At 40.0% G+C, this 72,089-nt stretch overlaps 2 protein-coding genes and 1 pseudogene across 3 annotated transcripts in view; 1 reads left to right on the top strand and 2 right to left on the bottom strand.

Annotated features, from left to right (window-relative positions):
* Positions 1–11,487, bottom strand: part of LOC124148253 (glutathione S-transferase omega-1-like) — a 15,970-nt gene extending 4,483 nt beyond the window's left edge. Inside the window, exons 1-2 of one of the 2 annotated variants that reach the window (XM_046519245.2) lie at positions 11,332–11,487; positions 473–578 (exon numbers count right to left, since the gene is read on the bottom strand). In XM_046519245.2, the coding sequence (XP_046375201.2) occupies positions 473–578; positions 11,332–11,470 (245 nt within the window). In that variant the 5' untranslated portion in view covers positions 11,471–11,487. Of the gene's footprint in view, positions 1–472; positions 579–2,133; positions 2,377–11,331 lie in introns of those variants that run through there. The other variant, XM_046519246.2, reaches the window with a different exon arrangement.
* A 3,154-nt stretch (positions 11,488–14,641) lies between these two features.
* Positions 14,642–24,051, bottom strand: LOC124148244 (annotated as a pseudogene).
* Positions 24,052–32,322: 8,271 nt separating this feature from the next.
* On the top strand, positions 32,323–70,606 carry LOC124148254 (GTP-binding protein GEM-like). The gene is made up of 4 exons (XM_046519250.2): positions 32,323–33,561; positions 46,046–46,125; positions 66,960–67,146; positions 68,987–70,606. The coding sequence occupies exons 1-4, from the start codon at positions 33,039–33,041 to the stop codon at positions 69,241–69,243; spliced, it is 1,047 nt and encodes a 348-aa protein (XP_046375206.1). The 5' UTR covers positions 32,323–33,038; the 3' UTR covers positions 69,244–70,606.
* Positions 70,607–72,089: the final 1,483 nt, after the last annotated feature.

The raw sequence follows: 72,089 nt of genomic DNA, 5'->3' as shown, positions 1-72,089 counted from the left end.
AGCGTAGGAACAGAACCTCTAGTGTATAGTTACTTTATGTTCTTATGCGCTAGAACTCATCTCGCTCTCTCAGCATAGGGGCAGAACATGCAGTGTTTACTTACTTTATATGTTCTTATGCGCTAGAACTCATCTGGCTCTCTCAGCATAAGGGCAGAACATGTAGTGTATACTTACTTTATGTTCTTATGCGCTAGAACACATCTCGCTCTCTCAGCGAAGGATCAGAACTTCTAGTACTAGTGTACCAAGTATTTACTCTATATTCTTATGCGCTGGAACTCATCTGGCTCTCTCAGCGTAGGGGCAGAACATGCAGTGTATACTTACTTTATGTTCTTATGCGCTAGAACTAATCCTGCTCACACAACATAGGTACAGAAAATCTAGTTTACACTCACTCTATGTTCTTATGCGCTAGAACTAATCCTGCTCACTCAGCATAGGTACAGAAAATCTAGTTTACACTCACTCTATGTTCTTATGCGCTAGAACTAATCTTGCTCTCTCAGCAAATGGGCAGAACCTCATGCTGTAGATCCTCATTTTGCCCGGGGTGAGCGCCGGGAAGGCAGACGCTAAAACCAAAACAAATTGATTGATTTATCGCCATGGAAATGTCATCTAGTCGTGAATCATACCAATCAAAAAGTCATCGGGTACTATGAAACACAAGGGCAGCCAGGTGACAGCATAGAGTTGGTCTTTTCAGAAGAAGGCCATCCTCATGCTTGTCTATGCTCAGCGGACAACAGATCCCAGTTTGCCCTTTGACCTTGACGCCTATACAGATATCCGTTCAAGAATCTCAATGATGCATGTAGACATTAGTCACACATGATATTTAGTCACACATGATGTTTAGTCAAAACAACGACATTTTTTACTTTTTATTGCATGGTTAATGTACCCGCTGACCCTACATGTCAGGAATGGGTTTAAGTTATTTTAGAAACGCCGAACCTGATAAATACATTCATGAATAAAACATAAGTAATTATTTCCCTGCCTCACGCAGACAAGTGGTATGTGTTTCATTACCCGACATTTTCCGCTCAAATATTTCTCACAGCGTCACTAGTACTACAGAGATTGTTTGCTTTGTTCACATGTAAACGCGAAACATTTTTGACATTCCTCACGTTTCACAAAACAATGCTGAACAGAAAATATAGAATTTGAAATTATTCTCATACTAATTACCCTTTATGCAACAAGAGCTGAAAAATAATGGGAGAGTGAAATGTTATTTTCCTTGTTATAGTGCTGAGAAAATGTTTTGAGAAAAATATACCGTAAATTAACCTTATATGTATCTTACGATAACACAAAGACGACCCACAATACACAGAACATGCACAAAGTCTCATAAAAACTTTGTGATTCACAGAATTTAGTGATCAGTACCCTATTATAAAGTAATATAGTTCACGTTTGAGTTTACGCCGTATTTACCAATCTTTTAACAATATCACGGCGGGGGGACACCAGAAACGGGCTTCACACATTATACCCATGTTTGGAATCGAACACGGACTTTTGTTTGACAAGTAAACGCTTTACCCCCACCGCTTCAGTTTCCGTATGAACGTGACTTTGACACAAAACAATAATATTACTCAATGCATGAATTTTGTATGGTTTTAAGGCCGGTTAGACGAGTACGTCACGAGCTGTGAGCTAAATGTGGATAGAATGCCGAGGCTGGACTCAACTCACGTCAAGCAAATCCTAGAAACAAAGGGACGCAACCCTGCACAACATTCGGATCCAAGATCCCTCACTCAAATAATCATCTGGCCCATCTATAAACGTGTATATATTTCACTTGAGAAATTGTTTAGTTAATGTTGTTTATTTTTGCTGATACGTCTTGTTGCATTACGACTGTACCCCCGAATTAAGACGTGCAAACGATTATCATGTAACGCTAATGCGTCGTACACAGGACACGCTTGATCGTGTTTGCACCAGCGACATGCTACAAAATGGCGATGTGAACAAGTATTCATCGAATTAGACGTGATAAACAAGGACATATATGTGTGTCCTACACCAACAGTATAAAAATGGTGGCAGTTTCACGACGGTCACGTGAACTAAGACGTGACATATTGAAAACAGGGTACTCACTCGTTGTGTAGGCCTTCTCAGTCATGGCGATGCTGTGGCTGAATGAATTTAACCCGCTTCCTGTTGTATATACAGAGAAATCGGAATGCCTGTCACGATGACTAAGCACAATTTATCGATGCTGTACGCCACCGGAATATTCCTTGTCTGCGCTGTGCATCGCGGAACAGTAGCTATTACTGAATGTCCACTACATCTCTCCTAAGGCCGACAGCTGTGGGATATGTAAACACAACGGGCTACTGTTTACACACCCAGGTCAGCTTGATCTTTCTTCAGCTATATTTGAGCGCCTCTGCGGTCTAGTGGTAGAGCGTCCGCCCGGTGAGCGGAAGGTCCGGGGTTCGATCTCCGGCTGCGTCATACCAAAAGTCGTTAAAAGATGGTACTTGTTGTTACCCTGTCTGGCGCTCGGCATTAAGGGGCTAAAACAAGACATGGTCGGCTCGGAGTCAGTATACTGTATCTGAGTGGGGTATTCATGTTAAACTGCGGCATGGTATCTCAATGGGCTAGGACTATAAATCGGCATCAGTCCGGTCTAGTACAAGCAGCCACACACACACACACACACACACACACACACACACACACACACGTCGCTATATACGTACAATAAACATGTTTCCTTTGGTTTTTTATTGAATTTTCTTCTTTTCAATTTCGCCCGCCCGCTTCTCTTGCTGGGTAGGGTTGGAGATGAGAGACACATACAAAAATATGGATGGCCTACACTGCAACTGAGGCTTTCCCTTTATGTGCTTCACTTGTGGTATGGCAAGCCCGGAAAATAACAGGCGTTATATAGTGAAACTTGTTTAATCCGAACAGTACAGTTCATAGTGCAAATGTGCAGTTTAATTAAGGGAGCAGTATATATATTTCAGGTAAATATTAACTCGAAACTGTTTTCAGACATACCGGCCACACGACTCGTTAAACCGTATTTGTGAACACGTTGATACGCTCAAGCAAAGAAGAGGAGATTTCAACCAAAAAACTCAAATTATGATATTTTGTGAGGTATATGAGACAAAAATAGTTCGGAACATGACGAGCACACCAACACATCACGCAAGGGAGTTTTTGATCTTGCACAATCCTTTTTTTGTATTTCATCTCGTTTTAGCTACTAAACTGCCGGGCAAAAGAAAGTATACACCCATATTTGATGATGGCAAATATGAAATAAGCAAGAAATGCTTATTTGACGGTGATGTATTTGATACTGGTATCAAAATGAAAAGAAAAGAAAGACTTTTTAGCTGTCCACTTACATGCTAAGATAATACCTAACTTTGTACTTAAACTGCACTCTGTACCTCTTGTTATTGTACCACCACTTTGCATAGAATACATATATCCATCTTGTACGTGGAATACACTTAATTAAAATAATGCCTTAATATACCTTACAACAGTCTACCGGGAACAGATCATTTCGGAAAAACGGGGACCAGCAAAACAGACCCTCACTGTAATGAGTTTCAAGGTTTAATGAAACAAATAGATCGTCTCGTCTCCTTGATGAACACAAACCACATGCATGTTGGTATTGAGATAATCAACAGGATCAGATATGGCGAGATAAGCATGCCATTGCAGCCTCACTCTGCTTCAGGGGGAACTTCAGTTCACTTCAACTGTATGTGGGGTGGGTAGCCGAGTGGTTAAAGCGTTGGTAGTCACGAGAGAGACTCGGGTTCGAATCCTCACAAGGGTATATGTGTGAAGCCAATTGCCTGTATCCCCTACCAGGCTAGCTTCCAGAATAGCGGATACCATCTGCAGGAAATTGCGTAATATACTTCATTAGCAACGAAACTTACGTGTCGCCATTCCACTGTTGATTCGCCTGATATATTTCACCCTATCATTGCGCATAGTGACATTGTAGTCCTTTTATACAAACGGGTGTGTACTTAACATTTAATTTTGGTTTAGAATTTAAATACTTTATGCACGTATTCATCTTCATCACCACGTAAAGGCGTCCAGACAGTAAACCCTACTCTCACAGGGGACGACAGCCACAACTTCCGTTCATTTGGCATGGTTTTATAAACCAGAACAATCGGCTCCGCGAAGGTGTCGAATTTATCAAGGATTTTCAACGAGTAAAGAATTCTTTGAAATATGAAGAATGTAACACTTATGATGTATCCGACCTGGGAAGCCAACATTTCAATGCACCCCAGGATGACTCTGTAGTGTTTGTGTTGGCCCGTTTCGGGGGCCTTTCTCAACACAGGCAAAGGAATATTCCCTTGTGTCCCGATCAGTTCCCCCCAAAACTTACTGACCTTCAACCCTCTTCCCTATGATGAAATTTCCTTTCCCAGATTTAGGCTCATCCATGTCCACAATGCTTCCATCACCCCGTTTTGTTCACTATTGTCATCCACCACACAACGCAGACCTCCCTGTAGAAGTGATACCATTTTTGCTACATGAAGAAATATCAAGGTCTCCACGAATGAAATATTGAAATTTCAAAAATTGAATTGAAAGTCAAAAGCAGTATTTTTCCACATGCTTTCTTGGTACATTTTCTACACTTGCCTTCTTTACGTTCACATAAAAAAGACTCCTGTTCCAACACCTCTACCCTTCCCTTCCAAGTGTCTACTGATGCCTTTCTCTGAAAAAACGAAATATTCTTCCCCATCTTCTCTCAACCGGTACACATTCCAACTTGGTATTTCGGATAATTATAACGCTAAGCAAGCTGTCAAAACGAAAATGTCCGTAGCATGCCCAGATACTGTGGTATGTAAGGTATCAGCTGCTAACTAAACAATTAGAGAGCACTTATTTCTGAGAGGTTTCCCAAGTCATTTAGTTCTACATCCCAGAGTTCCTGGTACATGTATATTTCTGGTTTGACTGATTTTTCCATATTAGAACGTTTCGAACCTCTACACAGAGCTGAATATTGTCGTGAGCTTTAAATAGGTTTTAACATAGTCCCGTCACACTTGTTTCATGACTTCTCCAGAGTTATCGATCCCTGTTTTGTGGAAGGTCAAATCCTGGTCTCTCAACCATCCCTCCACAGCAGCAACAGTTGGTCCTTGTTATAGTTCTGACCACCGTTCATTGTTATACCTTGTTGGTAGACACAAGGGCCAGACTGGGCCAACTTGCACAAAGCGATCTTAGTGCTAAGATGATCTTAACTCCCATACTTTAACATAGGCTTACAATAGTCGTAGCGCTAAGATCGCTTTGTGCAAGTGGGCCCAGGTGAATAAGGTGGGTAGAAACTCGTATCCACACTCACGTACAGCAGTCACTGCATCAAGGCTGGTGTGGATACTATTCATCATTCATTGTCGATGCCAATTATGCCTTTGCTGTCCCAAAAGATTGCTAAATAAATCTTTAAAAACTTTCTAAATGGATCTTGTTGTTTTATAAATACACTTTAGTTGTTGGAGACCACAAATGTTTCAACAAATGCAACACTGCTGGTTAACATAGCTTTAGAGATGGTTACCAGCTTATCCTTCTTTTAATCCGACAGCATTCTCGGAACTCATTGGGCACAAACCTTTGACGTATGAATATGTAGACCTTCATGGAGAACTATTTCTTGTGACTCAAAGTCAAAATTAATTTATTTGTGTGTAGGCCTTCGGCCCATATACAAGAAATGCAGTGCCAATAATACAATGTGAAGCACATAACAGATTTTACGACTTCCTGTCTTTGTTTATACGCATAATATACATAATATTGCAGACGTTTTAATAACTCATCCTGAGTTGTACACAATAATGTTTTTAATTTATATATAGTTGGAAACTTCCAATACAATTCTGGCAAATAAACTTTACGCAGCTCAGTATAATGTTTACAGATCAATACGAAATGACATTCATCTTCAACAGACATTGCAAACAGGACACATACGTAAACATGATTCAATAGACTCACACGAGAATCATGTGGTCTCCTCTAACTCACGGGGTATACTCCGCCTATTATATAGTACCAGGATGTGGACGGCATCATTGTGTTGTTGTGGTGCTGGTGGTGGGTCTTCCAAACACTCTCATCCACGCTGAAATTCTTTCACCCAAAGTTTTCTTGTGGTATATGACCGGACAGCCTCCCCATAAACAGCGCGAAACCGTTCGTCAATACACTGTGGTGATTGATCCTCTGAGGTAAACATATTGATTACTGCTGTATACTGAGCGGTGTCTATTCCAAGCTTAGGAGTTGGGAACCTCCGAATCGAAGTCAGCTATTGTGAAAGACTATAAACACAGGTCTATACCAATATATGTAACATGTAAGCATAACAGCAACCTATATGTTGATATGCAAGTCTCAAAACTGCCTGACAACCCCTGGGGGCACGGATGGCCCAGTCGTCTAAGGCGCCGCAATTCGCTGTGCAGAGTTGTGTCCCTTCGGCACGCCAGAAACCTATGATTGTGGGTTCGAATCCCGGTTCGCCCCGATTATGTTTCTAGGTTTGTCAGCACCATACCCGTGTTCGTGGGTTTCACCGAAGTGGTAAACGTCTAAGACTTGCATCACTTCGGGCTTTCCTCCCACATTAAGCTGACACGCCGTGATATAACTGGAATACTGTTAAGCGGCGTTAAACCAAACTCACTCACTCACTCACTCACACTGACAACCCCTCGTATTAGGTTTGTGGATATTATCATACAAAGTCTTAATTAAACATGACTTGTCATAAATGAACACCGCCAGTCACAGTGTGATTTAATGTGGAGCCAGTGACTATATTAGTGAGTATGGAGTGCGTGATCTGCTTCATATCACTTTGAACACTATTTGGCTTTGGAAGAAAACCCGAAATGACGCAGGTCTAAAACGTTTACAATTTGGTAAAGCACAGGAGCACTGGTATGGTGCCGACAAACATTGAAACGTAATCAGGGCTAATCTGGTATTCGAACCGATGCATACATCTCTAGTTCGCGTATCGGACGAGAATTCCGTGAAGACGTTTTGCCGTGGGCTACCCATGCCCCTCATAACTACATATAATAGGAGCCAATATAATATTATATCGAACATCAGCCATGAATGAAGGATTACATGTAACAGCCCCCCACATGTAGCTGACACACAACACACTTCCACAATCCAGCAATCACGGTATGTAATTATATTACTTCATGTTAGTCAGACTTAACGAAAACCGTTAAACATGATACATTGCCCATGCATGACAAGCTTGAAGGAGCGGGTAAAATAAAGCAATTCAAATGCATGTTGGTTCAAAACACTACAACATGATTCTAATCTTCGGTGTGGTAGCAACTTGTATTGATGATTGTACTGTCAATGAAAATACAACATTTCAACTACTTCTAATCTATCGTTACAATGCTTCAAATTTTTAATACCACATAGCATCATATTAAATTTATCTGTTTGTTTGTATTTTATTTAACGTCGCATCAGAAATATTTGAATTGTATGAAATTCAGACAAGCCAGTGATTGACATCATGAGCATCGATCAACGCAACTGGCACAGATGGCATATTATAAGCTAAGTCACCGAGTCTGACCACCCAATCCATTTACTCGCGTCTTACGCATAATTTGCCGTGGACCTATATTCTAAAATGAAAATGGCCTAGCGTAAAATGAAGGAGTTGAACTGGCAACTGTACTTCAGTAACAGTAACGACGTGTCAGCTTTAATGTGAAAGGAAAGATCGAAGTCATGTGGGTCCAATGAGCAGAAACTGGCCTTGCCTCATATCATGAAATACGTTCTAAATATCGTGCATGAGGGACATTTGAACAGAAATCGATAACAAACACATAGACAAGATCACGTTTCCTTCAGCTCTGCAATGACTTTATCCGAAACAAGTCCACTTATTCAATCCAACTTACGGCGACTTGAGACACCACCAGCGTGTCAGTGCCAATTTTGCGTGATGGAAAACCATCATAACAACTGCCTCCCCTTAGTGCCACGTGTACCACAAGGGCATGTTCTGAGTCGCTTCGTATTGACCTTGAGTAGGTTTCCCCGTGCCAGTGGTGCATGTTGTCCAACTCCAGCTATTTTGGTGTCTGAATATAATCTGTTTATGTGACCACTTTACCTATTTTTATCTTTCCCAACATCAATCTCAATGTCAGGTTTATCCAATGTCCACAGGCACGTGTTCTCCGCTTCGTCTGTGATGGAACACTTTAGATGTGGGCGTCCAGAAAATAGACACATATATATCATTATTATAGGGACGTTTTATTATAAAAGGCACCTGCCTGAACGTTGTGACGGCGTATCATCAATGAAAATATTAATATTCATGTTTGGCTGGTGGTTGGTGGACGTGAATCTTAATCGCCCTTTGATGGTGATGTTGCAGTGTTGGATCTTTACTGGGTGAATCCCGTTTTTCGTCGTAGTCAGTAATACTTCATTAAAAGAAGTGTCGTGAGATAAAAAGGGGTTTAATGTCGCGTTCAAGATTATGTCACGCATGTACCATGTTCATGTACGCGTGTGTTTGGCTTTTTGTTCTAGTCCGTACCTACGTCGGACTTATAGTGCAATAATGACATTCTCACATATCACCCATCTCAGTGATTTATCACTATTTCTTTAGGATATCATGTGATTGGCCACATAATACTGTTTTCATGTGTGTGTGTGTGTGTGTGTGTGTGTGTGTGTGTGTGTGTGTGTGTGTGTGTGTGTGTGTGTGTGTGTGTGTTTGTTGTTTATCGCCACACTCAGCAATATTCCAGCTATATGACGGCGGTCGGTAAATAATTTGATCTAAACTAGACAACCTAGTGATTGATATCATGAACATCGATCTACGTAATGTGGATACGATGACATGCATCAACCAAATCAGCAAGCCTGACCACCCAATCCCGTCAGTCGCCTCATCCGACATGCATAGTTGCCTGTTGTGGCAAGCATGGGTTGCTGAAGACATTTTGTAACCCGGGTCTTCACGGGCCCTATTTATCATGTAATGGGTAGAATCGGCAATCGGCAGGTTAAAGCAATAAAAACGATGTCCATTTACAGATATATAAAATTATAAATCAGGCAGGACTTTTACAAACATGGCGAGGCCCTTGTCTCTGCATCGAGTTCTGGAAAAATTACTGGGATACTTGTTATCAACTTATCATTATCCAGATAATAGATTAAGTCTATCATACCGAAAACCAGTGAATAACAGGGACGTAGCTGAGGCCTTTTACAAGAGTAGGCAACGTTGGAGACATTGGAGAAGATATTTAGTTTCGACGCTAGCAAGCGGGATCAGTTTCCAGCTGTCCATTTCTGTGCCCCTAGACCTCTGTGGCTTAGGGCCTTTTCCCGAATTTGAAATGGTTGGATTTGCCGGAAATATGTCCAAAATATTACTTTGTTATCCCCCCGGCATATAATGCGGGGGGATATTAGCGATCAGCCAGTCTGTCTGTCTGTCCGTAATCATTTCCTTTTCCAGGGCAGAACTCGAAAACTATTCAGTGTATTTGATCGAAACTTGGCAAATCTATCAGTCACATACTGAGGTGATGCCATTTCATACTTTGGGATTTTTCTATTTTTTATTTTTTTTAAGGAAAGAAGTTGGACATAGACTCCATTGGGGATGGGGTTCTTTTCCGGGGCAGAATTCGAAAACCATTCAGTATATTTGATCGAAGCTTGAAAGATTTATCAGTCACATGCTGAAGTGTAGCCTTTTGCTATTTTGTAATTTTTTTAAATTTTATTTTTGTTATTTAGGAATGTTTCAAAATTCCATTTTTCCGTGTATTTATGGACACAAGTTAGACTTTGCTGAAATGGAGGTAGGTGTCGTTTCTGGAGCGGCACTTAAAAACAGTTCAACAGTGTTGAATCAAACTTGGAACATGTATTATTCAGGGGTTGAAGTGGTGCCTTTTGCTATTTAGAAATTTAGATATATTTTTTTCCTGTTTCCATGGCAAGAAGTTTGACTTTGACTACATCTTTAAAACTAATAGGTACTCTTCCTTGAAACTATGCACACATATGATCAGTTTGGCATCTGGTGCCTTTTGCTATTTAGGGAATGTTAGAATTTATATTTTTTCCGTTTCCCTTGCAACAAGTTTGACTTTGACTGTTCATGTTGGTGTGTACCTGACATAGAAATACAAAGTAGTTCCGAATCCCAATTCTATGGTATTGTTTTGATAGCTCAATAACTACTCTTGCTTTCTGACAGACAGATCAGATAGAAATACTTCATCAAGTGGACTTAACAGGCAGATATTATCATTTGTTCTTTCGAATTTGTAGGGGGCCGGGGGAATTTGTCATCTTCTGATGACTCTTATTTCGTTTTGTCGCTGTGTGGGACGTCTGACTGCATTTTGCAACGTTATGACAATGTAATATGCAGGCAGGCTCCAAACAAACGTGACGTCTAGACTAGAGTAACATTACTTTTGATAAAAGAATATTACTCTTGCCGACGAACCAATGGATTACCGTGAAAGTTGATCACTGATGAAGTTCTCTTTGTGCTTTAAAAATTGACATTGAATAATTATGTGGAGGCAATAATCTTTTTGCCTATATGGTAGTTATATTACGCCTGCCTCCATTTCAAGTCACGGCTACAGTGTCTATTTAGAATGCAGGGCATTTGCCTTTTACCTATGTGGGGAATCGATTCGTCCGTTGTGATGGGCAAACCACATCATGAATCAGACAGATCTGCCCTTTTAGTGACATAAACGTAAAGTGAATTGACTGATTACTTTATTTAGTATGCCAATACAGTATTGTCATATACCAAGTATCAAATCGAGTCACGTAATAGAAACAAATAATTCATAAAGTCTGATCTAGGGATATTATGTGGTTTCACAAAACAGACGCTTGATTGAGACAATTGAAACCCACGACAATTCCAACCCTGGCAAATGCTTTAGGGGCAATTGAAATCAAGTGCTATTGCTACCCCGAACAATTCCAATCCCTTCTGTAGAAACGTGATCTGACAAACCCAGAAACATCATCAGGGCGAAACTGGGATTCGAACCTGCGATCAAAGGTTTCTGGCAAAGGGAAACAAATTTGCACAGCGTCAGACGTGCCCGTGTTCCCCACGAAAAGGAACGACGCATGTACATGTTAGTCAAGACACCATTGAAAGAAGTGAAATGGTCCACGCAGGGTACTCACTCGTTGTGTAGTGTTTCTCAGTCATGTCGATGCTGTATGTGACTGAGTTCAACTCAGTCCCTTCTGAATTTATACGTAAATCACAGCCAGTCACGATGACTAAGAGAGGGTTTAACATGTAATGACTTGCTACGTGCATCGAGAATGTTCCAAGTACAAAGTATAGCCTTCATTTGAGCACTTCATAACGCTTATCAGTTATTATTATCCGGATCGAAGGCTACAGAAATGAAATAAGGTCGCAGTATGTGAACATGTCCCGTGGCGACTCGACCCATCAAAGGGTGTTATCTAAAATAACTCCCCTGCAAAATTTACAGTGCCAAATTTACTAGCATGTTTCAGTGATGCCCACACAATGAGGCTGTGCACCTGTCACGTGTTGGTTGGTTGGTTGGTTTGTTGTTTAACGCCGCAATCAGCAATATTTAAGCTATATGACGGCGGTCTGTAAATAATCGAGTCTGGACCAAACAATCCAGTGATTAATATCATGAGCATCGATCCACGCAATTGGGATGGATGACATGCATGAACCAAGTCAGCGTGCCTGACCGTTAAACATGATACATTGCCCATGCATGACAAGCTTGAAGGAGCGGGTAAAATAAAGCAATTCAAATGCATGTTGGTTCAGAATACTACAACGTGATCCTTATCTTCGGTGTGTAAGCACTTTGTATTGATGTACTGTCAATGAAAATACAACATTTCAACTACTTCTAATCTATCGTTACATTGAAAGACTGAAAATCCATAAATTTATCTTTACACCACTTCCAATTGTTAATAACACATAGCATATTTTAAATGATTTGTTTGTATTTTATTTAACGCCGCATCAGAGATATTTGAGTTGTATGACATCCAGACAAGCCAGTGATTGACATCATGAGCATCGATCAACGCAACTGACGCAGATGGCATATTATCAGCTAAGTCACCGAGTCTGACCACCCGATCCATTTACTCGCGTCTTACGCATAATTTACCGGGGACCTATATTCTAAAATAAAAATGGCCTTGCGTACAATGAATGAGTTGGGTTTAACTCGCTTGGAACAATACATCAGTAACTGTTATATCGTAATGTGACGGCTTTAATGTGAGAGGAAAGCTCGACGTCATTTATGTCAAATGCGCTGATTCTGGCCTTGTTTTATGTCATGATATACGTTCTCAATATCGTGCATGAGGGACATTTGAACAGAAATCGATAACAAACACATAGACAAGATCACGTTTCCTTCAGCTCTGCAATGACTTTATCCGAAACAAGTCCACTTTTTCAATCCAACTTACGGCGACCACCAGCGTGTCAGTGCCAATTTTGCGTGATGGAAAACCATCATAACAACTGCCTCCCCTTAATGCCACGTGTACCACAAGGGCATGTTCTGAGTTGCTTCGTATTGACCTTGAGTAGGTTTCCCCGTGCCAGTGGTGCATGTTGTCCAACTCCAGCTATTTTGGTGTCTGAATATAATCTGTTTATGTGACCACTTTACCTATTTTTATCTTTCCCAACATCGATCTCAATGTCAGGTTTATCCAATGTCCACAGGCACGTGTTCTCCGCTTCGTCTGTGATGGAACACTTCAGATGTGGGCGTCCAGAAAAAGACACATATATATCATGATTATAGTCGCGTATTATTGTAAAAGGCACCTGCCTGAACTTAATGTATGGTTGGGTGTTAGTGGCCGTGAATCTGAATCACTCATTGAAGGCGGCGTTGCAGAGTTGGATTTTCACTACAATCACTGGGTGAATGGTGTTTTTCGTTGTCGACAAAGAGGTGCGGTGAGACGAAATGTGGTTTACTGTCTCGTTCAAGATTATTTCAAGCCTATACCATTTTGCAACGTTATGGCAATGTAACATACAGGCAGACGTGACGTCTTACGATTTAGAGTAGCATTCCCTTTGATAAACGAATATTACTCCAGCCGACGAACCAAAGGATTGCGCGAAAGGCGATCACTGACAAAGTTCTTCTTGTGCTTAAAAACATTATATTTAAAAATTATGCGTAGGCAATTACCTTTTGCCTATATGGTAGTTATATGCCTCAATTGTAAGTCAAGACTACAATGTCTATTCCAAATACAGGGCATTTACCTTTTACCTATGTGGGGAATCGACTCGTCCGTTGTGATGGGCAAACCATATCTTGAATCAGACAGATCTGCCCTTTCAGTAAAGTAAACGTAAAGTACATTGACTGATTCCCTTATTAATTATACCAAAACATTTTCTTCATATACCAAGTATCCAATTGAGCCAAATATTCATAAATGCTGATCAAGGGATACAAAACAGACACTTCATTGAGGCAATTGAATGACAATTCCAACCCTGGCAAATGCATTTGGGGGTGATGCAACCTATACCATTGCTACCCCGGATAATTCCAATCCCATCAGTAGAAACACGATCCCAGCACGAAACGAGTTTTAACAACAGTATACGTAACACGCCAACAGCGGGGACCATATGCAAGTTTATTCTAAATCCGTAATTTTAGACCATTTAGACAGTGAGTGGAAATCGGTGTATTATTGTGATTGTCCTGGAGTGGGTAATGTCCTGGGTTAATTAAAATATGTATCTCATTGACTAGAGCAAATGACCCAGATACGAGTGACTCATTGACCGGCCCTCCTCCTTTAATGTTCATAACAGACAAACGGCACATGTTCACAATACTGTTCATTATTCAAACAAAACATGCAAAGCATGAACTAGTGCAAGCAGCGTGCATATATGTTCCACGACCCATTGGCATCCATTTAGTGGCATCTACAATACTAACAATGCATAAGAATCCAGATATGAATTTGGTCAAATACAATAGTTTCTTCGTGCCAGGTACGTTATTATAGACACGAAATGACGCCACATGCTTGAAACATTGAATCTTCTATTTCAAAGACCTTTTTGTTCTGGGTGGAAAATCTCTATGTAATAACTGGTTATGGTGGAGGTGTCATGTTGCTCCCCGGGTAACAACTGGCGGTGGTTACTCTCAATGTAACAATTGTCGGTGGTAACTCATCGGGTAACAATTGGCGACGGAAGCTCTCCTGGTAACAACTGTCCGGCACTGTTTATTCTTCGGGTTCATAACTGGCTTTGATAATTCTCCGGGTAACCATTGACGCTGGTAATTCTCCAGGTACCGGCGGGTAACAATAGTCGATGGTAATTCTCCGGGTAACATCTGGCGGGATTGATAAATGGGTTGAAAATACCCAGGTCCACACCAAAGCTACACAGTCCATATTCGTTTACATTAAAGTCCATTAGTCATAGTCTGGCTTTGGTTGTTTCTATGAAATGAATGTTATGCCGGTGTGTCCCAGCGACATTTCTGTACAGCTGGTACCTTGCCCATGTTTTCAATCCACTTGGTAAACTTGGAGTACCGATCACCTGTCACCCTCGCTTCCTTCACTAACTGGGCCACAGCTTCAACTCTTTCAACGTGAGGCCAGATCATGAAGTCAACCAACTGAACAGAGCTGCCTGAAATTACAAAAGATGATTCCTGGAAGGTTACAAAGTCAGAGACAGAATATGAATATGATCACACACTTACATACACACTTTCTCTGGTTTGGGAGTGTGTGTGTGTGTGTGTGTGTGTGTGTGTGTGTGTGTGTGTGTGTGTGTGTGTGTGTGTGTGTGTGTGTGTGTGTGTGTGTGTGTGTGTGTGTGTGTGTGTGTGTGTGTGAGTGTAACATGGATACCCCAAACAGTATACTGACTCTGAGCCGACCACTCCTGGTTTTTTCCCCTTAATGTACGAGCTCCAGGTAGGGTAATAATAAGTACCATCTTTTAACATATATTGGTACGACGCGGGCAGGGGATCGAACCACCGATCCCCGCTCTCCGGGCTAACGCTCTATCCACCAGGACCACGGGACCCGTGAACATCCGGGGTAGAAAAGGTCTTCAGCAACCCATGATTGCCGTAAAAGGTGACTATGCAAGTCGTAAGAGGCGACTAACGGGATCGGGTGGTCAGGCTCGCTGATTTGTTTGATGCATGTCATCCTATCCCTATTGCGTAGATTGATGCTCATGATATCAATCACCCGATTGTCTAGTCCAGACTCGATTAGTTAGAGACCGCCGTCATATAATTGGACCATTGCTGAGTGCGGCGTTAAAAAAACAACAAAACACTGGACAACAAAGGTGGCATCGTAGAAGATCATAGAACTGTGTAGGAACATCACTGAACTAGAGCGTGACCATAATCATTGTCGTTCTATAACATATTCTTCCTGTTCTATAACGTTATTGACCTTTGGCTAAGTTGGGCTCTTGGGATCGTTTTATGTCCAGTCTCTTTTTTTATAAATAGTTTGGTCTTACTACCAAGGAACGGGGTCCCTCTCTCAGCAATGGCCTTTTCTATCCGATCAAGAGCATCCAAGAATCCTTTCACGTTCTCTGTGCTTTCATCATCTCAACCTTTCATTGTTTTGTAATAATAGGTCACTACCTGAAAATCAGTATATATACATATGGGTAATATTGTCCATAAAGTTTACATCTATGCCCAGTAAATGTCCTTATATGATTATCACACATTTGTATAAAACGGTTTAGATATACTCAAATATCTAAAAATCAAACATTGTTTTTAGTCTTAAGATTGTTTTGACAATTCTAACGACCGATGCAGAAGGTAACCTCCCATTTGTCAGACGGTCCAATTGTCAGTTGGCTAATTCCGGGATTAGGTGAGGTTGAGTGTACTTATTATTGTCTAGTAATTGTCACCTGTTTACCTTAGGTGGAACGGCCCCACACAAATATGAGGTATTTACTCTGCTCACCGTTGGAAGATGTATTAATCAAGCAGGCAGAACTAGGCAGTGATTCCTGTCACATTTCACTGATCTGTCTGATGACTGGCACATCTGACAATTGAGAGTGAACCATGGATGAAGCCCAAGCCTTCCTTCCTCAAAGCGTATATTCCCACACATTTGTTAAAAGCGGCGTATAATCCTTAGTTTATCGAACAACGAATTTATAGAATTGATTTACAGAGCCTGTAATATTCACCCCCGGTGATTTATTTATGTGTTTTCCCCTATGTCATCCGATGTCGAAATATTCCGATTCTTGTGCTAATATGTTTCTTTGTCTGTTCATCTAAATTTGGATTGAGTTTGCTCTGCTACATACTCCATATACACTTGACCCAGATGCGGCCGTGAGTCACAGCGATCACATCACGTGCCACATTCAGATCTGCCAGACACTCACTCAGCTGAAGTGTATCGCTACAGCAACACACAACTGTCGAGAACTTCCTGAATGCGGTGAACCCAAGGATGGTGTCGTCTTAATGAATTGTTATCACACCGACGATCACGATCACGCTACCCCCACGCCCATTGAAAATGTTTATTTTGTGTACCCGAAACTCTGGGCAAAAGAAGGACTGATTAATTTGCCTCAGACTGCTTCACGCCTTAGTAGCCTTAGTGTAACTTCTCTCAAAAAGAAATTCAGGGCGCTATGACAACGTACACTCAACGTCATTATTGATGGGTCACGCAGATGATAAGATATACAATTATAAAAAGGACGTCGCATTTTCAAATTTTCCAAGAGTGCAGAGCTCAACTGCATTTGAACCAAGCAATTTTAAATCCACATTGATTGTCACTTGTCATGTATTGCAGGAGCATGGGGTAAACCACTGGTTGGCACAAACAACATGTTCGTCAACTGTCAACAATCACATTGTCAACACACTCAGACCTATTGACGCTTGTTGGCATATGTTCATGTCTGACATCCCACACCTAGGTGGCCCTTCAAAAATGACGGTGAGTTCATGTTGATATTACATCTACCCATGATGTAATCTAGAAACATTTCCACTGATCGTCTTCGACAAGTGGAGTGCCGTGCTTGCGTTCTTTTACGTGATGAACTAGATTGTTACCTTTGAAAACAGTTCCACAATTATCCTGTCCCGTGCTCTTCTGTACGTGTCCGAGGGGGTCAGTTTGTTGTTGGGGTACACTTCATCTATGTAGTCAGCGCAGATCAGAGACTCATAGAGCACCTTGATGGGAACAGCGCTGTTGGGGTTCCTGTCCAGGAACCATGGTGGCTTCTGCAACAAGGAAACTTTAACTGTCTCGTGTCTGTTGGAAAAACACATACATATTTGGTATCTTCATATTTGCATCTCCTCCAATTAATGAATGAATGGTAGATGGATATATATTATGGATATATTGCGAATACTCAATCTATGTTCTTGTGGTTCGCTCAGCATCGGGGCAGAACTATGGAATGATGGATGGATTGTCAATACTCACTATATGTCCTTATGAACAAGAACTAACAGGTTCTCTTAGCATAGGGGCAGAACCATGAATGGATTGATAGATTGCCAATACTTACTATGTCCTTCAGGAACTAGAACTAACAGGGCTCGCTCAGTACAGGGGCAAAACCATGGACGGACGGACGGACGGATGGATGGATGGATTGTCAATACTCCCTGTATGTCCTTATGAACAAGAACTAACAGGGCTCGTTCAGCATAAGGGCAGATCCATGGATAAGATGGATGGATAGATGTATGGATGGATTGTCAGTACTCCCTATACGTCGTATGTCCTTATGAACAAGAACTAACAGGGCTCGCACAGCACAGGGGCAGAACCGTGAATGGATGGATTGTCAATACTCCCTGTATGTCCTTATGAACTAGAACTAACATGGCTCGCTTAGCACAAGGGCAGAACCATGGATGGATGGATGGATTGTCAATACTCCCTGTATGTCCTTATGAACTAGAACTAACATGGCTCGCTTAGCACAGGGGCAGAACCATGGATGGATGGATGGATTGTCAATACTCCCTGTATGTCCTTATGAACTAGAACTAAAAGGGCTCGCTCCATGGATGGATTGATGGATAGAATGCCAATACTCATTATATATTCTCATGAGCTAGAACTGAAAGTACTTCCTCGGCAGAAATATGGATGACAGACGGATGGATGGATAGATAGATAGACAGTGAATACTCACCCTAAAACTGAATGACTCCGTCAGCGTAGGGGCAGAATCGAAATATAAATGAATGGATAGATGGGTGAATGGTTAGATTGTCAATACTCACTCTATGTTCTTATGAGCTAGAACTAACAGGGGTCCCTCACAATAGTGGCAGAACCTTATGCTGTAGATCCACAGTTTGCTCGCTTAGTCCGGTCAATATAGTGTCAAATCCTACCAAACCCACCACAAATTGCAACAGAAATTATTTCTCCTGTTTCATGTTCAGAAGGCATCCCCTCACAACATATTTAAAATCTAGGAAAATCTAAGTTGGGGAAAATTGTTTAGTTTGGGTATGATCTTTTGGGGGTAAATCAATGAAAAAATACAAAAAAGCCCGAAAACATAATGTTTCATTTTTCGTTTAACCATATCAAGTTAGATATCAAATGAAAGCTGGCATCACATGCAGTCATTTTGTATCTATATTTTGTATCTATTTTGCATAAAAGTAAAAAAATCGGCCTTTGAAACCCAAAAGATTTTTAAAAAATGGGGGGAAAACACATATATCCATATTTATTCATTTACATAATTTTTGTTAGCCTTAACTGTTTTTATTTGATAATATTAAAAATTGTTTTTTTGTTTGAAAACCTTCATTTTAAAACATTTCCTTTTTAAATCTTATATGTCAAGATAGGTCATCAGTAAATGTTGACAAATATAAGTTTCCCCACAAGTTACACATTGGCGGACATGTTTACCAAGGAGACAGGATAACAAGGTCATCAGTAAAGGCAATGGCAAGAGCACATATCTTTGTAGATACCAGTGTGAAGGCTTTGCTGGTAGCGAAGGTTCTTCAAGTTTCAGCAAACAAGTCTGAACAAAAGTTTGAAGGACAAGTCCAAGAGATCATGAGAGAACCGGGGGGCACGGGTGGCCCAGTCGTCTAAGGCGCCGTGATCCGCTGTGCAGAGTTGCGTCCCTTGGGCATGCCAGAAACCTATGGTTGTGGGTTCGAATCCCGGTTCGCCCCGATTATGTTTCTAGGTTTGTCAGCACCATAGCCATGCCCATGGGTTTCACCGAAGTGGTAAACGTCTGAGACCTGCATCACTTCGGCCTTTCCTCCCACATTAAGCTGACACGCCGTGATATAACTGGAACTCACACACTCACTCACTCATGAGAGAACCAATGGAGGAAGTGACAGAGGAACCGGTGGAGGAAGATTGTTTACCTGACAATGAAGATCTCACAGACATATGTACTCTATTTGATGATTTGATTAGTGGAACTATTTCTACTGATAATGTCAGCTCATCCGATGCCTTGTCGAGAGTTGTCGACAAACTTCAAACAATGATGGACTCCATGAAGAACTTGAGAAGAGCAAAGCTCTGGATGCAATACATGGAGATGGTGTATATGCTGAGGAGTTTCATTCAAGGTGAGAGAACTGGCAATTGGAATCTCCATCTCAAATCCTTATATCATATGCTCCCATACTCCATGATGGCACAACTGCCAGAAATGCATCCAGAAGTTCACAAGATGTTTGAGGATGGTCACCCCGTTGTTCGACAATCTGATTGCTTCTGGAAGGGGCTATTCTCTGATCTAGTTATCGAACAAGTCCTCATATGAAGTTTAAAAACAAATTGTGGACTAACAAGAGGAACTGGAATGAACGAGACACGTCTTGTATGGCTGATGCCCATGCCTGTCTGAACGGAGATAAACAATACAACGCAAGAGTTGACTCAGGTTGAAAACAGAAGCAGTGACGGCGGGGAAGGCGGACTCTGAAAGGTACAGAAACAACTCATTAGGACAACCCAACTGTTCGCTGAATGTGATTCTCTTTACCCAATGTATGCGAATAAACATCGGTTCATTTCAACTGAACAATATTTATTCGATATATTCAAGTTGCCAAAGGACCCGTGAAGATTCCGGGGTAGAATAGGTCTCAAGCAACCAATGCTTGTCGTAAAAGGTGACTAACGGGATCGGGTGGTCAGGCTCGCTGACTTGGTTGATACATGTCATCGATCCCAAATGCGTGGATCGATGCTCATGATATTAATCACTGGATTGTCTTGATTTACAGACCGCCGTCATATATCTTGAATATTGCTGAGTGCGGCGTTAAACAACAAACCAACCAACCAACCAAATCAAGTTGCCTAAGATGTGTCCCGACTGGTTCAGCGATCTACATGGAAAATAATTGCCCGCTCCTTAACCAATCAGAAGCCAGTATTTTAATGTAAGGTGAGGTAATGTGTATTGTCACGCATCGTTATTAATAAACTAATGGGTGCATTACGGCGCAAGAAAATAATCGACTTTCACTTTTTCAATTCGACTGAAACTTTAACGACCATTTAAATAATACACAATCTTTATGAAATCTTTACCTACATATTGCATTAGCATGTGGATCATGAACTGAAAACACCAAGTTAAACCAAATGTCTTCTAAATCATGTTAATTGATCAAGTATCCAGATACAGGTAGTTTAGGGTAAAGAAATACTGCAAGTGTGTAGCGCAGGCGTCATTCTATTATGATGTCACATTTGAAAAATGACCTTACGTTTTCGATTCAAACTATTCGACCTATCGCCCTTTTTAATTTTTAATGACTTTGTTGGCAAAAGGTAGGTGAGGTTATGTGAAATAGGGTTTAACGACGCGTCTATAACTATTGCATTTATTTCGCGACGTGTGTGTGTGTGTATGTGTTTGTGCCTTCCGGTCTTATTCCGGTTTTATAGTGCTAGCCCATTAAGATGCCAGTTCTTGTTTTAACCCCTTATTGACGAGCGCGAGGTAGAGTAACAAGTACCATTCTTTAACGTCTTTTGGTATGACGCGGACGGGGATCGAACCCCTGGACCTGCCGCTCACCGGGTGGACGCTCTGTCACTAGACCACGGAGGCGGTCGGTAAAATGTAGGATCTGACAACAAAGCAACGTTCCACACACACACTTTAGTGCTTGAAAGAATAAATCAATTAAAAAAATAACTGCTTCACTGATAACAGTCACATTGATATCATTATCACTATCTTGTTTCTTGGACACACGCTATATTACACATGAAGCTCATACAAAGTCCGTATTGTGGTCCGGGTTCGATTCCTGACATGGGTACAACGTGTGAAGCCCATTTCTGGTGTCCCACGCCGTGATGGTGCTGGAATATTGCTAAAAGAGGCGTAAAACCATACTCACTCATTCACTCACTATGAAGCTGTGTGTGCCGTCTAGTGGTTGGTTGGTTGGTTGTTTTACGCCGCACTCAGCAATGTTCCGGCTATATGATGGCGGTCTCTACATAATCGAGTCTGGACCAGATAATCCTGTGATTGACATCATGAGCATCGATCCACGCAAATGGGATCGATGACATGCTTCAACCAAGTCAGCGAACCTGACCACCCAAATCCGTTAGTCGCCTCTTTCGACAAGCATAATTGCCTTTTACGAAAAGCATGGGTTGCTGAAGACCTATTCTACCCCGGATCTTCGTGCCGTCCAGTGAGAAAATGTAAATGTTGTCAGTGTCGCGCGTACGGAACCAGAATTAAGACTCTCTTCCCTATGTTGTCACGTTGTTATAAACTATCACAGAGGAGCGAAAACGGCACAAATAGGTGTGTGTATCCTTCATAACTCTAATGCATATAACGGAACCTTCCATGGAGATGGGTGGTTATATCATCGAAGGGGGTTAAAGTAAGCTTGAGTTGCTGAAGACCTATTCTACCCCGGATCTTAACATATACATTCAATGATGTTGTTGGTTACAGTCTACTTACTGCATGTGACCGACTCCGTGGTCTAGTGGTAGAGCGTCCGCCCGGAGAGCGAAAGGTCCGGGGTTCGATCCCCGACCGCGTCATACCTAAAGACGTTAAAAGATGGTACTTGTTGTTACACTGTCTGGCGCTCGGCATTAAGGGGCTAAAACAAGGACTGGTCGGCTCGGGGTTGGTATACTGTGTCTGAGTGGGCTATTCATGTTAAACTGCGGCAAGGTATCTCATTGAGCTAGCACTATAAATCGGCATCAGTCCGGACTAGTACAAGCAGCCACACACACACACACACACACACACACACACACGTGCATGCACGTCGCTATATAAGTGCAGTAAGGTTAAACCCTATTTCACCTCACCTCACCTCACCTCACCTCACCTCACCTCACCTCACCTCACCTCACGTGCATGCACGTCGCTATATAAGTGCAGTAAGGTTAAACCCTATTTCACCTCACCTCACCTCGCCTCGCCTCGCCTCGCCTCGCCTCGCCTCGCCTCACCTCGCCTCACCTCACCTCACCTCACCTCACCTCACTGCATGTGATATGTCGTAATGGTAGGTAACATGCATCAACCAAATCATCGAGCGGGTTCGAGTGGTCAGGAACGCTGACTTGGTTGATGCACGTCATGTGTTTACGAATCACAATCGAATGTTTGCGAAAAACACCATATTTCATTTAACTATCAAAACAAAATACATTATTTCAAGGGATCAACAATGTGATCAAACAATGATCAAATGTCATGACTACAAGAATAAGAAATCTTTACTAAAAGTCGCTTCCGACTGTATTGTCATAAGCGTGTGTTTACGAAGCTCAATCAAATAGTAATAATACATTTAACAATCAAAACAAAAACACATTATTCGAATTCCAAAGTGATCAAACATTGATCAAGTGTCATAAGAGAGACATAACTGTTGCGATTGCCTCTATTATACAAGTTCGCAATTGATGGATTACTGCTAAAGGGGCGTAACTCATGCCCCCTTATCTCGGGGGAAAATTGCAATGTCATTTAAGAAGAGGTCTCCCCTGTATTTACTCACTTTGATGAAAATACTCCCCAGACATTATTTAATTAAACGCCCAGGCCATAATCATATCAGAGTAATGCTTCAGAAAGACAGCCTATTTTCTCTAATTACACTTTTGAATCCAACATATTTTTTTGGTTCAGCGGACAATATTAGACTTTGTGACTGCATCGGGAAAAAATGAGATATTATAGAAATCTAATATGCACATACACAGTGTATTGAGTTTTAAAACATTATAACAGTTTTTCTGTTTCGTCTGATCTGCTTTTTATGGAATTGGTTCTTACTTTTCAGAATTTTTTTAGAAATGTTATTTTTTTATCCTAGAACATAAAAACAGATTGGTTAATAATCTCATTTCCATAACTCAACTTTTTCCTATTTTAGACCTTTGAGGTTTTGGGCGCAAATAGACCTTTAATATTTCAAGTCGCCCTTAAACCCATACACCAAGCCATACCTTACCATTTTGAAACGGAACACGCGAAAGAGTGGAATTTCTATTCTCTCTATTCTCTCTATATGCAAACGGTGCCCGACACCCGACACACACACACATATATACATACACACACTAACATATATACATACACAATATCACAGATTATACTTTTAAAACTAGTTTTAGAACAATAAAATGATTAGATTATGATAGACGAAACATTTTAAAACATACTATTGATCGCCAGCAAATAAAGTTAAGCCATCATACCAGGGACCACGGGCACTTACAGTACCTTTACTACCTACATGGTTCCCCAGCAAGATTTGCATCATCCATTTAGTCATTGGCGATTGATGACAAGATTATTCATAAATTAAAATATACAAATATTCTGCGATTAAAACAGTGGAAGATAACATACTTTAAATGGCGAGGTCTTTAATACCCTGATATCAATCACTGGATTGTCTGGTCCAGACTCGATTATTTGCAGACCGCCGTCATATAGCTGGAATATTGCTGAGTGCGGCGTTAAACAACAAACAAACAATGAGGTCGTCTTTGTGACGTTGTGAATGAATATAAATATGCTTTAGTGTGATGTATCCTTGCATATCTATGAAGGTGTATTTTCATTTTAAAGTATATGTTTCAGGGCGTTTGCTCTGACTACCGTCGATATAAATCCCGATTACACTACGATCTATGTACTATCATGTTCACATACACAACTAAATGTTTCCCATAGACATCTATTGTTTCGTTATATTTTATTTTTCTTCATAATTAGGAATTCAAAAGCGAATCCATGAAAATGTAGAGCCATCCTTAATTAAGGCTGCAATAAAGTGACATATTTTGCCTGGTTTAATATACCTGCCCCATGTCCAAGGACAGGAAGCTAAACGAACCAACCCCTGTTCCGCACCAAATATCACGTACTTGAATATATCTGGGATCACATTCAGCATCAGTCAATCGTGTAAAAAAGGCAGGATTAAATATTGGAAAACATGGTCTTATTTATTTTTAATTATTGGATGGATGTCATTTTTTTTTTTTTAAAAACATAAAAAGTCTAACACAATATCATCCAATCACAGTTCCCAGATATCTCACTGCACATTTCGAAAGCGGCTGGCTGAACAACTGATTCTGATTTGGTATGGTGGTAACTGTTTTTAGCATCACATACATTAAGATTCTCGGCGATGACTTTAAAAACATTGTACGGAGGGGCTGTCATATATTTTAGGATGGATGCTTCCTGGTGATTATGTTTATTTGTTTATTAAGAGTCTTTGAATGTTTTCATGCTGGCGGACACAGAGAGAACACAGAATAAATTAAAGCATAATTGTTTTGCTAGTGTAAGAGGAGACACATGGCAGCCAGCTATTCATTTCACACCTGGCCCTCGTTCAGCAAAGCGATGAACAATGTATGTGAGCGAGATAAACTCCCGACTGGCTAATTAGTAGAAAAACAAAATAACTTCAGAAACCGAACGGGCTTTAACCGAATATTTTTAGCAGTGGGCCTACTCGTTATCCTGCAGTATAAACGCAGGTAAATGATTCACTGGTATATGTGGTATATTTAGATACATGTGTAGTCTAGATGCAATATTTGTTAAGTACAAGAGGAGGGAGGCAGCGATGCCTTCCGAAGTAATGAGATGAGCAGATGCGCCACCTTCAACTACAATCTGTGGAATCTTGACGTGGCGAGTTGCGGCCCTTAACTGAGTTTGTTGGGTTTTTTAATATATTTTTTATTCAATTCAGTATATGAATTACAGAGTTATACATTAAGTAGCTCGTCTTGTGGTATACTTATTATGTATAGGTTACATACCTATACAGCAGACAGCAAGTCAGCAAGTTTAAGTTGGCTACAGGTGTACAACAATGTTTACAAATGGTGAAACTGGCAGGCTACATTTGCCATGTTTATTAACTAAGAGTGAAGCTAAATCCTTACAGCACATGAGTGGAAATTGTTTATAAAAAATAAATAAATAAATTAAAAAAACTTAACTGAGTTTTCTCTCGTTGGTTTGAATCTCACCTCACTCACCATCAGCTGATCAATGTGTCTATATCGTCTGTAGACCAGAAACCATTACCTGTATACAATACATATCTTAGTATTGGTGTTTCATGAACGATAATGCAAAGCCTAAATGCTTATCAAGTATAGTGTCTCGCTTCAAGGTCAAAGGGGGGTAAATCAGCACAGGTGAAGGCGACATAAATATTACAGCTTCAGTTTATCCACGTGTGTTTATTTAGTTAGATTTTTACCGGAAATGGCACTCAGTTTGTTATATAATGTTATGGTTTTTTTCTGCTCTGCTCTGTTCTGTCTTGTTTTGAGATATGATATGATATGATATGTATTATTATTTAACATATTCTGTTTCTTACATGGTCTAATTAGTACATGTACAATAGGAGGGGTTTGGGAGGGTAAAGATTGGGTTTATCGATCAAGGTCACGAAAACATATTTCATTCTTAAGGGAAAGGAGCGTGTAAATAACCTGTGTGTTTTCTTATGAAGTGGGAGAGTGAGTGGACTTCACACATTGCCCCTCCGTATGTGGACTCGGACCTGAATCTCGGCAAGACCAGGGGGGTGCCCCATCGCCCATTACTGATGTAATACTTTGTCATAGATTGTCACATTAAAGATCACATCAACATTTGGTTAAGGTAATGTTTGTGCAATAAAACAAATAAAACAAATATATATATATCTATGGCGATTATATATTCAAATTCATCAGCTACATTGAAATCTGTGCTTTTTACTTTTGTCTTGGAAGTTGGGTTGTCATTGACTCATTCGACGTTATCCATTCTTTGATGATACCTTTGCATTCTAGAATGACGTCTAGAAAAAAGGTAGTGCGCCGTCGATTCCAAATGCATTCGTGACCAACTCGTGTTATTCCGGGACAAGCCGAATAGCGACTCGTGCCCCTCTCGTGGCTATTTTTGCCACCGGGTTCCGCCTTAGCGCAAACGGGCATACCTAAAACAATTGTCAACTTGTTCCGTAATGGTTCACGAATATTTCCCCTTAAATAAATATATATTTCAGATACAATTTCAAACACATCGGGACGTGCGGAATTATACAGTATGATTGAACATATTTAACTGTGTCTTGGATATATTTTTAGATGCAAGACATATGTAAAATCAAAAATTATTTCTGAGGGATTCTTTGACGAAGAACTTGAAATCATACGCGCATTCTGATTGGTTTGTCGTATTTTCGCACATAACATTCAACGATAGGGAGACGAGTCTTCTTGTAGGTTACGGAAAGGGGCGAGTGGTGACGAATGTTCCAAATGCAATTTCCGGGTATCAAATACTCAATGACACCCTCAAATCTGAAAACATAAAATGTTTATCTCCTCAATATATAACGTCAGCTAGCGTTATTCATACACACAGGGTCAATGGTGCAGTTAAACATAAAAGAACCTTTTTTTTAAATCACACATCATGATATTAAAAACGGTCACTGGACAATGTTTAATCAATGTTTAGTCAATCTAGTTTGGGCGGCTTGAAAATCATCTCAAACTGATATACCACCGAAGTGATCCCACTCACGAACACGACAAGTTTTATGATTTGAAAATATTATTGAGTCTGTGGGTATGGTTTTACACCGCTTTTAGCAATATTCCAGTAATATTGCGGCGGGGGACACCAGAAATGGACTTCACACATTGTGCCCAGGTGGAGAATTGAACCTGGGTCTTCGGCGTGACGAGCGAACTCTTTAACCACTAGGCTACCCCACCGTCCTTAAAAATGTTAATGTGTACCATACCTGTTACGTGTAAACACACAAATATCATGCAGCGACCATTTCACGTGTAACAAGAGAACACAATTTTGTTTCTACTGCTGTGTAACATTACCTTTGATGACTAATGACGTCATATAAATATGACACGCGATGACGTAACGCGCTAACAATGATGACGTCATATTTACGTTTCGCTCTGAAAAATTATGCCCTAAATGAATTTCACCTTTGTTGTTTATAGTTCAAAACACATCATTCGACAATGATAGCTTAGAATAAAATTATATGACTCGTGAATTTTAACAAACCCTTAAATATCATTATCATTCTCCTTTGAAAACAAAGTATGTTCATCTTTCCAAAATAGTGACGGAATTTGAAGAGTAAGCCTATTTGTATCCACATTTTCCATTAAATTTATACTGTCTCTTTGAGTTCTTTTTCTTTAAATATCATGTTCTACTGACTATCGGCTGAATGATTACGTTTTATGTATATATGTGACATATATTTTTGTAACTTACAAACTTCCATACATTCCCATACATGTAATATGCTGGAATAAGTATTTTGCATTCAGAAGCAGAATCAACAGATCTAGCATATCCAATGCAGTTGACTGTTCGTACTTTGGGAAAAATGGGGAAAAGGGAAAGTATGACGGCATGTACGTCATGAATATTGGGTATTTCATCATTATTATAAGGAATGTATGATTTCTTGAACATTGGGTATTTCATCATTATTATAGGGAAAGGGGAAAGTATGACTGCAAGTACGTCATGAATATTGGGTATTTCATCATCATTATAAGGAAAGGGGAAAATGTGACTGCATGTACATTAGGGTATTTAAATATTATTACAGGGAAAGGGGAAAGTATGACTGCAAGTACGTCATGAACATTGGGTATTTCATCATCATTATAAGGAAAGGGGAAAGGGTGACTGCATGTACATTAGGGTATTAAACTATTATTAAAGGGAAAGGGGAAAGTATGACTGCACGTACATTAGGGTATTTAAATATTATTATAGGGAAAGGAGGAAGTATGACTGCATGTACATTTGGGTATTTCATCATAATGATAGGGAAAGGGGAAAGTATGACTGCATGTACATTTGGGCATTTCATCATTATTATAGGGAAAGGGGAAAGTATGACTGCACGTACATTTTGGCATTTCATCATTATTATAGGGAAAGGGGAAATTATGACTTCAAGTACATTTGCGTATTTCATCATTATTATAGGGAAAGGGGAAAGTATGACTGCTTGAACATTGGGTAACATCATTATTTTAAGGGAATACAAGGACAGGTAAAAAGAGGTGTTTATTCGTTCGTCGTGCATGTCACCATTGTATTCTGAAACAGCATGCAAAATGCGCTGTATGATCTCACTCACGTCTCTCACGCCACGTATTCAGACAATATATCTGGGCGTGCCGCGGAGCATCAATGGCAGTGGGTTGTTGGACGTTCTAGCAGTAGTCACAGTTGATATTCAATATATAATTGTACCTTACGGTGTAGTAGATCTCTCCCACTGATATGCCAGATATGCAGGAGCGACCAGCATGCAGCATCACACGTGCTCTCAACATGTGCACACGCCCCCGCCGACTTAATCATGGACTAAAATATCCAGCAAACACACTCCAGATACACTTTGATTAAAAACAAAGCAAAAAGCAACGCTGCTATCACAACAGATTCAGCAAATTGCGTCCAGGCGAACAATTTTAAGTGGCGACGGGGCTTTTTTCGCACTATAATCAAAACTAAACAGATTGTGTGAACAAAAGATCGGGCTGCTAAAGGTCTCAAGTGTTCCAACAAATCTGTTTCTCCATAGCCACTCCGACTTGGGAGGCCTTCCCTATTAATTTGAAAAATTGATTCTCAGCCATAACACTGTCGACCGTTCTTTTCACTTGGATTGCCCCTAAGTTTATAACATACACTTATCTATAAACTTGAGATCAAAGGTGGGTTATCACTGCCACAAACATACTCTGTGTCCCAGACCCTCGAAAAGAGATTAAAAAAAGAAACCTACTTAAGTCCAGAATGGTTTTGCAAATTTAGATTGTTTATGGCCCCATTTGAATTTTGTATTTTATTTTGTAAATATATTTTAAATATGATAACTTTATAATGGCAAATCTTAAATAACTCCGTTACAGGTATTTAACGATTGGGGTCATTCACTCACCCACCCACCCACCCACCCACCCACTCACTCACTCACTCACTCACTCACTCACTCACTCACTCACTCACTCACTCACACTGAATCGTGGAATGACTGTACGTTAGATGAGAAGTATCCTTGAGTCTTGGTCTTATTAAATAACAATTATATTGGGAGGTGTGTCTCTTTCTTTGGTTTGATTTATGTAACTGCAACGATCATATCAGATGTTCAGTGTTTGGCATCATTTCCTCTGTGGTAATTACAATACTTGCATAAAGTTGCGCAAGAACTTGGCATGTACCGATGGTATGTAATTCTAATTACATCATTACCATGGAGAATGTTTTGCTTCTCTCTGACATAACATGTGTGTGCCTACAATGTTCCAATACCTCCTTTCCACGTGCTAAATAAACCTGGCAGAGGTTTAATTTCGTTCGTTACTAATATCATATACGCTATTTATTCGTTATAGAGAATATGCGCCACAAGTCCTATCCTACACATGCACAACACGTACGTATACGTGTCTGTGTGTGTGCGCGTAACATTTCGTTATAGTGATTAAATATACACTACACATATTACACCAACACCTAAGTAACACCTACTCACTACAACGAAATGATTATATATATCACAATGTGACCTGACAAAAAGTAACATTCTCCTGAGTGGCGCAGCGTTTACAGTGTCATTTAACAAGAAACGCTAATGTTATTTCCTTACTGTTCTACGTAAAATACGATGTACCGCCCTATCTACCAGCACGCTTTCTCCATGTAAATCTCCTCTGATTTTCATTACCATACATCATCTATATAAACAAGTGAAAACTGTGTTGAATAACCCCTAATTTATATTACCACGTGTATACGTCGTGACATTTTCCTTACGTTGTATATAATGTAAACAAGTGAAAAGTGTGTTGAATAACCCCTATTTTGTATTACCATGTGTATATTGCGAGACATTTTCCTTACGTTGTATATACATGTAAACAAGTGAAAATTGTGTTGAATAACCCCTATTTTGTATTACCACGTGTATATTACGCGACATTTTCCTTACGTTGTATAAACATGTAAACAAGTGAAAAGTGTGTTGAATAACCCCTATTTTGTATTACCACGTGTATATTGCGAGACATTTTCCTTACGTTGTATATACATGTAAACAAGTGAAAATTGTGTTGAATAACCCCTACTTTGAATTATCACATGTCTATGGTTTACACATGTGTCACATTAACAAGTAATAATGTGCTACATATTCAATTTCATAAAAAGAAAGAAATGATCACTGTGTAAAATATTCAGAATAAATGAATGAAATTAACAAAAATTACATGTGTAAATGTATTCAATGTAAATTATACAAATATTCTACAAAGTAAGCATACAAGTATATTTCATCTCGCGACCTGAAAATGTTGACATTTGATACTCGATGTTATTTCACAAGAAACAAATGGCTTCTTTACACATTGTACATGTGTCAACGGACTTTATTATATTCGACGTTCCGAAACCTACATAAAGCGTGGATATTCCGGGTCAGATCTGGTCCCTAGCAACCAAGCTGGTAGAAAGAGGCGACTCAATGGATCGGGTAGTAATGATCGGTGCCTTGGCTGATGGCGTAACAACGTGCCCTGAGGGCGTGGATGTCGCTGCTCATAATATCAACCCCTGGATTGTCTGGTCTAGACTGGACTTTTTACAGGTCGCCAATATATTGCTTGGCGCGGTGTTAGACAACACACACACACACACACACACACACACACACACACACACACACACACACACACACACACACACACACACACACACACACACACACACACACACGCCACACACACGCCACACACATACACATACACACACACACTCATGTGTATACCGTATATCTCTTTGCATATACTAAATATGTATAAATATACTCTGTATAAAATATGCCTTGTATTATATCGTCTAAATGTCGGTAAAATAATAGTAGAATATTTACAAAAGTACTGAAAGCACTGCATACTCTATATACATAGTTTTATAACATTAATAAATCAATAGTACGCTAGATAGCCCATGTACTCCACGTTAACAGCGAACATCTCCCGATGTTACAGTATCAAACACGTATACTAGGTGACAGATCCCATATACTGTATAACAATACACTGTATACATGTATAGCATTTAAAAATGAGCACTGTTGTATGTGAAATATCCCACACGCTATACATCAACGCACCACCGTGTATTCCTTACATAGTTAGCAATACTAGGACATTGTGTAAGCGACATGTGGAAAAGAGTAAACAAGGCACAATACACGCAGTAGTAAACAAGTTGCCTAAAAATATATAACAGTATATATGTATACAAATATGCTCCCATAAACACTCGGACAAATATAAGTATTTTATATGTGTACATGTACATGTTGAAGGTCATCTGGGGAGAGAATCAATATATCGATTGTCGTCAGTACATTATTTATGTCCCGTGAGAGAACCCTTTGTGTTATGGTATTAGCCCGTTAACGAGTCTTCAGTGGAGGATGCATGCACGTCGTACTAATTCCTGACGCCAGGCCTATTTCTACCAAAGGTTACACACAGAGATCAGCTGATGCTCTAATGAATCTCCCGCAGAAAACAGGTGGAGATTATGACACATTACTATGAAACCATACGGAAGAACGAAAGGTTTACAAATCTTCTTAATTGGGTTCTCAGAAACTGATCAGACATCAACCGTGTTTTCTGAAGTCCCTCTTGTAAGTGGACCCGTCCCAGCGTTAAGAAAAGCTCCTCTTGCAAGGAATTATCTCCATGCGCTTGTGTTAGGCGCCATAGCGTGGAAGTTGGGTTACACCTGTGTATCGCTGGCTTATAGCTCCGTGTGTTTGCTCGGAAGAGGGTGCTGCCTTGCCAAAGATAGCTGAGTGCTACAGGATCGAATTTCTATGGCTGATGCAAAGAATTTGGCTATGTCGTTCTCGGAGATCCGGCCATGACGCAGAAACTGCAGTGAAGGAAATACTGGCTTCTTATTGGAGGAATTGTTGTAGGTCATGTGATTTGTCCGATTCAATGTTGGTACACGGTCGTGGAAGTATGTTGACGACTCACAGCAACAGTTTGTGTAGTTCGTGTTGTTAATTGCGAATGTTCGTGACCGAGTTCAATAGAGGATGGTAACAGATCGAAGTGTTTTCCCTCAGTGAAACTTGCAAGGGCTTGTGTTTGTAACTGTTACTTATATCTCATATAGTGAACACTGGGATATGAGTGACCAGTATCTGAGCGTGGTACCCCAGAGTGGTACCACGACTAACACCCATTCCCGGTCGTCTTCTTTCAGAAATCGCCCCAGACCCAAACTGAGCCTTAAGATCGACTCCAGGCCTAGATCGGACAGCGTGCCACAAATATATCTATCTGTTGCGGATTCTGACAACGACATCAGGACCGAAAATGCCTACGACGACAGCAACAGTGCACATCAAGGGGGAGGACTCTGCAGAGTCCGATCGTTCAAGAAGACATCCAAAGGGGTCTTAAACGTTGGAGACAAATTCAAAAGTAAAAGCACAAACAGTTTAAAGTCTGGTGGCAGTTTCATAAATCTACATGAAACTGACAAAAAACCGTCACGAGCAACCAGTATGACATCGATGGACAGTGGAGCATCATCAGCTCCATCTTTCTTCCGGGTCATGGTTCTCGGGTCTGACGGGGTCGGAAAATCTACGCTTATTAGACAGTTTATGACGTCAGAGAACTTAGGACCATACGAGCCAAGAACACGTAAGTTGTTATGCATTGACAGGTTTTGTTTTGTTTTCTTCAGTCGAATTAACAGTTTTGCTTGCATTCAAATGTCAAAGCACCACCGACATCCGCCGTCAAAGGTTCATTACGTGCTTGTTGTAAACTATGACGTGCAGGTGAGTGGCATTTTGTCAAGCAAGAGAGATTGATAATGGTAGAAACCAAAGTGCATCTGCAACATTTATGAACGAACATAATATTATTCATTTATGGATACAAATTAAAACTTCTGACGTTATGTCACAACGATTAACACACACACACTTGATATAGCTTAATAATTATCATGGAATCATGGTTATGAAAATTATTGTGCAACCAAAAGGAGTCAATATTAGTGGACATGTATATCTACCAAGCTATCCAACACTGCTGTCGTTCAGAGGATGTTTTATAGGGTAGTTATTTAGGTTCCCGAATGCAATAACGCATGTTGAATATTTCCCGTTGCGATCGATTTGATGCAACAGTTGTGGAAAGAGAATTTATATTCCCACACACGTACAACAGGTGCATTAAACTGTATATGATAGCCCCACACTATACAGCAATATCGAACAAGCTAAAGCATGAATTATTGTAGCCAATGTTATAGACACAATTCAGCCAGACACCGGGGCAATATTGCTGTGACATGCATAATGCATTATTTATCTTCCCAATGTGCCTACAATCCTTGCGGAATATTCTGTGGTACTATATTGACATTGATAGCCAGATTTACACATTTATTTGACAGCGCCAGATTCTGAAAAAGGGTCGCTTTCCCCGATGGACGTCATATTTCCCAGTGGATATTTTATTTTGACAAAGAGTTATATTCTAGTTTAAAGGTTGAGGATGATATACTTTTCTTAAAATTCGTTATTCATTTCGATTTTTTTTAAATGTTTCAAATAGTTCCTCATGCCTCTCCAAACACGAGGATGTGATTGGTATGTGTTCGAAAAAGCCTTGTCGTGACCTTCGAAGGCAATTGCAATTATATATCGAGTTTTATTGTTATGGTCTGTAGCCTAAATCCTATTGCATGCAGACATACCATTATCACATACGGTAGACCTGGTTGCAATTAGCTTCCCCCAGTGTGGAACTGGATAACTGTATTCATGAATATGAACATTGCTCAATCTCTATTAGCCGTTCTACTAAATGGTAATGGCTTTATGTTCGTCTTCAGCAAAGAATACCTTCTCAGTGGATATTTTCATTCTGTATACAGGCTGCCGTCATATAGCTGGAACACTGGTGAGAACGGCGTTAAACAACAACAACACACACACACACACACACACACACACACACACACACACACACACACAGACAGACAGACAGACAGACAGACACACACACACACACACACACACACACACACACACACAAACACACACACACAGAGAGACACACACACAGACACACACACACACACACACACACCACTAGTGTTTAAGAACTGCAAACACGCGTTGTATTAAAATAGACATAAGTATAGTCAACCTACAAACGATATATATGCGTTTGTGTTGAATGTTGAAGCTACAGCTGAGAATGTAAAGATTGTTTACAGAGTAAATACATACATCTAAATCTACTCGTGTGTCAGTTTAGAATCAGCACACATGGAAACATTGTGTTCTGTGAGTATTTGTTATACATACGTGTTTCGAGGGTTATAACTTGCGTCAATTCTGTCCATTATATAATACATGTTCAGTTAGGCCATGTTACGTCCAACTAGCCCTGATCGAGAACACTATCAACACATTCCATACATTGCTTCTGTTCAGCTGTCATTCCAATCAGGTTCAGGTATAGTGCTGTAACTCTTATGTATGTTTCTTTCTGACGAGCGAAAGCATAAAAAAGTAGTAAGGAACAACTTCTTGGGCTGTACCAATGTGCAGAATAATATTGCTAATAGAATAAACGTATGCAGTGTACATTTAACCTAGATGCTATATTTTAAGAATTCTCAACTACTAAAATAGCATTGTTTTAACATTTCCACCAACAGGCGTTTAATAACCGAATAGCGCTGATAGAAATATTTCTACTTCTTTCGAAATATATGTTTGTCTATTCAATATAAGTTTGTTTTTTTCATCAAGAGAACATCCTCTGGTGTGCTTGAAGCTTTGGTCTTGGTTCGAATTACAGATTCGTCCTGGGGGACTGAGGCATTGGGTGTACATGTATTTCTCAACTTACAACCCTTGAGACTGTGGATAATGTGAAAGTGCACCATTGTGTTGAACATGCTCACATCACATCACTCACTCACTCACTCACTCACTCACTCAGACAATACGCAACTGCTTATTAAATGGTCTCATAAAAACAGAAAATCCAACTATAAACGCACAAGAGATATCGTGTATATATCTGGTACAGCAGTACTTGTTACATGTATTCGATTGAATAACATGCTACATGTATTTATTGCTATCCTTGTTCAATAATGTATCAAAATTCAATGTGTACATCCATGGTTAAGCAAATGAAACAACATTGGTTGTCGTATTATGCTGTTAAACAGAAGAAACACTGTGTTTTACTAGAGAAGAAGAATGGTTACCATGGCTTGTGAAGCCATTCTAAGAGCAAGTAATGTATATCTCGTAAAACAAATAACAGGAATGTTTGAAAGTCCTCTTTCGCGTTCCATTGTCTGAAGTACCTATTCCTATCCCACAGAAGGTACGCGAACAAATCTTGGGATAAGTTATATTTAAACTGTAAATGAATCAGAAACACAACATAGAAACAATGTCGTCTGCCAAGTTGGACTTCCAAAGACGCCAACAGCATCAGTTACTCTCTGACATGACATTTCCAAAGCTTAATATAGAATCGGGAGCGTGCACATCTTTTTGTGGGACAGGTGATTCAGAGGCTGTGTGATGCTGTTTCCTTGTCTGATGTAACTTCTTTCTTTTGTCCTGTACATTCCATTGTGCCTACGCAACATGTTATATATATATATATATATATATGTGTGTGTGTGTGTGTGTGTGTGTGTGTGTGTGTGTGTGTGTGTGTGTGTGTGTGTGTGTGTGTGTGTGTGTGTGTGTGCATAGCTGACACAGCAGTGATGTAACTGTTCCTCTTGTTACATGAGCATATGTTTTTGATAACAGTTGTGTTTTTATACTACCAAGAACTATTTATGTTTTGTCGTTAACTTTAAATGTTCATTGTCAAACGGCGTCTTATCTTTGCTTATATTTGAACATAGTGTGACGTAATTACAATTTCATTTTTCGAATGAATCAGAAATATTTCACTTACAATTCTTGCATGACGTGTTTAGCAATATTCTTAATATATCATGGCGGGTGACACCGAAATGAACTAAACACATTGTATTCAGGACGGGAATCGAAACCGGACTTGAGAGAAATCTGTACCTACTGGGCTCCCCGAAACCTACAAGATATTATTATTATTATCATCATCATCATCATCATCATCATCATCATCACCATTATTATTATTATTATGGTCCACTTTCATAATATCCACAGATCACCAGCAGTCTCAAGGGTTGTAAGTTAAAAGATACATGTACACTCAATGTCTCAGCCCCTCCCCCCCCCCCTAATTCGACTATTATGAATAGCATACATCATTCGGTTTGAACAACTATGCATGTGATTGTTGCTCCCAGAAGTAACAGCGAATGCGGTCGAAGAAAACTGGAATAACCTGTTTCACAGTCATGGCACTGAGTCAAAACCTTACAAAAACTCCCGTATAGATCCGCTTTCAAGTCTGGCATCGCTAATGCGTCGTAGTCACGGAAATATTGAGGTTTTAGAGTAGCATATCTTGTTGCAGTTACTGAAATATCTAGTTGCGGTTAGTGAGTTGCAGTTAGTGATAGGTCCAGTTGATGTTAGTGATACACGCAGTTGATGTAAGTGATATATCCAGTTGCTGTAAGCGATATATAGCCAGTTGCTGTGATATATCCAGTTGATGTTAGTGATACACACAGTTGATGTAAGTGATATATACAGTTGCCGTAAGTGATGTATCCAGTTGATGTAAGTGATATATCCAGTTGCTGTAAGCGATATATCCAGTTTATGTAAGCGATATAACCAGTTGCTGTAAGCGATATAACCAGTTGCTGAAAGCGATATATCCAGTTGATGTAAGCGATATAACCAGTTGCTGTAAATGATATATGAAGTTGCTGTAAGTGGTACATCAAGTTGCTGTAAGTGATATATCCAGTTGCCGAAAGTGGTATATCCAGTTGACATAAGTGATATATCCAGTTGCAGTAAGTGATATATCCAGTTGCTGTAATTATATATATAAGGGATATATCCAGTTGCTGAAATCGATATATCAAGTTGACGTAAGCAATATATCCAGTTGCTTCAAGTGATATATATCCAGTTGCTGTAAGTGATATATCCAGTTGCTGAAATCGATATATCCAGTTGACGTAAGCAATATATCCAGTTGCTTCAAGTGATATATATCCAGTTGCTTCAAGTGATATATATCCAGTTCTGCATCAAATTGTTGTTAATATCATGTGCAGCTGCAATTCATACAGTATCCAGCTGTAGTTAGCGATATATGCAATTGTGTTTATGATATATGCATCTGCTATTAACGATATATACAATAACGAGCAAGTCGTTAAACAACGACACCGCCTCCATATTGGATAGGGAGCTTCTACCCGGAGGGCGGAAGGTCAGGGTTCGATCACCGGCTCCATCATAGCAAAAGACGTTCAAATCTGGTACTTGTTGTTACTCTGCCTGGCAGTCGGCATTAAGGCGACAAAACAAGGACTGGTCGGCTCGTAGTCAGTATACTGTGTCTGAGTGGAGACCCCATGTTAAAATGCGGCAGCTATCTCAGTGGGTTCGTGCTATAAAACCGTTATAAGTCCGGACTAGTACACGCAGACACAGACAAACATGTGCGGACACGTCGCTATGTTTGTGCAATAATATTGAACACCCCAATTCACCTGACCTAGTTTGACAAACTATTGAGGCCTTTATGAAACGTCTCTTGATAAACCAATCAGTTTAAAACATTTATTTATATCCGTAGATAGTATTGATTATTGGAATAGAAAGGCTCAATTGTAAAACCAAGCCATCCGGAAACGACTTGTTGTTAACACGTAGTTTTTGTGACAAACAACCAGTTACATGTTTGTAACACATATTTTACTTTGAGGTCATGTCTGCCTATTCACACATGTTCACAGGTAAATCGCTATTGACAAAATACGAGGTCTCGGATGGAGGTCTTTCAAGCCGAATGTATCCATACAGTCAAGTGCTTTACCATTTTAAATCGTAGATATTCGTATCTATTACACTTTAGATACAAAATGTACAGATTTACTTAAGACTTGTTTACAATTCATCCGCATTGAAGAAGTGAAGTGTAACTTGTATGTGGGTTGAATCATTGGAATAGTATCCTCAAATGGTTTGGCCTTGGAAATGTGAACTTTACACAACACGACATGACAAAGTTGTACAAATTAAGATTCCCTAGTGGATGTAGGCGGCAGAGGCCATACATCTGCTGATGAAGCAATACATCATTTACAGACAAACCCCCCAGGCTCGGCCTAACGATCCATATTGTCCTGGTCACATTCAGGCCAATTGTAACCACTTAGAACCAAGCTACAATCTGACCATTCACTCGGACAATGCCTCAGACTGACTAGAAAGCTGAAGACATGTTCTCCCTTCCAAGTAAGTCGACTGAAATCTCTTCTAATGAGGACTTAATCTCGTTATGAACAGTCTTGGATCGATTTTATGCACATGGTTTGAACACCGTTGCAGATTGATTACTTTGTCCGACACATGACCTTTGAAATGTATCCGAGAGGTGTTGTTTGGCACATCATCGTTTTAGTAAACTAAGCCTATAGGGTTGTTCTGTAATGGTCGTATTTAGAATTATCTAAAATTGCGTATGTAGTGTCAATTGATGACACAATGCCAGGCAAGAGACGTATACACTTGAAAATTGGATTTGACCAAAATATAAACGTTATCAGAACGTTACTGGGCTAAAAAAATATCGCCGAAACACTGCAAACTTAAGGTCCAAAACATAACTATCACACCCCTATGAAATACCATGGATAACCATTAATTTTCTTCTTTCTTTCATATTTAGCCACCATCAAACATGGGTGTATACTTTCTTTTTCCCGGCAGTTCATACTGATGTCGGGTGTAACTTTGGAGAGAACGAATCATATTTTGATCCCCTTGTACTGGAACCTTGTGCTTTACCTGATCCAACTGACATGAGGCTAGGCTGGTTATAATGTGTGACTTGCTGCTTGGCTTTCACTGAATACCAACTTCGTGGATCGTTGTCCATGATTTACGTGTTAACTGAAAACAAGGGTATGACCAAGTGGTCAGAGAAGATTGTGTCCCTTTGCGTACGAGGAACCAATAATCATTGGTTTTAATTTCGCCATGATGGTGCACTTTCGTACGTTAGCACTAGACCAATGCAAATGAGTGTTGTTTAACGATTTTTGTTAGTTATATCACAGCGTGTAAACTTGATGTAGGAGGAAAGCCCTAAGTGAAGCAGATCTTCGACGTTTACCACTTTTATGAAACCCACGGGTGTGGTGCTGAGAACCTAGAAGAAACATAATCAGGGCGATCTCAGCTTCGAACCGAAGGGATACAAATTGCAGAGCCTTATACGAACGTGCCATGTGCCCATCCCATCAGGAAACACATTCGCACGCGCACGCACACACACACACACACACACACACACACACACACACACACACACACACACACACACACACACACACACACACACACACATACACACACATACATACACACCCTTCATCAAAGTGGTAAATGAAGAAGAGATATGCGCCACACATTAAATAGACACACTGTGCTACAACTAAAATACCGTTATAGACAGGGTTAAACGCAACCCACTCATGTTTAAACTAACCAGTCAATTACTTAGATATCCCTTTGAATGACTCTCACACAGGTGTAACCATAAGACTCACTCACTGATTAAATCACCATTTGTTATAATATAAAAAGTTCTATTAACACAAAATATGGTTTCTTTTCTACTATTTATTGAAATCATTGATTCTAATGTGTGCACGGTCGATGCATAGATACAAGCACCAAATGTGTGATAATGAAATTGTTATTGAACATTGCCTCCAACCATATTGTACAATATTGTATTTGGGATTTATTGATTTTATTATTGGGTTTTATCACCAACGTCCTTGTGCCAAGGCGACAGCTGTTCGGAAATCTATTGCAAATACAAGACAAATAACGTTATCTATGGCACGCTCACCTCCGGAAGCAAACGCCAGTGTTTCTATGATACGACGGTCAATGAGTAAGGTAATACCACTACAATGGTAAACACCATTATCAGACCAATTGTGAAGTGTGCAATCTGCATGTTACAGTTTGAGCCAAGTGATACGGAGGCCACCCTCAAACAGACATAACCACACGCGCATATAATCACAAATACACATGTCCTTGCTACGCCTCGCCACACCACGTCAAAACACAGTGTACCAGATCACGCCACGCCACGCCACGCCACGCCACGCCACAACACGCCACCACACAACACGCCACTTCACAGCACAACATGCCACCACACAACACACCACAACGCAACACAACACAACCCACGTCACAATACAACACATCACAACAACGCGACAACACAACCAAGCTCACGCCACGCCACGCCACGCCACGCCACGCCACGCCACGCCACGCAAGAAGCGAACGTCATCAGTAATTATCCAATTCGTGATAATCCACTAGAACACACTTTTAATGTCTTTCTTTGCATCGCATCAAACTATGCTCCTATTATCTATGTCTCGACCTCGTCACGCCACCCTGGCCTCACAACGAGACACGAGGCAGTACATCATATTACCTATAGAATGAAGTATCTTGTACACCTGATGTAGGGAGGAGGAAAGGTAACTTAGATTGTTGGCTCTACCAGAGGTTTTCATATTAGAGACAACAGAAATGCACATGTCAGCAGCACATTAAAACTCGTAGAGAGATAAATATCAGTGGCACAGCTAGGCGAAGTTTAAGCAAAACCAATTTTACGAGCGCCCGCAAGCTCCCCCAGACGTTTTAAAAACTAAGATGCTCTTAAACGCTATTTTGTGCATTTTTGGACCGTTTATGTTAGATTGTATTCGTAACAATTTTGGTAATTTATTTATTATAAATGTTTATTAGTAATATATACCAACTCATTTTCGACTTTCATTCAAGAAACATCTATGATGACAAGAAAATGAAATTTGAACATTTAAAGGAATCGAACATATTACCTTCATGGGTTTCTACAAGTTTCTACAAATTTTTCATTTTTTAACGCGAGCCGTTCAAGTTAGACAATAAATAGCATGTTCGCCCATGCAGAGTTTGAATTAATAATTTTCTGCATCGATCGAAAATTTAGTTCGCTGTGTTGCCTCGTGATAACCTCTATGGTGACACTTTAGGCTTTGTTCACACATTCTGATGGTAAATAAGTTTTCAAAGCAGAGTTAACCCCACTCACTCACTCACTCACTCACTCACTCACGCACTCACGCACTCACTCACTCACTCACTCACTCACTCACTCACTCACTCACTGCGGCCATCTGTTAAATCTGTTAAGTATCAACGGTCCAAAAACTACCCCATATATAATCAGTTTTTTCCCCGTATTACGAATCTTGTGTTACCCGAAGGTAGTCTTTGAAGAAGAACCCAGAATAATGGAAGCAAAACAAAGAACACATACGATCAAAATTTCGTTTTGTGATGGAAATGTGTTGTTCTTGTTAACCTCGGCACATAATGTCAGTGTTGTTGTGAAAAGTGAGAACAGCGAAGACAGACGTAGTGTTTGTCTTCAGTGCTGTTAGGGAGAGAAGTGAAGAAAGCTATATAGCTGTTAACGTGACGAGACAGCCCTACTGATGACATACATAGGTGCCTCCTCCAACCCAGCTGACAAAGAAGTTCACTGGATTGCGAGTAACGTTGTAGTGTATTGTCTATGCATGTACTTCTCTATAGCTCATTTGAGTATGGATGGCGAGTGTTCTGAGTGTCGCAATTTGCTGTGCATGGCTGTGTCTCTTAGGAACACCAGTAACCTGGGGTCGAGTCCCAGATCGCCTGATTATGCTTCTATGCATGTCAGCACCAACCCGTACTCGTTGGTTACATCAAAATTGTAAACGTCTAAGGCCTTAATATATCACTTCGGGTAAGCTAAGTAATTAAAACTGTGTTAAACAAAACTTACTCACTAAAAGTGAGTGTAAACACTGTCTGAGAGATGTTTCTGTTACACATCTGCGAAGTCAAATCATCATAGGGGTCACGGGTGGCCCAGTCGTGCAAGGCGCCGCGATTCGCTGTGCAGAGTTGCGTCCCTTGGGCACGTGGGTGAGTGAATGATGTTTCGTGACGCATTCTGCAATAACAGATATAACTGCATACATAAAAGTCTTTGTCAATCAAGCAAGGGTCCAAAGAGTAATAATCTCTGCTGTCCCGGCCAATGAAACACAATCATCCAAGGGCGGCATTATATCTGAAAAAAATAAATCTTGACAAAACTGTTTGTTTTCCTTTTGTTTAACCTTTCCTTCCTTGAACCAGCCTATAGTCATATGTCTTTCCGAAATGCATCGGTTGATAGATGCCTGGTGAGAATTTAAAAACAAACTTGTATATAGAGTAAGGTGCATTTTTCAAATCATGAAGTTTCTTCTGCAATGAAACTTAGTTTTAAACGTATTTGCTATATTTACCGTGGTACCATATTACCATATGTTATCCTCGTCTTGCTCTAAGGCTCCACTGAGGGACACGCCACGTTATTAAGCTTTACAAAATGCAATCTGGTTATTATATATTGATATAGTGAAATCCTGTAGGAACCTGTTATTTTTATCTATGATTTATATAATAATTTCAGAAGAGACTTGTGCAAGTATATCTGTTACCTTTGATCTATTGAGCGTCACGGCTCTCTATTCCGTTTCAAGTGATAATGTTACACGTCCAGAACCAGTCACATGCACACTGTTCAAGGAAATATCGTTAACAGCATAAAGGCCATATTACCATTGTTTGGATCCGGGTGGCTATACTCGCACAGATCTATTGTCCATTGTTTCATCTACTGAATAACAACTAAAATGAGTTCGTGTTGTGTAGTTTGTACATAGATGTTGATCGATTCCGCAAATTGAGTCCATTAGCACATGCGTGCTTAATGTGTACGTGGATATCAGTGTCCATATTGTTCTCACCTTAATAGCTACATATATAGACATTTATTCATCTCATATTGTCGAGATGTATCGTCTATTTCTGTACAGTCCCTGCATGTAACAGTACTGGCCTATATAAACGTGGTGTGGAGTTGATAGCCTTGTTGATAAAGCGGTGGCCCGTCACGACCATGCCAAAGGTTTGATTCCCCTTTTTGTACAATGTGTGAAGACAAATTTCTCGTGTTCCGCCGCAGTACGGCATTAATATTGCAAGACGCAGTTTAAAATCCAACTACCTGACTAACTAGATTAAATCTTGATAGAATAAATTCAATTGATAGTTTGACGTTCTTACGTTTTAAATGGGTGTACTTTATGTACGTCCTGGTAGCCTATTACAACCTTGCGCATGTGTGCATTTGGCATGGAATGAATAGCAATTCGTTCATCGATATTGACAGTTTTATGATAATCTCGAATTGAAAGATGTTGTGACCATTACAGACAAGGTGAACGTAAACGTAGGCGTGCAACCACATGCAAAACAACGTAAAAACATATCAATTCTTTTTTTTTATTTATATCAGAACCAACCTATTTGCAATGTTATACAGTCAAACACCCTTGTGTCGAAGTTGAAGGGACCTACGTAATTTCTTCGAGTTATCCAAGGTTCGACACAACCGAAAATAATGAATAAATGAGTACGCAGGGACCAAACTTTTACTTCGAGACAACCGTAAGTTTGTCACACCAAAGATCGACACAACGGTGTATATAGGTTTCTTAGGTTATATTGTACATTCATGATGCTATACATAAGTGTTTATCTTATCAGATATTTGCGCTTACATTACGTGACGATATAATCGTACTCACAGCTACCTGCTTGCTACCGGATCCCATGCAGTGGTTCATCCCCACGTGGCGAACACATGATATATCTCAATCTGTACCTTGGCACTTTATCGTTACGATTATCATAAATATATGTCATGTTTACCTATAGATGCATTAGTGAATATCAGTTACATAGTTACATACCATTAATCAATGACGGGGCAACACGTACCTAGCAATAGCACGTGCCCATTGTGATCAATGTGAAATTAGTGTTGAATACAATCTTTAGTGAATGAAATGAATGAACTTGCCTGTATTTAATTTTTGTAAAAATGATATGGAAATGTATTACATCAGAAACATAAATGAGAATGTTCAAGAATATGTACAAAGACATTCATTTCTGTCACTATTAATACGATTGATTTTAATATAGCTGTCTTTGACAAAATGTTAATATATATAGATAGATAAAGTAAACCAACCTTTCTCTTTTGGTTGCCCATTGGTCTAAGCGAAGCAATTCGATAAACAGAGTTGCATCCCTTTGTTATGCCAGGATCCGGGTCGTGGATTCGACCTGATTATGATTCTGTGTCAGTCAGCACTATACCCTGTCCTTCTAGATTGAAACAAAGTGGTATAAAAGTCTACCATCTCACTTGAGGGTTTTATTACACATTAAGCTGATACGATATAATTGATATGCTGTTGTGAGCGGCATTAAACCAAACTCACTCATGTAATCACTTCAAACCGCAATGTGTGTCCAATAAACATAAGTAAATGAAAGATATAAAAACCCTTTCCATATTCATAAGAAATCTCTGCAGTTAAAAGCTGAGTACATTGTATATCCGGACTATATCATAAGCATGTGTTTATGTTCAAGACACATGTTCCAAGGCTACATCTTGGCTTCCTCGTCAGATGAATAACACTGTTGTGTTGAAACATGTAGACTTTGTCTATCAAGACTTTATGCCAAAGTAGTTCACAACTTATGACCTAACGCCACCGTTATTACATTCATTATCAACATACATTAGGTTTTAATGATGGTTTAAATCAATTCTCATGGCAGTTTAGAGCAGATGTAATACTGCTTCAAGAAATGGTTGTTACAGAAACGATAGCTACTTTTGAAAAATACAAGACTCTGTTATTGTTCACTGCACATAAGTAGGAATAGATTGATGTTTATGGGGCACCGTATATGCTATCTACCATCAGACACATGCTGATTGCATATATAGAACTGTTTTATGTCCCCAGCTATCGGCGAGCCGGAAACGACAGTATCTGTGCTTCTGGATGAAGAGGAATCGGTGCTAGAATTTGTTGACAACGCCTTGGTGAGTACTTTTCATTATTTTAATCAAGGTGCTCACGTGATTTGATGCACTTCGCGATGTAAGACTTGTTCGATCACGATATAGATCTTGATTATCGATATCGATATTGACTGGGCGCCATCGTTTTGTTTGAAGCAAATACAAGTGATACGAGAGTTTGAATCTGATTGGTCAATGGGAGAGGCATACTAAGGACATAACTCGTAGTAGCCACTGATGGCGCTACGATCGAGCCATGGAATTCCAGCCTAGTTCGGCAAGGGTGGAAACTGGACTTTTAAAGTCAGTTAACTCTCTTGCCTCGGGAAGATGATGAATTCGTGGCGATGTGGTCATTACACACCCCTTATTACTTCAGATGCATTATCTCAATAAGTGAGTGAGTGTGTTGGGTTTAGCGCCGCTTTTAACAGTTTTCCAGTTATATCGCGGCGTGTCAGCTTAATGTGGAAGGAAAGCCCGATGTGATGCATGTCTCAGACGTTTACCACTTCGGTGAAACCCTAGGGCACAGGTATGGTGTTGACAAACCTAGAAACATAATCGGGGCGAACAGGGATTCGACCCCACAATCATAGGTTTCTGGCGTGCCCACGGGACGCAACTCTGCACAGCGAATCGCGGCGCCTTAGACAAATGGCCATCCGTGCCGCCTTATCTCAATAATTGTTTTTTGTTCTAACATGCATATTGTACGTATATATGCATTATCTGCATACATTTCTTCTTTTTGTTGTTGTCGTTGTTGTTTACCGCAGCACACAGCAATATTGTACCTAGCTACATGTATATAACGGCTTTCAGTAAATAATTGAGGTTGGACCAGAAAATCAAGTGATTGTCATAACGAGCATCTATAGATGCAATGGACCATTTCTCACCCTGTTCTTCATGGGGCAATATAAATGTAATTTCTCTATTGGTAATATAGACCACTTACATCTACACGTATACATCTACACAACATGTATTTATCAACATATCCCTTTTAAAATAGACGCATTACCACTAAAAAGATATATATATATACAAACATACTCTTTGTGTTATTGATTCAATATCTTTATGCTAATATATGTATACAAATTTATTAATACCATTTGTAATATAAAAATGTGAGGATATTTACATTTAACAGCTGGCATTTCTTCACTATCAAGCTTCATTACCTTAAATGTATCCACGGGAGTATAAACAAAGCGAAAAACCCTTTCTATAAATACATGCAAAGGCAAGTCAGGTGTTTACCTGAACAAAACACGGGAACATATGGCACAAGCGTATCAAGGTTCATTACCTGTACAAATGTCGCAACGGGAGTATAAACATATCACGTTTGTACTGAGGCACATCATTTTACTGTATTCACTGACGGAATTAATGTGACAGAAGTAATGTAGCAACCGGTTTTAACTAATTCATCATCACATTAAGAGCAGCATATTTGGTTGATATCCCCAGACTTCTTATGCTAGAATTCTGAACAAGGAAGCTGAATACTTCCTCGAACACCAGGAAGGACATACGCATTTACGTTATTTTGTTGGGAAGACACATTCACTACACTGACCACCACCAGTAACCATCAACCTACTAGCTCCCCGTGTAGCGTGTCCATAGCAACAGCTGTACCAGCTGACCGTATGTAAGGACATCCATCATTTCTGCGTTAAGAGGTTTATACTGAAGGTAATATTTAAAGGCATATGAAGCACGACACATGTAAGTATGGTTACAGCCCCTCCATCATCGGGTGCTCCTGCATGACACATACGTGCATGCGGACATGTTACATTTAAAGATGAAACGTCAACGCCAGATCATATGATTATCCGACGAAAGTGATTCCTTTAAACGTAAAAGAAAAGCAAGTCGTGAAAAGTATATGAAATTTCCTGAAATGAAATTAAAGAATGACATAAATGAAAAAAAGGAATGAAAAGAAATTAATTGTAATGAGTCAGTTTGGGTTCAACATTTTGACTTAACTGTTTACTGTTTGTTTCTGTTGTGCTTCCTTGGCTACTTCGTCTATTGATCCATTTATACATGGATCGAGACATATATCAAGAGCTATAGTCATGAAAGCCATTAGAGGAGTACGTGCATTTCCTTCAAAACAAGTAGTATATGGTGGCATTTCCTTCTAATGTAACGCTCGGCTTACTCTATGATCAGCAACAAAGCCAAACTCCTCTTACACTGATGCAATTATCTTTATCGAAGAACTCCAGACGGTTCGGATATGAGGCAACCACGTTCATGCTGCACGAAATGTTTGTACACGTGTCAGCATATTCTTTTCACCTAGTTGTAGAGGATGGGTCATGTTATTGTTGGACTACACCACAGAAAAGTGCAGGTGCTGGGTATGGATGTTTTGAATGGTGTGATAGGACGCGTGGGGTTTCTGAACAGGAAATTATTTCATATATTCTTGTCCAGTAATCATCTTGAAATGTGATGAAGGGTTAAAACACTTCCACACCATTACCCTGTTATCTCCATTGTTAGAAGTTAGGGTTGTGTGAATGATCCTCGCTTCAATATGAATGCATCCGAGATGCTGAGATCTCTATAAATATGAATCATTTCCATCAAAGGATGGCTTTAGAGGCCACTGTTATGTGTAACCTAGGCTTGTGTACTGGAGCATGTTTAGATGTAATTTCAGTGATACGGATGCACTGGCGTTTCATAATTATTCATTACATGTTTTGTCTGAAGCGCTTGCATTCGCATCAGAGACTCTAATCCCTGTGATGCAGACGTTTCGACAACATAACGGGACATCTCTAAAGAGGCTCACTAATTCACTGACAAAACATTCATTGTAAGATGCATTGACAAACATGCCGCTGCCCTGTGCATGACTGGGGATTGTCGTCTCAGAATGTTTTTTTGTGAACAACACCTTCTTTCTCTTGTGTCAGTGAGTGAGTTTCGTTTAACACCGTGTCCAACAGTATCCCAGCTATATCACGGCCTGTCAGCATTCGTGACCAACTCGTGTTATTCCGGGACAAGCCGAATAGCGACTCGTGCCCCTCTCATTGCCATTTTTGCGACCGGGCTCCGTCTAAGCGCAAACGGGCATACCTAAAACAATTGTCAACTCGTTGCGTAATGATTCACACATCTTTACCCATATATTATATATATTTTAGATGCAATTTAATGCACATCGGGACATGCGGAATTAAACAGTATGATTGAACACATTTAACTGTGTGTTGGGTATATTTTTAGATGCAAAACTTATGTAAAATCAAGAATTATTTCTGAGGGATTCTTTGACGAAGAACTTGAAATCATACGCGCATTCTGATTGGTTTGTCGTATTTTCGCACATAACATTCATCGATAGGGGGACGAGTCTTCTTGCAGATTACGGAAAGGGGCGAGTGGTGACGAATGGGCCTGTCAGCTTAATAATTGTCCGTTCCTTTATAAACGACTTTCGTAAAACTAGTTAGAACTGATGCAGGTCGATCTTAGACGGATACCACTGTAGTGAAACACACCAGCACGGGTATTGTGCTGATGGACTGATGACCCATATCATGATGAAACTTGGATTTGCCCAAGGATCTCAAATCGACACACCCAATCACGAGGTCCTAGACGACTTGGCCACTCCCGACCCCTTGATCTGTTAAACCATTCCACGACCATTTGTAGGTTTCAATCTTCATTCATGATACTGATGAGGTCAAAGGCCTTTAGTACGTAGTCGGGGATTTTTTACAAATTCATACACTTTCTTTGTATTATGACATGACAAATGAACATAGATCAATTTCTTATAGCTTCTGTACAATCATTAAGTAACAAGTAGTTACAATGTCTAATTTTCCAAATATGTTAATTTGGGATTGTGGAAGAAATAGTTATTGACACGTTTGCTTCTCATCATTATACACAGGGCGTACACGTAAAATAATGATATTCGTCTTCAGTAAACCGTTTTCACAAATTGTTCAAATGTCTAAGATCTCTTAAAATACCTACATAACTGCCTGTTTCAATAAATAAATCATGTGAGTTGCAAAGAAATCGAAAAAGATCGATTCTTAACTTAAGATGGTTTATTACTATATGTTTATATCAATTTGATATAAAAAATCAGAATTAATTACAAACTTTGTTTCTGTTAGTGATTTAACAAAAGTGACAAAACCATTTCAATAATCATAACAAATCTTTGTTTATAAATCTCTTTCAATTAGCGATGGTACCAGGTGTTCGTATACGGATATTGTCACGACGAGCATTGGCATTATTACCAGGGAGTTTTGTACTGCGGGAATCCGTTCTGAGAAAAACATGGCCTTATAACCAGGGTGGCATTATAACCAGGTGTCTTATAACCAGGGAGGACTGCAGTTAACATTTATGATATTCCCAGTTGAAAAGTATTCTCAGCTGAAATCAGAACGTGCTTTACTGAAATAAATATGCTGTTTGTGGATGTCATGGTGGAAGGATTCCCATAGCCTCGCTCCAAGACTGTACTGAATGATAAACCATGGTTGTGTAGTAAATCTATCCCTATAATTGGCAAGCCTAGATAAGCGGACAGTCTAAGGATGCTAATCTTTAATGTGGACAACGTGTTCCTATTATTCATATAATCTAGAAATTATGATTTAAACAAATAATTATTGCCTTAGAGACTTATGCAGTTCTAAGGACGCCAGTCTTTTATAGGGACAAGTTGTTCCTATTATTTATATAATCTAGAAATTATTATTTAAACTAATAATCATTGCCTAATCATTGTGTAAGACTAAGGTTCCCAGAAAATGCTTCCCATTTCCTTTAATGTGACAAACATACAGGTATAACACCGTCATATGAGTTAGTTGTATTATGATACAGGTAAGGCAAGAATCCTTACGACATATGCTTAATATACAGATAATGTTACATTCACGATTCCTCCAAATTGATGTTATTGTGTATCACAATGTACATTAATAGCAGAACGCACAAAGATGAAGACGTACAACAAGACCGTCTAGACGTCCGGCTAACTGATACTCTTCCTAAAATATTGTAGCGTGTTTGCCTAATGGCTGACAAGCTAACGTTGACAACACTTGGATGTAGCCTAACTCTCTGAAAGGTCTGTAATAACGCCGATAGTGCATACGTCGCTTCATACTGATTCGATCACGAAGAACGCATTGTACATCTTACTGAAATCATTAATGTGTGCCATGTCGGTGCGTGGGGATGTGATGTAACTTGGTAGTTAAAGCATTCACTTTACACGCCGAATAGTCCAGTTCCTTCAATCACCTGTGTTCAATGATTAGGGGGTGCTATTCTCGGTATCCACCTCTAAGCTATTGCTGTAATATTGTTGAAATATTGTTGACATGTTGTTGAAATATTGCTTTAATATTGTTCAAAGAGGCTTACTATGTTCCCCAATACTATTAATAGATTTTGGATATATTGAACCTATTTTTCTGACAACTGATATTGTTTGTATAATGACCCGGAAATTTAGAGAAACAAGAGTATTCACATGAATGGAAATATAAGGGTATATATGATATTGTCCTGGTGTACATTAAAAGAGAAGAGTGCCAATGGCCATAACTGGATACATTTATTTGCTATCAATGACGTCTTTTCAACCAATTTGTTTCCTTTGAAGATGATACGTTTGATCAAGTATCAGTTCTCTTATCACACTCCAGGCCGTGAGGCAAGACAACCTCTCAGCCCAACACGCCCTTACGGGTCAAAACTATTTTACCAGTTTCGATACGGCCATTTGCTATTCTGGGGATATTTGTTGGACTGGGGCTTCTATTGAAACATAATCTGTTCTCCAAACATTGTCCGCATGTATTACAAGCAAAAATAACTACGATACTGACCATGCTGGATGTTCTGAAACTTATGTTATGGAACAAAGACAACTTGATGGGCTTCTCTATTCAGGGACGTGTGTGTGTGCGTAAACGTGCGTGTACGTGTGCTCGTGTGTGTGTGTGTGTGTGTGTGTGTGTGTGTGTGTGTGTGTGTGTGTGTGTGTGTGTGTGTGTGTGTGTGTGTGTGTGTGTGTGTGTGTGTCTGTGTCTGTGTGTGTGAGAGAGAGAGAGAGAGTGCGTGAGTGCTTGTGTGTGTTTGTGCTTGTGACAAATTATTGGTCTGCTCTATTCAGAGGGTTGTGTGTGAGTGCGCGAGTGCATGTGTATGTGCGTGCTTGTGCTAGAAACGTAAATAAGTCGTTCTGGTAGCAGGTGTTTAAATGCAACGGGTTGTACATTATTTCAAGAATTGACGAAGGAAAAAGTTTCTAATCCTTTCAATAGAAGTTGTTGATTGTCTCTCATCACTTCAAGACGAGTTTTTAAGTATTCAGTAAAATGAAACTGCGGTCCCGGAGAGTTATTGATCAATTTGCAGTAGGTTTAACCTTCTCTCTTATCTCTGTAGGCGTACTTAAACTTGATGTGTTCGACGTTAAAAGTTCAAGAAGATGATTAAAGACCAAATAATAATTCATTGTCGTCTTGACATTATTTAATGAGGAAGGTATGGCGAAAGCATACTCTATTCACTGCCAATTATAACACTGCGCAAATAAGGGATTAAACTTCGAGAAACCCTTAGGGCAGATACGTATAACCAAGGACGACATCAAAGATAATTCAATATTCTAAAGACCATTTACTACTAAAACTCCATATAAAGGAAAACAATTACCGGTCGTTTTTTTATAAATCAGAAACACTTTAAATATAATAGTGTCTTCTCATCAACCAAAGCTAAAATATTTATTAACCCTTATTATATTAAGTGTATTTCGATGAGTTCCTAAAAACATAAACCATGACATTTACGCTCCTTTTGTGTTAAATGTTATCCGATGTTGTACCTTGGATACGAACACAATAGAGATATGAGCTGTGAATGGATCAATTATGTGTCATGCTAGGGCAGGTCTGGGATTACCACATACATGAGACCAACGCACCGCAATTGCTTCAGAGGATTATGTCTGTTGCGTAGTAACTACAAGAAGTCCGCTACCTGCACGTGCCTTTGTGTAATCGAGAGGAGACAAGCAAATTCCTCATTAATATTACTGCGGTTCAAGGAAATTGAGACATGTTGATCACAACGATTGCGATGTGTGTATTATTTAACTGTTTCAGCTTGTCCTTTTACATTCGGTGTGTATAGCTTTGCATGTAGGTTTGGGATTAAGCCCCCATGGAATTTTTTAAAACGACAATGCTTTAGGTATCATGGTTAATATATAATTCCACCTTGGAACCCAGTAATTAAACCATGACATGTGTGTTCTAGAAGTGATGCAAGCGCTACGACAATATACTTACCGTTATCCTGGAATATGTACATTCGGCAGACATCGAGCTGATAGGCTGGTTCCACTGGAAGAGCCGGACACGCGTACCCATTTCGTGAATACCTTGTTTTCAGTGATCCTTTCAAATAATTTCCATCACTATTTTGCCGTTAACGCCCTATGACATTTGTTTCGGCGGATAGTCGAGACTAATTATTCTGTGACGTTGACGTTTTGAATATATATGACGCTTATGACATATATCATTGCCATATTTTACAAAATATCTCTTTTTTAAACAATTATGTATCTATTTAACATCATGTTCCGTATAGTATATTTTAAGCTTATCGATCTTTATTCAAGCACTTAGAGGCCACAGGCCTGTAATACGCTTAGCTGTTGGTCTGATTCTCAAATTCACCCCGTTTAGGATCATTGTTCTGATAACGCAACAGCCGTGCTCTTTAGTTTTATCAGCATCTCTTTGGCCCTACCTCACATGACGCATGCACGCCGTTGAAAAGCTTTCCAAGTGGGGTTAAATCCAGCCTATGGCCACTCACTGATAGTGTAAGGAAGCCTGGTACATTCAATACAAGCCAGGCTCAATTCCACCTTGCAATCTCTGCGATGAGACTGTTGTTCATGTTACGCCCATACTTACATACACTTAAGATAACGCAACAAAAATGCTGTATGGAGCAGAGCTCAGACCATAATGACGATAACACACTCGTGCATAACAAAAGAAATATTGCTATCAAAATTCAGAACCACTGAAACTTGTAAATATCACCTACAAACCTATCCAATAATATGGAAAAGGAACAGAGATGCAGACATATATATCCTTTAATAGTAACATTTCCTTACAAGCTGCAGTTTATAGAGGTTCTACCTGACATTGTACCACACATAGTATTTGGGAGAAGCGAAACATTAACAATATGTAGTATAGAATGATAATTGTCTTGAATGTATGGTATATACTCACCAAAATATATTTATTTTCATCTTCAATGTTTAGGTGACAATACAGTTTACATATGGAAATCTGTGAATACTCAATAACAACGTGGACTCATTCTTTAATGTGTTGATTACAACATTCATATGATGACTGTATAGTACATCAGTACATCTTCCAGTTTATAAAGCCAAGCCCAAGAATACGTCAAGCGCATAGGCATAATTGGACATTGGAAGGGGACTTAACATATTTCTGCAAAGATCCAGTTTCTAAATTATTCTACTCGGACGATTACTTCGTCAGTTACACCAAGGTCACATATCTGGGATTTCGTAACGTCAATGACTAACCAAAAGGGTCATTGGTATCAGAGGAATTGTTATATGGAACGATTATATCCTTTTGAGACTTCATTGATTCGCGATCATTAACGATATTGATCTACACCATGAGTGTCCCTTTCACGTATCTGGTATATTGCATAGATAAAGACTGGCGATATTTATAATGTCGTCTTGTTGTATGGCATTCATACATACACATGTACCTCTGCTGGTCTTTAAACAGCGACGCTTTGTGGGCCATGTGGAATAAAACTAATGAGAAGGACAGAATGAGTTTGATTTAACGCCTATTTGAACAATAATTCAATTGACTTGGGGGGAAAACTCGAAGTGATGCAGGTCCTAGAAGATTACCACTTCCATGGCGCCCACGGAGAATGGTGCTGGCAAACCTAGAAACAATCAGTTTAAATCAGGAACCACGATCATAGGTTTCTGGCACGCTTGTGGGACGCAGTTCGCACAGCGAAATCCACCACCTCAGACGACTATTACCCTTGCCCCCGTCTAAGCTATAGGTAGTGTTCACAGAAGAACAATAATACCATCTGCGACCTACTACGTTTCCTCTACATCCTTCGTGGTTACACGCACGTAGTCATCGTACAGCATCACCCTTTATCATAATGTAGGCTCTGTCGCTGTGGTTTCATGTGCTGCTTTGTGTCGGTGGAACCATCACTGTTTCCTACTGCCATTGATTATTCATTATCTGCATGTATGTATTCAGTTACACAAGTACGTCTCAAATCGCCTGATAGAAGGTGTGGCCCTTGCAAGGCTTAGTCAGTTTTAACCAGTGTAGGTACATAACACTGACAAATAGCAAGAACTTTGGGATGGTACAATAACGGAGTGAATCTTGTATTGGCTGCATTCTTGTTAGAATGGTTACACTCTACATCATCATTCAATAAAAAGCATAAAACCAAGATAAAATTATATCTTGTCCTCGAAACTTGAAATGTCTGTTCCGAGATTCATATATTCATTTATTACGTGTTATGACTTACTGTTAGAGACCGACCTCTTGATACTCTGGACAGGGGGTGTAGGGGTGTGGGGGTGGCTGGGCGTGTATCGAAAATGATATAATGTCCCAGAAAATGCTTGAAAAAAATTAACGTTTGTGTAAAGTTTTTCACAAGATAAATATTTAGCCTCATTGTTTTCATTAAAAACATATCTCGTTTTGCAGTTCTTGCTGAAAAACAATTATTCTAGATACAAAATCCCAGATAATCTAAATCGATTTTAACAATGAAAAGGGAAGGAATTATTTCGATATAAGTATGCATCTGTTGTTGCTAAGGACTAACATTGCTGTTTGATTCTGTAAACATCTGATACATATTTACACGTTACTCTAGAAGCCAAATGTGCCCCATTGTACCACTCCGCGCCTACTGCAACTGGATAAGACAAAATGTCATGGTGTAACGAGAGCCACGTGTAATCATCTGTTAGTGAAACACGTAAGCCACAGCTATGAGCTGGCATTACAAGATTTTGACAAAGCACACGCAAGCTAGTGGCACTTCTACATTGATGCAGGTTATATCAAAGTTCACATTAGTGTCTAGTGACTAGTGTTTGTTGATTAATTCCCCACTCGCCAATATTCCAGCTACATAACACTATTATTGTTGTTGTTATTATGATTTCTATTTATCACCTTTTACAATGATGTCGCAAATGATTAATGAAGGCAGCTGAAATTACTTCGATAATATTCAAGATTCATAGTTTAGGATGACTATCAGAAGGTTGATCTAACATAACTTATGAAACTCCTTCGTAGACATGTACAAATGATACATAATGCACGTGTAAAGTGCATAGTATCAATTTGTGATATAAATGTTTACACAAACCATATTCCTGCAAGTTGTCAAGCAAAATCACTCACTCAAACTCCAGCTAATGAAGTTTTGAACTAACAAGATTGTTATTTACATGGCTGTCTTTGCGCTGACAGGAGCACGGGTGGCCCAGTCGTCTAAGGTGCCGCGATTCGCTGTGCAGAGTTGCGTCCCTTGGGCACGCCAGAAACCTATGACGGTGGGGCCGAATCCCGGTTCGCCCCGATTATGTTTCTAGGTTTGTTGGCACAATACCCGTGCTCGTGGGTTTCATCGAAGTGGTAAACGTCTGAGACCTACATCACTTCGGGCTTTCCTCCCACACTAAGCTGACACGCCGCGATTTAACTGGAATAATGTTAAAAAGCGGCGTTAAACCCAACACACTCACTCACTCACTTTGCGCTGACAAATGATACACACAAAATGCATCACATAAAAAAGTCGGTGAACGATTACGAAGCCTTCGTGACTTTCAAGGGAAATGACATATTCCTCAGCTTCGCCGACTACAACTGTCACTCCTCCGGTGATCCATCGTTCTTGGTATTTCTTTATGCTGGACATAATCATGCTGCTTTGTCACTCTCTCAATAATACCATACGCACCTCTCTCATAAAGGACAGGATAGGACTGATTTCTATTCTTTCCAATGACACGCTACTTTTTGTTAGATTAACTGTAACGCAATCGACAGTTCTTTGATGATGGGGAATGCAATTACTTGATACGTGGGGATGACTCTCAAGGACTGCAAAGACGGTCAAGGTTTCTGCAAAATCGGCGCCAATTCCATGATTACCTAGTAAAGAGAATCCGCTATGTGAGCATGTGACCATTGCACAAAGACAAGGGAATCTTCATAGCAAGAATATAATCAAATTACACATGAATAATTGATACATACATTATGATGGTGTAACCCTTTTAACCCATATTTTCGCCGCCAACAATTATGGAATGGAATATACATATTGATTGAGTTGGTGGGTGAGTGAGTGAGTGAGTGAGTGAGTGAGAGGAAAACCCAAAGTGTGTTTGTTTGTTTGTTTGTTTTGTTTAACCCTGCACTCAGCAATATCCAGCTATATGACAGCCGTCTGTAAATAATCGAGTCTAGACAAGACAATCCAGTGACTGACATCATGAGCATCGATCCACGCAATTGGGATACGACGGCAGGTATCAACCAAGTCACCGAGCCTGACCACGGTCCCTACGAGTAACAGGCAGATAAACAAGGATCACAATGGGGACAAAGGTTGAATTCGAAACCATGATCGTCCGATCCTAACACGAAGCAACACTTTATAGCGAATTTAGGTGCCTGAGATGACTGGACCTCTACATTTAAATACGCCCCATGAAGACTTGCCGTAAAAGGCGACTATGCTTGTCGTAAGAGGCGACTAACGGAATCGGGTAGTCAAGCTCGCTAACTTGATGCATGTTATCGTATCCAAACTCCGTGGGTCGATGCTCATGATGTCAATCACTGGATTGTCTAGTCCAGAATCGTTTATTTACATACCGACGTCAAATAGCTGGAACACTGCTGTGTGCGTCGTTAAACAACAAAAAACAAACAAACAAAATATTTACAAGCAGGACATTGGTCATCACAGTCTGAGATGACAGCTACGTCCAGCTTTTCTAGACAACCGTACGTCCATTTCACATGACAGCTACGTCCAGCTTTTCTAGACAACCGTACGTCCATGTCACCGGACAGTTACATTTGAATATTTTCTCAATAAAGCTAAATTAACATAAATATAATGTATTGGACGATTAGGATTAGATGTGACGAAGCAGATGGATGTTCACTGGCGTGATTCCTTCACGAAATACTTCATGGTGACCTAGCGGAAACAGATACATGAAAACATGAACGTAATTAATAAATGATATCACCCTAGGCCTCACTTTTCTCCTAGTTAGGTCTGTTTTAAAGGATCGTATTGATTTACCTTAAGCCAGCGTCTTAAAAGCCAAATCTCCTGGATTTGCACATAAATTATTGACAATTTAATCATGCACAATTAATTTATACCTCTGAGGCTTTCACGCCCTAAACATCGCACCAGCAGTCACATGAAGACACACTGGCTATGTCACCTTGATAAACCAGGTTTATGTTCAAAAAACCGTTTCCTTAATCACATGAGACGAGACAGCAAGTTTTTCTTCTCTAGTGAGTTGTTTTTATAAGCCAAAGATAAATACCAAATCTGCTTCATATTCACATGCCATCCATGTTTTTCATTACATTAACGAGCAGGATAACTAAGTGAAATATTTGACCTTTTTGAATAAAATATACTTCCAATGTTAAATTCACATAGATCTGAATCATAGGAATGTATCTGTGGCAGTCAAGGTATGCGTAGTTATATGTGCGCATTGTCATCGTAAGTTTGCCAAATCTGATTGATCGACAGAGAGACACTCATACACACGCTTGGTGGGGTGTGCGTCCTTGTATTGGTGAGGGTCACGGGTGGGTTAAACAGTGAGTGAGTTGGGTTTAACGCCGCTTTTAACACTATTCCAGTCATATCACGGCGTGTCAGCTTAATGTGGGAGGAAAGCCCGAAGTGATGCAGGTCTCAGACGTTTACCACTTCGGTGAAACCCACGAGCGCGGGTATGGTGCTGACAAACCTAGAAACATAATCGGGGATTCGAACCCACAATCATAGGTTTCCGGCGTGCCCAAGGGACGCAACTCTGCACAGCGAATCGCGGCGCCTTAGACGACTGGGCAACCCGTGCCCCCGGGTTAAACAGACCAAAAGAATATGCTGTTCTGTTTTGAAATGAACTCTTTTGGAGTTTGCGTGATTAGAAAACACATTTCGACTGTCACTTTCCTGATCTGGTAAGAGACGTTCAGATGCTTCGGTTGAAATGTCGTTCTGACGTGACCCTTAATGGGTTGTACTCAGATCTTTGTTTAGCAATAGCAAGAATTAAAATCTGATTTAAATGAGATTGTTATTACGACAGGATTATTGTTTGAGGTTCCATATTTCACATACACTTCTTTACAGTGGAAATTCTGTGAAATGACTTCATGAAAGTCCAAGTCTTTGTAAGTTGTACAGTTGCATTATATTGCGTACGTATAACAGCGTAAATGACTTTCAGATGGACACCATCATGGGAGGTGAGGTAAAATCAAGATTATTGCATATACATAGCCACGTGAATGCACTCCACGTGAATGTAACCCCTCCCAAACAAAGCCGGCCTTTCCGGACTTATCTTTGAGCCAAATGATAACTGTGAAAAACCGTATGTTTTCAAAGAATATTAAACAAAATCATCACATATCTTTGACACAAACCTTCAGATGATATCCTATCGAAATGATCCGGTGCGTTCTACGCAACCTTTGCCATATCGCCGAAAAGAACAGCTTATGTGTTACATTTCTCAAAGCAAAGCTTATCGCCGCTGTACAGAGACTGAGGTCAACACGACCGACAGACGTAAGCAAAAGATCCAGTTCACACGGAGGAAGATCTGTGCCTAGATAGTTCCTGGTGCCAACCGCTCACTTGAGACCTGGCCTCACCACCTTAGGTGTTCACTCAGTGCGCTTCAGCTTGCGCCGCCAGAGATTTCGAATGACTTGCGAAGAAAGTAATTTGTTAAAATTCTGAATATTCACAAGTCAAACGATTTCGTTCGATGTGTACTCATACACATACGCCAAACAAAACCCTCAAATGAGGTCAAATGCGTTTACTTACAATTTACACAGCAGTTAAATCTAAATGTAGTCAAATACATGTCAGTCGAACCTCATTGTGTTGAACTCGTGTTATCGAGTTTTCCGTTCGAGACATCAGGGGAAAATTATGCTTAAGTTGGATACTTGCGACTCCCGAATGACTTCGAGACAACTAGGAAATCGACTCATAAAACTGTTTTGGCATATTGACTTAAAATCTATAATAGAAAGGAGCCCAGAGAAAATAATTAATATTCAGTGTCTGAACGATTCCGAATCTGCAGGAATTATCTATATTTGCGAAATATGTAGACTTTCAGGGCCCATATTCCAGAAAAATATTTATTATTTTATTTATACATCCCTTCATCCGTACACTGATACTGCTAACTCTATATAGACGATTGTAACCGTGATGATAAAACGTTATTAACTACGGATGATTTAGGATGATACAGGATATATGGCTTTACATATTGATCGATACAGGTTTCTCTTCTTCGCGGGGGTGATGGGGTAGTCAAGAGGTTTAAGCGTTTGCTTGTCACGCCGATTGTCCGGGTCCAAATGTCTAAATGGGTACAAGGTGTGAAGCACATTTAAGGTGTCCCCGTCGTGATATTGCTGGAATATTGTTAAAGGCGGCGTAAAACCATGCTCTCACTCATTTACTCTTCTTCGCTAGCTGCTGTACATAATCTGCTGATAATCGTGATGTTAAATAAAAAGAAATTTAATGATTACTTGTGGTACAAAATACAATTTCAAAAATATTTATTATGATCTAAGGCGATGTGAAAGTTACGTTCCTTGGCCTAGCTAGGCATCATGCCATGGTCATGTTTCGCATCCCAGAGTTCCCTTGTCATGATGCTTGATCTGTCAGCACTACACCCACCTATATTTCACCCTACATCCCAGATCTACGTCCTGGGCCTACATTTTCATACACATAAGACTGGCAGGACGCGAAATACAATTTTCAAAGCAACATTAAGTTTTGATTCCCTTTCGTTACTGCTAATAATTTCTGTCTGATTATTGATCATTTACATTTAAGTCTGTTACATGATTTGTCTGACAACGTATGTGCTGCATGACTCCGTTTACGAATTATATTTTTCACTGCAACAAAACTGCAAATCACAAAAGCCAGGCTGAGACAATAACATGTTTAATGTCAATGTTACAAAACCCATAACACTAAGAGAGGTCCAGATTGTCCTTCCCAACTAAATTGATTCACGGCGTTCTAGCACCACTTTACTTCTATGTTAACTCAATTTTTATTATGTACGACGGTCCAACAGTAAATGATTACGCCAACTGGATACATTTTTTTCAGTTTCAAACAAGTAAACTGTTGGGCAAGGGAAAGTATACACCCATATTTAATGGTGGCTAATATGAAACAAACAAGAAATGGCTATTTGATATTGATGCATTTGATGTAGGTATCGTAGTTCGCATTTTTTCGGTGACTGTTTCAGCCTTGTAACGCCGTAATTGTTTTGATTAAATCCTGTCTACTTTCATTTGCCAGGCAGTTTACTAAATACAAAAAAGAACGAACAGCTTATGTGTTACATTTCTCAAAGCAAAGCTTAACGCCGCTGTGCAGAGACTGAGGTCAACACGACCGATAGACGTAAGCAAAAGATCCAGTTCACACGGAGGAAGATCTGTGCCTAGATAGTTCAGCCTTGTAACGCTGTAATTGTTTTGATTAAATCCTGTCTACTTTCATTTGCCAGGCAGTTTACTAAATACAAAATCTAGACCTATACTAAGAATGAGTAAAAGTCCGCGGTGTTCCCTTGAGTCGATGTAAGCGAAATACGCCAGAAAAACAGCAGCTGAAATTTGGAGTACCACAAGGATCTACGTAGGGACCTATCCTTTTCACAGTATATACCCTGCCAGCCGGCGACAACGCACCGAGTCATAACCTACTATACAATCTACACGCAGTCGACACACAACCATATCTGGCCTTTAGACCAAAGAATGGTCTGTCCACCAGAAATGCCTACGCAACTGTAATGAGTTGTGTGAATACCATCAGGCATGTGGCAACACCCTTCTTTAAACTGAACGAGGACAAAACAGAGCTATTGGTCATCTGCTCAAAATCCTCGTAACCTCACCTTGTTCTCCCTGACTTCAGCCTTGGAGAGAGTGTAATCACACCCAGCCATAGTGCCAGAAACCTGGGCGTTAATCACAGATCCGCTTGGATAAGCATATCATAGCCATATGCTAATGTTCACAACATCGGACACATCTGGAGTTGTGTCAACGTCGGGGCTTCAAAAATGTTGATCCAAGCTGGTGTCGTCTCCAGGTTGGATTGCTGTAATACCCTCTCTATGGCATAGCTAAGAAGGATGCAGAAAAACTACAGCGTGTTCAGAATACAGCAGCAAGAATTCTGACAGGAACACCTAAGTGAGAACACACCATTCCAATATTGACTGAACTGCACTGGCTGCCGATCCAACAAGGAGTGCAATTTAAACTACTCACTCTGGCTTACCAGGCAATGCATAGTTTGGCTACTGCATACTTACAGGAATTGATAGTATCATACAAGCCTGCACGTTCTCTCCGATCAAAAGATCAACATCTGCTAGTGGTGCCAAAGTCATGTACCAAACCATATGGCGATAGGTCTTTTCAACATGCTGGCCCATTGCTATGGAACAATCTGCAACAAAAAATCTGAAAAACAGAAAATCTGATTAACTTTAAAAATACACCCCAATCATGCCTCTTCAAGAGAGCCTTCGACTAGATCAATCATGATTTAAGCGCATTTGAGCAGCTGTTAATTGGAAAATGGGCTGGACAAATTTTTAATTTGATTTTATTTAATTTAACATGGATGATGTTGCTTTCCAAAAGAAGGCAGAACCCAGAAAACTATAATCCTGATTGGCCTTGTAGCTACTGCAAAAATAATGATGTGGATACCAATATAACCTGGCAGTAGACTGCCGGGGTTTAGCGACGGCTAATGACGAACTATCTACATGCGCCATATGGGAAATGCTTCAACAAACAGACTTAACACAGGAGTTACGCAAGGCTTCATGCTACTGCCATCAACATTAGCACGTTTAGGGACAGTGAAGAGTTCTGCGTGCACGGTATATCCTGTTTTCTCGTATGTCAGGCACGTTACTTCACAGTTACCTGAAATAACCCTCTCGTCACTTGTCAGAGACAACCACACTTACGAGGCTTTCAAAAGACTTCTCCATTCTGAGAATGTGTGTACGTGCGGAAGAAGATATGTTCGGCGTTACGCTTAATTCTGTGTTCTTTACAGTGTTGGCGAAACGTTTAGGGACATATTCTGGTTTCAGAACGTGTTTGTTAAGGATGAAAGGATTTAGAGTTGAAGTCAGAAAAAGAAAGGATCTGCTCTTGCCAGCAGTAAGAAATGTGGAATGTCTTATGGCTTTAAAAGTATCAGATGATTAGGTGCTAAATTTACAATGCTCCAAAGGACAAATAATTATCACAGTCCCCACTAAGGACTGTGGGGTAGCCTAACAGTTGGTTAAAGTGATCGACCGAGCTACGATTCCCAGCATGGGAATATGCTCCTATATACTGTAGAAAATCAAATTTCCATCATGATTTTGCTTAAATATTGCAACAGTATGCCCGATCACTACAGCTTCATTTCCTTTACACTAATCCGATTAACCTTATTATGTTTTTTTAGTTTTAATCATCGTCTCATGCGCCGCAATTCGCTGTGTTCAGTTGCGTCTCTACCGTGTTCCAGAATCATCTTGTCGTGGGTTCGAATCCTAAACGTGATTATAATGCTTGGTTTGCTTGTACCAAGCCAATGTTCCGGGTTTTCGGCACCATGTCGGTTACGTTTAAATAAATAAAATCGACAAAACCATTCAGAAAATCAGAAGTATTCTCTGCTAAAAGCAGAGCCCGTTGTCCAGTTCCGATTATAAACTAGTGTCCAAAAGAAACGATACCAACTTATTTTCAAAATTGTTTTTTACTAAGTGAATTGTCAAGTATGAAAACATGCCAATTCGTATTGCACATCCCAAACACAGCATAGTCGATAAAAAATACCGGGAACACGTGATCACTTCCGGGAAAAAACGTAAATTTCGTGAAAGTGACATTTCACTCTCTAGCATGTTCTGCACGTGCAGAAAAACTGTATAAAACGGCTGATCAGACACGTTGATATCACAGCAACAAAAAGAACACAAGATATGCCACGTTTGACAGCCATCGAGAGAGAGAGAGCCGTTGGAATGGTCCAACAAGGAGCGTCACACGTCGACGTCGCCAGAAGGTTGGGCTGCGCACGCATCACTATCACCAGGTTGATGCAGCGGTTACGTCAGACAGGTCAGACGTCAGACAGGCCTAGGAGTGGAAGACCACGAGTAACCACGCCCCGTGAAGATCGTTACATCCGGGTATTACACCTGAGGAACCGCACCGTAACAGCGACGTCCACGGCGGCTACAGCACTGGGACACAGGATCAGTCGAGAGACCGTCTACAGGAGACTACGGCAGTATGGTATACGGCCACGTCATCCCTACCGCGGACCGCTCCTGACGCCTCGACACCGGAACAACAGACTGATCTGGGCAAGGCGAGTTCGACGTTGGCAACGGCGGGACTGGGCACGTGTTATGTTCTCTGATGAGAGCAGATTCCTCATCTTCAGAAACGATGGACGGCAGCTTGTATACCGACGATTTGGTGAACGTTTGGTGCCTAACTGTATCCAACAGGTCCGGCCGTTTGGAGGTGGAGGGTTAATGGTTTGGGGTGGCATATGGGGTGACGTCAAAACGATGCTTGTCGTAATTCGTGGAAACCTGAATGCACAGCGTTATCTTGATGACATCCTACGGCCTGTTGTGGTGCCCTTTATTCAGCAACAGCCTCGTGGACTCCTTTTCCAACATGACAATGCAAGGCCACACACAGCAAGATTGACACAGAACTTCCTTGCCAACGCCAACGTACAGGTTTTGCCATGGCCCGCATGTTCACCGGACATGAATCCCATCGAGCACTTATGGGACCACCTCCATCGGCAAATCCGACGTCGCCGTGTGCCTCCAGTCAACGTCCAGGACTTGGAACGATGTCTCCTCGAGGAATGGCAACGCATCACTCCCAACGTCATCAGACGTTTGACGTCATCAGTCCGTAGGCGTGTTCTGGCATGTATTGATGCTCACGGTGGACATACCAGCTACTGACTTGACTTTGAGACGTGTGGTGTGACATTTCCCGTTGTTTCTGTGATCAGTGCTCTAACGAAATGTTCATTTTTCGACCCCACCCATCTTTAAAGGCTTGTCATATTGGTTGTACAGATTTTATTGAAATGAAATTTTTTTACAGATGTTGTGAAAGGATTTCTCAAAAGCATAACACCAATCCTAAACTTCTGCATTGTTTAGTTTTTCTTTTATGTCGTTGCTAACAGGTGGTATCGTTTCTTTTGGACACTAGTTTATTATAGGTATGTGTTTATGAATCACTATTACATAGTATTGATACCAGGTGTTCGCGAAACGGTGCGCGTATCCTGTCCCATCGGGGAGACCCGTCACAAACATATGCAAAGGCAACTCAAGTATTCCCCTGAACAAACCTCAAGTGTTCACCCATCATGGAAGTAAAGTTTCTAATCCATACCCATAGATATCTTAACGACGTGACATTCCTCTGGAGAAATGTGGGAGAACCTACAAATACAGAGACCCATGCTTCCATGCAGCTATTCGCTGTGATTAACTCTGGTGTGACCTGGTTAGTATTGGGCCAGTATGCTTTACTGTATATCCCTAAAGTCTCTCTGATGTTGAGCTTGTGTTACTGTCATGTAGGCTTGACAACGTACTAAACGAAGATGAGTCTGGACAATCCACCTGATGTGAAGAGGACTCTCGTTGCATTGATACAAAATCACAACGAACTCCTATCCAAGTCACATCCTCAGCATGTTATTGTAAATATCCCAACTCGGAGGATGAATAAAGTATATGTATTACCCACGTGGTGAAGATACAGGTGGTAAGATACTTAATCCGTACGTCACACATGTGTCGTACAAGGTTGACCTCGTTTCATTCGTTTTGATTGGATAACCGTTACCTCTGTCACACCGGGACTACTTTTATCATTCATTTGGCAACTACAAGGCAAAACTGAAGCAATCTCTTAAGAGAGTGAGATATTTGCAAACACTTTATAAATCCAAACAAGATAGTCACAAGATTCAAATTCGGTTTGCAATCTATATACGTTAGGCATAGAGCTTCTACGGACATTATACAATCGTGCTATCCATTTACAATGTACGACTACCGATCAATAGATCTGAAGTCATACATTATGTAGTGTCATCCACCACACATGGACAGAACGACATCATTAGCTATTTTCAAATTTATTATAGATGTTTTTAATTATTAAAAGATAGTATTATTATTTTTATTAGTGTTGTTGTTGTTGATATATAATAATTGTTCTTATTATTATCGTTATGAATTTCTGTTCTATTTCCAGATGGGTGACATCGATGCAGTGAAACCTGACTGTTTTCTTGTTGTGTTTTCACTAACCGACATCACAACTTTTGAAATGGCCAAAAACTTGGTTCGTCACATTCGAACCGACCTCGGAAACAACTGTGCCATCATCATGGTCGCCAATAAGACCGACCTTGTGCGGCGGAGGCACATATCTGAAAGAGGTATGATCAACGTTTTCAATACTGAATAATACTGAAACCCTTTAACAACTTAAAGTTTCTAAGATTGCAGTATTATTTTTTTTCAAAAGAGTACCCCTCTGACAAGTGTAAATTGGCACGGCTCCCATGGCCGAAAGCTATGAATACACAATGCCATTTTAGAAAGTTGTCAAATATAACAAATGTTATATTTGGGATAACACTTTCTTAGTAAAGTACAGATTCTCGTACATTTTGGGTTAAGTCCCGTCCGGGAATCGAACCCACACTTGCCAGAGTGAGGCACCTAATCGCCAGCACACTAAGTCAGCGATCTAACCCACTCAGCCACCGGGGCTTCCACAAAAATGAAAGTCCGACAACTTGTAGTCCAGATCACGTACTTTGAGTACCCCTCTGACAAGTGTAAATTGGCACGGCTCCCATGGCCGAAAGATATTAATACACAATGCCATTTTAGAAAGTGGTCAAATGTAACAAATGTTATATTTGGGATAACACTTTATTAGTAAAGTACAGATTCTCGTATTTTTTGGGTTAAGTCCCGTCCGGGATTCGAACTCACACCACCAGAGTGAGGCACCTAATCGCCAACACACAAACTTAATCCAGTAACATGCCCGTATTTTTAACCCTCCCCAACACAACACCTGCTTTAAGAACACACCAAACGTTATCCAGTAATATATTTTCACACAATTGTAACGTTTCAAACTAACTGAAGGTCGGTCCTTTTTTGTGAAGGTCATATGTAACGTGACACATAAAACAAGATGGACATGCAGCAGATGACATTCTAACAACTCCACCGACATCCTGCAAGTCACTGAATTGTACTTTCGCTGTTCTGTGCAACAAGTCATGTGTTATTCTGAGTCACTTTCCCACTCTCCTGTCGTTCTCCCAGGCCGGTAATTACCTGTTTGAATAATGAGCACTGCTGGGAATTTCTCACACGCAACGTACCACAGACCAACTCCTTCCACAGCCTTGTAAACATGGAGAAGTCCTAGTGCTATGATAACATTAATCATTCTAATTTGCTAATGGGTGTATCTCTGGAGATAACCAGTCCCCCTAATCGGATATTCGTGTTCGTGGTTGTTCGTTTCGTGGGCCATCAAGTTAAAACGTGTGCTCATTATACTGATGAGATTTAATGCCAATTGGATGAGTTGATGTGTTTTGATGTTCACGTTTATTGCGTTAATTGGTTGGGAGGACCCCCGGAGGCAATATATGCCAAAAATATTGAATGAAAAACATGTTGGAAATATTTTATGAATATCAATCTACGTTAAAGTAAAAACGGTACAGCACAGCACAGTGTAAGAAAGGATAATTAATATTATCACCACACAATTTAAACCATAGTTTCATGTTCCATGTGTTTTCGCTACCTATATGACTTGATATATGAGATAATTACAATATATTGTATTCTATCATTTTCACAATATATAATATAAACTGTCAGGAAAAAGAAAGTGAACACTTGGATTTGACCAAAAAATCATAAACGTTATCAAAACCTTAACAGATCGAAAACAGTCGCCGAAACGCTGCAAAAGGTCCAAAACACAACTATGACAACCGTATGAAATACATGACCATTGAATAACCAATTCTTGTTTGTTTCATATTTAGACATCATGAAACATGGGTGTATATATTTTATTTTGCCTGGCGGTTTATCATGTTTTATTGTTTTATAAGATATATATTATAATATGATGAATTGTATTGTAATATTTTTTTCAATGAAACGATATTACATCCTGTTTTCATCTACGCATATGAATTATAACGGCAACAATTAATGAGTCTGTTTTATTTACAGATGCCATATCTATTGCTTGCAAATACGACTGCAAGTACGTGGAGATTTCTATTGCCTTGAATCACCGAGTGGATGACCTTATTGTTGGGATCCTCACCCAGATCCGACTCCGGTTGCGGCCAGACAGAGACAAGGCCCTGGACAAAAGACGCAACAAGATGTCACGTCCCAAGAAAATCATGACAAACCTTTTCAGCAAACTGTTCAAAATCGGCCATACATCCGAAACGCAAAGATGCGAGGATCTTTTTTCTTGAGCAATACAACTCGTGTGGTGATGGTGATATTCAACCGATTTCGTTACAGAATATCTGTTCACTGGAGTCAACCATTGGAGTGGTGGATGTGCCATCGCTGGTACGTCTTGGTCATGATGTGACGACCGTGACAAATATGAGACCTTGACGTTTTCGTTTCTGTCCATGTGGTTTTGGAAACTACGAAAAGGATATCATCGTAGTCAGTTTTCAGATAATTTTCAATGCGTTTTGGCCAAAACATGACCTTATTTCCTTTTTCAAACATATTTGTGAGCAATTGCTTTAATACTTCACAGTTGTATTTACGGTGGCAGTTTAAATGAACACTTGCTCAGATGTGTTTGCATTCTTTATTTCAGTGTGGATTTACTACTGTGCTGCCGTTATGATAGTTTCAGTGCTGGTAACGACCCTTGTGTCCTTTTCCCCATCTCCACAAAATACTATCAATATTGGACGAGACATTGACATGCTAGACACTCCAACAACTAATTGGTGTAAATAGAAGCTACTTTTTTCCTTGTACGGTTTTGATAAAATGTTACTTTATATGTTTTCTTAAGTTGTGTTTTCTTTTGGTTTTTCGATGATTCTCTTTGTTTCTCATTTTATGTTATTCCTATATCCAAAGGCAGATGTAAATGTGATAATGTATACTACTTTCTTTTTTCTGTGCAGATATATTATTGTTTTGTTTAATTGGGCTTGAGATGAACCCGATAGGATTATATAGATGAAAAGAAAGAAATTTAATCAAATTGTAAAATTAAAATTCTGGTAAATAGTTTTGTTCTTTAAACAAGTCGGGATGAAAAGAAAATATTATCTTTCCATTTTACATTAGAGTGTTCAATGCAGTTTGAAAGAGACGAAAGATTTAGGTGTCACTTTTATTAAGACCCAAAGGCGAATTTCCCTGGTCGGTTTTACTAAAGGTTATTGTGATGTAATACTAATTTATATTATCACAGTGACTTTTGTTTTTGGGTATAATCACTGCAAGTATTCACATACATCTGTTCCCTGTGTGATGCGGCATTTTTCTGTCAATGCCATTCCAATTACATCAATAATCCAGATATTTCTGACACCATCTGGAATAGTCATACCACAAACTTATTCATAACCGCCAGTAGTGATATCAACATCAGTTTAAGATATCAGAAATTCAAAATTCGATTCATGGAATAAGTCGCGAAACTGAAAGAGGAAGCTAACTGCCATTGACGTGAACAACATTCCCGTTTGTTTCAATTCCGCTGTGTTGCAATGCGTACACCCAGATGACTGTATGTGTGTGCATGACAATCATTCAGTACCTTCCATCGAATTGTGAGTTCTTTCTAAATGCTCCGAGGTATATTGTTTTAGTTGTTGTTTAAAGCCTCACTTGGCAATAATCCAGAAATAATCACGACGACCTGTACATAATCGAGTCTGGACCAGACACACCCAGTGGTTGATATTACGAGCAACGTTGTCGGGACACGATAATACGCTGGCAAGCTGCAATATGTTCTGAGTCCCCGAGGCATACCAGAAACCTTTTATTGTGAGTTCGAATCCCGGTTTGCCCTGATTATGTTTTTAGGTTTGTCAGCACCGTACTGGCGCTTGTGGTTTTCACCAAAAGGGTAAACGTCTGATGTGTATCATTTCCTGTCTTCCCTCAGCAAAAGCTGACACGTCGTAATGTAACTGAAATACTGTTGAAAAAGCATCACTGACAATCAGATCCCTTTAGTTGCCTCTCACGAGGTCTATCGAGAGGTGTTCCGATGTAGATGGTAAAAGGTATATGACCTGTAGGTAGTATTAGTGTGTGTCAGTGTGAGAGTGACGTTTAACGCTGATCTGGAGGGCTTGGCAGCTTAGAGATGGAGAAAATCCCAAATTAATGCAAATCTTAACCATTTACCACTTTGATGAAACCCACAAGCATTGGCAAGATGGCCTTTTATGCCGACAGACCAAGGGAGGTAATCGGGGTGAATGTTGGGCGAATAGTCTGACCTTGTCATGACCTGGTGCTTGCATCCACTGACACACATATCCCCAAAGAAACATACGGCCGATGTCAAAAATAGCCCTCCAGTGCAAGCTGGTGAAAATAGCTTATGATTTGGTATGGATGTGCGCATTACCTCTAACAGCGACACAATCGGCTATGTTTTGAATCAACGCTGAAAAGATGGACGTTTAGCTGGCACAAGAGAATAACTGGCGAGATCTTGATTTAACAATTTTATGTTACCTTTCCTCAAAGGAACACAGCTTACTGTTTTCATATCGTCACCTGCAATAGTAAGCCGTCCTATGTCCATAGGCAAACGGTGTACTGTGGGGACGTAATTACATATTCATGCACGGTATCAAAGACACTGTTATGAGTTACGTTATGAACAATGTGTAAATTGCAATAAGATAATAAAGCATACATTCGTGGTACATGAAGAAAATCACAAAATATTGTTGATGACTTTAGTTACTTCAATAAGACCGCCTCCGTGGTCTAGTGGTAGAGCGTCCGCCCGGAGAGGGGAAGATCCGGGGTTCGATCCCCAGATTCGATCATACCAAAAGACGTTAAAAGATGGTACTTGTTGTTACCCTGTCTGGCGCTCGGCATTAAGGGGCTAAAACAAGGACTGGTAGGCTCGGAGTCAGTATACGGTGTCTGAGCGGGGTATTCATGTTAAACTGCAGCATGGTATCTCAGTGGGCTAGCACTATTAATCGGCATCAGTCCGGACTAGTACAAGCAGCCACACACGTGCATGCACGTTGCTATATAAGTGCAATAATCTTGGACGCGACGTTAAACCCCATTTCACCTCACCTCA

Source organism: Haliotis rufescens, unplaced genomic scaffold, assembly GCF_023055435.1.
Source record: "Haliotis rufescens isolate VD_foot unplaced genomic scaffold, xgHalRufe1.0.p SCAF_19, whole genome shotgun sequence".
NCBI classification, from domain to species: domain Eukaryota; kingdom Metazoa; phylum Mollusca; class Gastropoda; order Lepetellida; family Haliotidae; genus Haliotis; species Haliotis rufescens.
Note: the sequence above shows the minus strand (reverse complement) of the source record. Positions and strands in the feature narration are given on the sequence as shown.

Excerpts from the sequence above, each read along its gene's own strand:
- LOC124148254 (XM_046519250.2), top strand. The coding sequence starts at position 33,039 with ATGAGTGACCAGTATCTGAGCGTGGTACCCCAGAGTGGTACCACGACT. Across the intron at positions 33,562-46,045 it reads ACCATACGAGCCAAGAACAC|CTATCGGCGAGCCGGAAACG; the intron begins GTAAGTTGTTAT and ends TTATGTCCCCAG. Across the intron at positions 67,147-68,986 it reads GAGGCACATATCTGAAAGAG|ATGCCATATCTATTGCTTGC; the intron begins GTATGATCAACG and ends TTTTATTTACAG.